Here is a 72,089-nt window from a genome sequence, read left to right on the forward strand (position 1 = left end):
TGTAGGAACCTGGAGGTAAGAACTGATTCAGAAGCCATGGGTGGGTGCTGTTTACTGGCTGGCTCCCCACGGCTCGCTCAGCCTGCTTTCTTTCTTTCTTTTCCTTTCTTTTTTTTGTTTTGTTTTGTTTTGTTTTGGGTTTTTTTTTTTTTTTTTTGTAGCTTTACTTATTATTCAATGTTACAGAGTCTTACACTGTTTAACCATGCCTGAGAACCCAAAGAAAGAAATGCTTCATTCACCCAGACACTGTATTAAAACTTGATTCATGTTCATTTTGATCATTTCACAACCTTAAAAAAAAAATTATAAGACTTGGAATTCACATCTGCTGCTGGTCTTCAGTGTTCCAGTACAGTATGCCGTGAAACAAACCTCTCCGCATCTGTCTCAGTTTACTTCCTAACTGTGGTTGTGGTGTTCACTTGAAGAGGCAGGGGAATCGCTGGTAATGTAGCACTTCAATTGTTAGTAGTTACAATTTAACTTCCCAGTAGCACTTGGCCCTTAAAGAGGTTACTATAACTAAGTTTATTTCCAGGTACCCAAATAGTCCGCCCGTTACCTACTTTAATGTCACTAAAAATGGTTGAGTACAGATACTCTACCCTGGCATATAACTACGTGATGGCAGTGCCAAGGTTTCTCTATGTAAATGAATCCCTTTGCCAAATACAGTTCAGACTTGCTCACTACTAATGGGGTGAAACAGGTAGTGGGGGAAGCTCTCCCAGCTTAAGAACATGTCTTTCAGGTTAGTGGATGAGTGCAGCAGTGTGGTAAACAGGAGGTGTAGGCTAGTGTCTCTTGACCAGGCTGCATGCGTCTTCCGGCCATTAATGTAGGCATGACCTGAGACAGCTTGGAGGAGGGCAGCTGATTACAAGTTTGAGATTCTTGGTTAAAATGAAGACCTATTTGGGCATCAGAAACCTTAATAAGCAACATCACACACTGAGCCACATACTTAAAAGTATACTTTACCGGGCTGGAGAGATGGCTCAGAGGGTAAGAGCACTGTCTGCTCTTCCAGAGGTCCTGAGTTCAAGTCCCAGCAACCACGTGGTGGCTCACAACCATCTATGAGATCTGGTGCCCTCTTCTGGCAGGCAGGCACACATGGGAGCAGAGTACTGTGTACATAATAAATAAAATTAAAAAAAAAAGTATACTTTACCACTCCTCCTCCTCCTCCTCTTCCTCCTCCTCCTCCTCCTCTTCCTCCTCCTCCTCCTCCTCCTCCTCCTCCTCCTCCTCCTCCTCCTCCTCCTCCTCTTCATAGTATTACTGCTACTGCTACTCACACACACACACATTTCTCTCTTCAGGATCTACTCCCCATAATAACTAGCACTTCTGATCCAGTGATTGGATTCTCGTGTTTCTCTTTTCTTCTGTTTCTTCCACATTAGGGAATTTGTACTATTTAGGAAAGCCTCACCGCCTTTGGTGAAACTGAAAGTGAGATGTCAGAGAAAGCAGAATTATGTGAAATAAAAAGAATATAAGAGAACCCCTTTGGTTCTCACTTCTCTCTGACATGGACCATCCTGTAGCCTCAGAGTCATTGGTAGATTGAAAGAGAAGAGAGGAACAGGGGCCTGTGCACCTCAGTACTCTTGCCTCATGTACACTTTCTCAGGCCGTTTTGTGGACTGACCTTTGCATGGGGCCATGCTGGCTTTCCCGCAGGTACCTGTTGGCCTGTTGAGCAGTCCTCACGTCTGTATGGGCTTCCCTTCATGGCTCACCCTCAGCTGTGCTTGCCTTGAAATGTGAGCTGAATCACCAAACATTCATGAGAGCCGTTCTTCCCAGGAATGTCCCAAGGTTTTCTGCTAGACTATGGTGGCTGCCAGAAGTTCGTGTTGTCCTTTGGCTCCACTCTACTCTACTCTGATTTCACATTCAAAGATCCAATTTTCAAATAAGGGCACATTCCTAGGTACCATAGACTTTGATCTCAGTGTGTCTTTCTTGGAAACATGATTGAATCTCACAACACATCACAACATAAAATGTCTTGGCAGCATCTTGCTTCTTTGGGGTAAAACAGACAGTTCCTTCCATCCAGGGCCTACTATTTCTTGTCATCTACGTTCTTGGATGTTGAGATATGAAACAGTCATCTCTAATGCTGGTTCTCAAACCCACTGTGAGATCAATAGAAACAAGCATAGCTTAGAGGGACTGTCATCAACAGTGAGCACTGCTCTGCTCTAAGCCAGAAACAGGTGAAAATGTGTGTGTGTGTGTGTGTGTGTGTGTGTGTTACTCATTGCTACAAGCAAATATGTCACATAAGCGACTTTGGCTCCTGGCTTAAATGAATAGTGCTCACCATAGTGAGGACACATGGTGGATCAGTCCATGACACCTGGACAAATTATGGCATCAGGCTAGAAGCAGATAACTATAGAGGGTGCAGGGCCTGCCTGTAATTCTCAAAGCCCATATGCCTACTCACATCTACCAGCTAGGCCCCATGTCCACAAGTGTGCACAATCTCCAAAACAGCACCACCAGCTCATGTTAAAGCACATGAGCCTTCCCATTCAAACCATAATGCACATAATTACAAAGTCTCTTAAAACTGAAAACTATAAAGAACAGGCTGAGGCTGATAAAACTTCAGAACACAGGGTTGGGAATTTAGCTCAGTGGTAGAGTGCTTGTAGTGAGTGCAAGGCCCTGGGTTCAGTCCTTAGCTCTGAAAATAAAACAGAGCAAAACTGCAGAGCACACAGCAATCCTAGGAAGCTCCAAATAAATGTATGAGACTCTCTTTCTCAAAAGGAAAGAAAGAGATAGACAGAGAGGAAGGGAGGAAGGGAGGGAGGGAGGGAGGAAGGAAGGGGAGGGAGGGAATGATCAAAGAGACAAAGAGAAAAGAAAGGACTGTGAGGTGGCTCAGCTGGTAAAGGTCCTTGTCACCAAGACTGATGTCCTTAGTTCAGATACCAGACCTCACAGTAGAAGAACTGACACCTGGAAGTTGTCCTGCTACCTCCATATGTACAGTATGCTGCATGTGTGTCCCCTCTCCCCTCTCTCTAGTAGTATAGTAGTAATAATAATAATGTTAGTTAAGTTTTATCTTTCTCTGACCATAATCTTCCTGTCTCCCTCTTTTAAAGACCCATGTGATGATACTGGCCTTACCTGAAAAATCCCAAATAATCTCCCAACTCCAGATCCTCCATTTAATCACATCTGCAAAAGCCCCATTACCACCCCCTGGCAACTCAGGCAGCTTAGGAAACGGGCATCTTGTGATTCTGTTATCCAGTCCAGTGTATGAAGCTCCTTTTTATGTAGTATTTCAGAGCCTGAAGTGAGATTGCAAAAGGGTCAGAAAAACCTTCCCAGCCTTGTTCTTTATGTGTTCTCCAGATGAGCCCTCCACGTGGATGTGCCATATGGTAAAAATCTCCTGCTTCCCTGTGTGCCTCTCCACCACAGGCAACTAGAGGGAGTGATTCAGCCCCAGAGACAAGGTTTTGCACAACCCACTGCATGTTTGTTTGTTTGTTTAATTTTATTAATTTATTCAGATTACAACTCAATTGTTATCCCATCACTTGTGTCCTCCCATTCCTACCTCCCTCCAGCTTTCACCCTACTTCCCTCCCCTTGGTCTGTGACTAAGGGGAACCTACAAACTGCATATTTGTAATCAGTAGGCTAAGGCTGGCTTGTGCCCAGCCTGGAGGAAGGATGAGGGTCAGTGTATAGGGATGCCTATGCTTGGACAGTTTCAAGGTCACCACTAAGGAATCATCTTAATTAACATCTCCATCTCCACCCCCAAACTCTTCTTTCGAGCTAATTTAAATCTCTCCTACCATGACTGAAGCCTAGTTCATTTGCTCTTGTTTGGTTCTCAGGGCAAATGTACAAATAGCTTCTGAGCAGCAAATCTGCAGCTTGAAAAAGCACCATTAATGTACTTTTGGGCCTTTTGGGCAGGTGAAATCATCTTAGTTCCTTTTCAATTTCCTCCTCTGCTCCCCCCCACCCCCCCTGCCCCATCTCAGGGAGTTACCCCACAGCTACAAGCCTAGTTCTGTGCTTCTGCAAGACATATAAATTCTCCTGTGCCAGCCAGCCTCTTACTGCAAACCCATACTCTGAGCGATCTGCTGTGAAACTACTTCAGGCCTGCTAACCAGCCCCTAGCTAATGTCCACTGCTTTGTTTGTTTTGAGACAGGATCTCAGGCTGGCAGTAAACTTAAGCTTCCGAAAAGCTGAGGTTACTGGCATGGAGAGACTTGCCTGCTTTTGAATTTGTATTTACTTGTTTGTTTGCTGTATATATGCATGCTGTATACCTGCATGTGTTTATGTGCACTGTGCATACAGGTGCCTGCAGAGGACAAAGGACATTTGACCACCTGGAAGTGGAGTTAAAGAGGTTGTGGGAGCTGAGACTGAAGCCCGGGTTCTTTGCAAGAGCAGTAAGCACCCTTAACCACTGAGATAGTTCTCATCTCTCAATTCAATTGATCTATAGGTCTATCATTATACCAGAATCATGCATTTTATTTATCTTTATTTTGGGGATGGGGTCTACTTGTGTAGCCGTAGCTAATAAGGATCTCAGTCCACAAACCACGCTATCCCTCAGCTTGAGATAACCCTCCTGTTTTGGGCTTAACAGTGCTGCGATCTGGCTGACTCTTCCTGTTTGTCTCATCACATGTGGCCTTGGTGAGAAAATAGAAGGGCCCTGAGATTAGAATGAGAAAGCACTGATGGTAGGTCAGCTGTGTATCTGTTGGTAATGTGGGCTTTGGCCAGACACCTCCGCTTCTGAAGCTGAATCTCTTTGTTGGAAAGGGATGGAGTGGGAGTGAATGATAATTAAAAAGCTGTGTGCACTCCCTCCCAGGCAAACATGTGGCTGTGGGAGGCCTGGGCGGCTCCGGCTCCGCTGCTGGAACCCTGCTTTTCTCAGAGCTCTTGATCAACTTGTTGAGGCAAAATGAACACGGATTGAACTTCACCTTCAGCAACTCAAACTGAAGCACTTGGGGAATGAGACTGTAAGCACAACAGAATGTAACTCAAAGCAGCTATCTGCCATTAACTAATAGTGGATCAAAGACAAATACAGACCGACAACTATAAAACTATTAAAAAAAATCTTACAAGGAAACAAAGGAGTAAAGCATCATGGCTGTAGCAACGGTTTTCTTTGTATGATTAAAAAAGAGAAATAATCTGGACCTGAAAACATTTATAGATATACTGGCACACAACTGTAGCCTCAGCTGCTCAAAAGGTTGAGGCAGGGGGATCATTTGAATCCAGGAGTCTGAGAATAGCATAGACTGACTACATAGTGAGAACCCCAATCTCAAAAGAAAACAGTCTGCTTCAAGAATGTGTCCTTGAAGGAATGTTGTCTTGCCATCCAACTTTTGCCCTTGGCCTGATGTAAATTGCAAAAAGAGCTGGCTGAAGGGACTTATATCTGTAATCCCAATATTCAAGAAGCAGAGACAGGAGGATTTCTGACAGGTTGAGACCAGCCTGATGTACATAATACGGTTCAGGTCATCTAGGGAAACATAATGAGACACTGTCTCAAGCAAATGAGATGACCAGAGTTCTCCAAAGAAGAACCCGCAAATGCTCTACATGACTTTGTGGTTTTGTTTTGTTTTAATGTTTAGTACCCTTATTCATCAGGGAAAATTAAACTACTCTGAGATTCCATCTCGCCTCAGTCACAATAGCTATAATCAAGAAAACAAATGACAACAAATGCTAGAGAGTATGTGGGGAAAGAGGAACTTTCATTCATTGCTTGTGGGAGCCTAAACCTGTACAGCTACTATGGAAATTCCTGTGGATGTTTCTAAAAAATCTTAAAATAGATGCCATAGGAGTCAGCAATACCATTCCTGGGCATATGCCCAAAGGACATATAATCACAGATACTTGCATATCCATGTTTGCTGCTGCTCTATTCAAAATAGCAAGGAAATATAATTAACCAAGTGATTCATCAACTGATAAGTGGATAATGAAAGTGTGGTATGTATACACAGTGGAAATTTCAGCTGTAAAAAAATCGAAAATTTCAGGAAACTGGATGATTCTAGAAAGAATCATATTAAGTCACTCAGACACAGAAAGACAAAAAAAATCTAATCTTATATATAGACAATAACTTATATTTGTAGACATACATACCATACTTATGAATTAGTTATTTTTCATAGCTGTGATAAAACACCATGACCGAAAGTAACTTAACGAAGAAAGAGTTTATTTGAGCTTACAGTTCCAGAGGTGGAGTCCACAATAGCAGGGGAAGCACGGCAGCAGATGGCAGGTAGAGTGGCCGAGCAGGAAGCTGAGAAATGATGCCTTCAACCACAAACAGGAGATCACATCTTTATCTGCAAATGTGAAGCAGAAAGAGTGAACTAGAAATGGGGCAAAGCTATAGACTCTGAAAGCCCATTGACATTTTACCTCTAGCAAAGTTCCACCTCCTCAAACAATGGTTCTCAACCTGTGGGTTGCGACCTCTTTGGGGTTATATGTAAGTTATCCTGAATATCAGATATTTGCATTGTGATTCATAAGTATAGGGAAATTACAGTTATGAAATAGAAATGAAATAAATTTATGGTTGGGGCTCAGCACAACATGAACTGTATTAAAGGGTTGTAGCATTAAGAAGGTTGAGAACCAGTGGCCCAAAGGTTCCACATCAATGACACTTTGCGCCCAGTACCACTCACACAGTACAGACTGTTCAGTGGATTATTTCTAGGAATAGAATGTGTGCCACTCTACGAGTTTATTGAGGTGAGCCAAAACTGTAGTGCAACATGCAGCTATTAAAATCCTACCAAGAAAACCTGGTTCAAGAATGCATCAGACATACCAGACAGAGGAAATGGTGTAACCCTCTGACCTGTTTCCAGTTTTTTAAAAAAGTGAGTTCCTAGTATTGACATCCCCTAATATAACTATCTGCCATTTGACCACTTAGTGCATTTATAAAAGAGCACGACAGAGAAGTCCTGGCTGCCCCCGGGCTATATAGCAGGGCTGGATCTGGTGTTATGCAGCCTGTTCAGTCGCTGTCTTCTGAGCCTCCTGTTCACCCTTCTGAACCTGCCATCCATCTATAACCTTTTGTCTGGACTCATCCCTGCCCTTTTGCATCTACAATTGGACTCCTCTCTGCAGCTCCACTTTCAGACCTGTGACAGCAGTGCCTTCCCCAGCTTCTATACAGCTTGGTTGCCTTGGTTCTTTATCTTATCAACATAGGCTGCCTTTGCATTTCTATCAGCCTATTTCTAGCACCTCTTGAACTGTGCTGCTGGCCTCTTAACCCTGTCAGCTATTTGTAACTTGCATATATAGATATGTGCAGATATATTTACTGTGTGCTGTGTGATCTGAGAGCTAATATTAGCAATTAAGATTGGAATAGAAGAACTCATGTTGACCTTGCTAGGGTTATCAAGGAAAGCAGGGATATCTGACAGATTGCTGCTGCCGAAACAACTACACCTTGTGAACTTATTGTTGGTCAGTAAACCCTGATATTGTCGAAGGACACAAACATGTTTGTCTATGCTTCTGATACAGCACGTTTATGACATCCTGCCTCGTAACAATAACAACAAAACCCAAAAGTAGGAAACCAGGTGTGGGTGTGGTGGCTTATGCTGTAATCCTAGCATGTGAAAGGCTGGGCAGAAGCATTGTCTCAATGCTGGTATGCCTTACATAGTAAATTTCAGGCTAGCCTGGGCTGCAAGAGTGAGACCCTGTCTCGTCCTTCCATATCCTAGCTAGCTTTAACTACCTATCATCTTGACACAACCAAAAGTCATTTTAGAGAAAAGTCTCTGTTGAGGAACCACCTAGGTTATATTGGCCTATAGACATGTCTTGATTGTTAGCTGACAAAAGGGGGCCCACACCACTGGGGATAATACTAGCCTAAGTCAGGGGGCCTTGAGCTATATTAGAAAAGTTGCTAAGGCTGAGCCTGTGAGTGAGCCAGAAAGCAAAGCAGCCAGCAGCATTCCTCTGTGGCTTCTGCTTCAAGCTCCTGCTGGAGGCCCTGCCCTGATTTTCCTTGATGATAGACTACGACCTGGAAGTGTAAACCAAACCAACTCTTCCCTTTCCTGTGTTGCTTTCGCCTAGAGTGTTTTTTATCACGGCAATAGAAAGAAACTAGAGCACCTGCCCCCCTCCCAAATCCAGAAGTAAACCTTCACGATTATGGTTAATTGTATACAAGTGAGCCACAATAATTCAAATGTCTTTTCAGCCAATGGCTGAATAGGCACATGTAGAAAGAATGTATTTGGAGCTCCTTCTTCATACAAATGTCTGTGCAAAGCAGATGAGAAGCATAAACAAGTTAAGAGTTGAAAGATAAAGTAATCATCCTTGTTTCTCTGCCTTAGCTAAGACATGTTTTCTACCACAGATATGAGACACAGATCCAGCCACTGGAGCCTTTGGGCTCCATCAGGCACACAGAGATCAAGAAAGTTCTGAGCCTCCAAAACGTGGGAACCAATTCCTGTTACAAAGGTGACAGATGATAGATAGATAGATAGATAGATAGAAAGAAAGAAAGAAAGAAAGAAAGAAAGAAAGAAAGAAAGAGATAGAAGATAGAGAGTGAGTGAGCATGTCCTAAAGTAGACAGTGATAATATCATTCTAGCCGGGATTTGGTTGTTATTCTTAGAGGAACAGGGCTCAGGATGGAGCCTTTGGTTGTCAAATGACTCCAGGACTGACTGTTAAGGAGAGTCAATTTCAGCCAGGTGGTGCACTCCTTTAATCCCAGCACTCGGTGGGGGAGGGGGGCAGAGGCAGGCGGATCCCTGTGAATTCGAGGCCAGCCTGATCTACAGAGTGAGTCCAGGACAGCCAGAGCTACACAGAGAAACCCTGTCTCAGAAAACAAAAACAAAAACAAAGGAGAGTCAATTTCCCTGAGGTCTAAGCAGTAAAACGAGGAGGAACAGCAGATTGTTGCAGGGTGGCAGTTTCTTCTCTAGGTAAGGACAACTCGCCTTTGCCCTCTCTCACTGCTGAGAATGGAAATCAGGTCTTGAGCATGCTATGTAAGTGCTTTACCTCTGAGCTCCAACCCCAGCAGCAGTATGGGCTTGGAGAGGGGCAGAGAGACAGGACATGTAGGACAATCAAAGCTGAAAGAGTCCTTGGTGCAGCTGCTGTGGGCTGGTCTGCTGCCCATTTCATATTCAGGCCAGATAACCTCTAAATCTGCAACCTTGAGAAGCTTTGTTTTCTGTATTACAGAGAGTCCAGTTATGCCTGTGTGGGGAGGCTGCTAATGTTGTGCGGGAGCTTCCCACAGATGGCAAGAAAGCCAGCTCACTTCAAGGAGACAAGGATGTAGGCTGACAGGAGGCAGCAGGCACTGTTTAGAAATGGACTCTGTGTGTTGGAAGAATGGCTCTTCAAAAAGCAGGTCACCTACTGTCCACGGCAGCTGTGGGTTTCGCTTCTTGCCACAAGAAGACAAAACTCCCTGTAGCTTCCTCATGACAAGGAAACAGGGAGCACTCCTTCTCTCATCTTTCGGGACAACAGTCTGGGGAGAAGCAGCAAAGGCAAAGCAGGGCAGGTCTCCCAGGGCACAAGGCTTCAGCCTTCAGATTAGGCAGAGGCCGGTGCTCATGGAACTGGTTTCTTTCAGAACCTCTTGATTGATCACCTCTTCCTTTTCTGGCTACCATCCTCTCAATATAGGGGGTCTGCCACCCCTCCTGAGAACAGGTTCCAGCCCTTCGGCGGTTTTCTTTTTGGAATGCTGACCAATAAAGTCTATCTATCATATGATCCTGTCCAAATAATGTCCACACTAGGGGACTCTGTAGACTAATAGATCAGCAGTAGCTGGAGGCTGGGGGGAGGGGCCAGCAAGAGAACAAAAGCTTAAAGTGTACCAGCTTTTTTTTTTAGGGGTGACAAAATTGTTCCAAAGCTGACTGGTGATAATTGTACCTACCTGTGAAATATATGTCAATAAGGCTGTTTTTCAAAACAAGAGAAGAAGTCACTGTGGGTCATTTTGTAGCTGACCTGCCTCTTTCAATTGCTAGATAAAACCTCGAAGTAGGTCTGCGGGCCACAAGGCAGCCTGGCCTGCCCCAGCACCATCTGAGAGACTGGTGCTGCTGGTGCCCGGTGCCCCTTCATTGAGCTAGGCGCCTCGTTGTGATTACAGATGGCTGGCCAAACACACCGTGTGTATGCAGCAATGAGAACTATCTGGAAGGCATTTAATATAGTGACTCACAGGGTCATGCTTGGAAAATTAATTCAAATTGGCTTGGCATCAAGCCAAGGAAAACTGTCTGAAGAGGCTGTAAACAGAAGGTAATGGATTGAGTTGAAGGAAGGCTAGAGGGAGGCGGCAGGGGGAGGCCCAGCCACAGGGCCAAGGCAGCTGGGGATCGGGGCTCGCATGGTAGCTGGCACTGAGTGCTCAGCTGGGCATACTTCCTCTCTGCACAAAGGAGTCCCTGGTACCTGTTCTGTTTCTCCTGATAGTCCCTGGTGTTCCTGCCTTTCCAGATGTTTATGTTGCTACCATATCTACCTACTGTGAGCACCTTTGGAGCAGAGGGACATAGCTCTAGGGAAATAAATAAACTTGGCTGTGTGCTCTAGGAGAGTCTCTGCTCCTAGGGAGTCCTTGGTGGCCTACCCACTGGCCCTGCCTTTGAAAACCTGTTTCTCATTGGAGAAATAATAGTTTGTAGCGCTATGTATAGAGCCCTGGCCCTTGTGCATGCTAAATACAAGCTCTAATGCTGAGCTACCCCACAACCCTAGACAAAAAACCCTAATGCAAGCTTTAGTTCTAGTGGTACTGCTGGATAACTACAAATTTCCAAAGCATTGTTATTAACGCCTTTTTGTGCAGATTTACTAAAGGATAATGTATAAATTATAGTCATACATAACACTGGGTAGTTGTGAGGAAATTTCTGGAGTTGAGCAAATACCACCATAATCATTGAGATTTTCATTTATGCAGGTAGTTATTATCCATAGGCATTCAGAACACTTCCATTGGCACACAGGCTGTTTGAACCATGCATTATTCTACGTTCTGATATTCTCAAGGATACAGGATGTCTTCTTTCTTCCTATTCCTTGTACTGGGGAGCAACTGGAAGCTCACCTGGATGCTCAGTCCAGCTCTATTGGGGAGAGCTCAGGCAACTCTACTTTTCTTACCACCTGAGAAAGAATGAGGTTGGGACTAAACCTGTGGCTGTCACCTTGAAGGCCTTTTGGTTCTGGCATTGTGTGAGTTTCCTTGCCTTCAAAGGAGGGCAAGGCAAAGATCACAGCAGAAGGTCTCTGGGATGCTGTAGGTCTAGAATCAACATCTGGGCCCTACTGATGCCTGAAACTGCCAGGAACCAGGAAAGGAGAGCAGACTGAAGATGCTTCTTCATCTGGAATTCCTTTCCTGTGTACAACTCTGACACACAGCAAGGTTACTTGGGAGGCTCACATCTGTTATACCCTTCTGTCCTCAATGCTCCCCTCTCTGAATGAACAAATTCTACAAATGCTTCCTGAACACTAGAAGTCAGGTGGCAAGTGTCTTCCAGGTATGGGGGGACAAGATGTGAAAAACACAAAATTAGGCCATACAGTCTCCAGATTAGGGGAAATAAGGTATATGGTGATTTCCTGTGTCTTGTAACAGATTGTCCATATTGTTTCTCTCACAGTTCTAGGGGTTATAATTCTGAAATGCGTCTCAAAAGAGAATTTGTTTCCCTGCCTCTCCCATTTCCCAGAGACTAGCTACAACCTCAGGCCTGTACCTATGACCCTTCACCTCTGCTTCTGTCATAATTTCTCTGGCTCTCACCTTCCTGTCACCCTCACAACTAAAGCAGGACAATATTACCATTTCAAGGTTCTTACATTAACATACCCACTGAGTCTCTTCTACAAGGAACATGTGCACTGGGGACAAGGAAGTAGATAACTTTAGGGGAGTAAGGAAGAATTTAGAAAGCCTGCAGAATGTCCACAATGATTTAATATTTTTTGTAGCAAAAAACAAAAAGCAAACAATAAAAAACCTTTGGCATCAAGTTTGTACATACTGTATGTGGTACACAAGCATGTTCACACAACAGTGTGAAGGCCAGAGATTAACCTCGCCTATCATTCCTGGTTGTTTTATTAATACAGAGTCTTGTACTGAGAGCTGGGGTCACCAATTAGGCTAGGCTGCCCAGCTAGTGAGCCCCTGTGCTGAGAATACAAGTGTATGCCGTTGTGGTTGAGTTTTTACATGTATTCCGGGGGTCAAATTCAGGTTGTCATGCTGTCAGGCAAGCATTTTACTAACTGAGCAATATACTCAGACCAAGTTTTTTCTATCTGTCTATCCATCTGTCTGTCTGTCTATCTATTATCTTTATCTATCTATCTATCTATCTATCTATCTATCTATCTATCTATCTATTATTTTCTCCAAAGCTTTTATTGTTTTTCAGTTCTGGTGACAAAATATCAGTGTTCTGTGAGGAAATTTATAGAAATACCTATTCAATCCAAACCCAGCTTTGTGGATGGAATTTATTAGGGTCACATACAGGATCATTGGTGACTCAAAGGCAGCTACACCATCAGGAATTTCCCCTAAGTGGCTAAAAGCCCCACAGCAGCAATGGTTTATACCTTTTATCCAACCTTGGGGTAGAAATAACCCTCTGGAAGATTTCCATGTGCCTAAGGAGCATCTTCCCTCCAATAGGTGAATGCTAATAGGCCTGCTCTCCTGAGATCACAGCCATTCTACCTATAGATGGCAATGGTCATGTTCAGTCTTGAGAATACAACTACAACACCAGGGCTTCATGCCTGCCAGGCAAGAGCTCTACCAATAGCCAGTACAATGGAGCCCACTGTGGTGGTTGACTGAAAAATGCCCTCCATAGACTCATATTCTTGAGCACTTGGTTCCCAGTGGATGTTCCTGTTTGGGGGAGATTAGGAACCTTCACAAAGTTGGGCTCAGTGGTGAAAACCTGTAATCCCAGCACTTGGAAAGACAGGTCGATCTCTGAGTTTGAGGCCTTTGTGCTCTACAGAGTCCAAGACAGTGCCAAGGCTACACAGAGATAGCTTGTCTCAAAAAACAAACAAACAGGAAAGGAACCTCTAGGAGACACAGCTTCACTGAACGAATGACATCACTGGATGTGGGCTCTGATGTCTCAGCCTTTGCTTGATGCTTATGCTTTCTCTTCTCTCTTCTCTTTCTCTGTGCAGATGCAATGTAATCAGCTTTCTGCTCCTACCACATGGTGCCATGTATTCCTTGACTTTATGGCCTTCTCCTCTGCAATTGTAAGCCAAAATAAACTCTGTCACTGTATTCATCACAGCAACAAAAAAGTTAACTAATACAGTGTGGTGGTTTGAATAAGAATGGCCCCATTCTTATTCATGTATTTGAATGCTTAGAAATCAAGGATATGAATGCTTAGACATCAGGGAGTGGCACTACTTGAAGGCATTAGAGGGTGTGGCCCTGTTGGAGTAGGTGTGACCTTATTGGAGGAAGTGTGTCACCAGGGGTGAGGGTGCTTTAAGCTTTCAAATGCTCAAGCCAGGCCCAGCATCTCACTCTCTTCCTGCTGCCTGAAGATCCAGATGTAGAACTCTCAACTACTTTTCCAGCACCATGGCTGCCTGTGTGCCACCATGCTCCCCACCATGATGATAATGGACTAGGTCCCTCAAACTGTAAGCAAGCCTCCAATTAAATGCTTTCTCTTATAAGCATTGCCTTGGTCAGGGTATCTCTTCACAGCAACAGAACAGTGACTAAAGCCCACATCCACCAACAACTTTCTTTTCCCATTACCTCTTCTGATTCCAGTCTTAGGCCAGTTGCTTCTTGCAGTTGTTACTCAACCTGTGGTAGTTTCTCAGTTGTTTTTTGTTTTGCATGACCTCTGTAGTTTTCTTGCCATTTGATTTTGAGACATAGTCTCATTATGCATCCAAGGCTGGAATTCTTAATCCTTCTTTTTCAGCTTCCTGAGCGTTTGACTCACAGATTGGACCTGAATAGCTTCAAAGAGTATAGTCTAGTTATTTGGTAAAACCACCTTCAACTTTCACATATTTGAAGTCTCCTCAAGAACGTCTTAGGAGTGACTTATAGAAAAAAGGATCACTGTCTGATGCACACTGAAGGCAATATGATAGCACTGGGTTTGTTTTTGTTTTTGTTTTCCAAAAGGAGAGTGCTTTATCATCTGTTATCTAAAAGAAGAGAGAAGGTATTCTCAACTATATTGCCCCCTCGGGGTTGGTTGGAAAGAACTGAAGTAGGCCAGGTGACTGAGAAACAGAAAGCTCACCACAGTGATGGGGTATCTGGGAGGTGTTTAGATCATGCATGTGGAACCCCTGCCCCCCAAAGAAGGGATGAGTGGCCTTAGCTCCGGAAAGTACCACTGCCCCTTCCACGTGGACACAGCGAAGAAACAGCCAAGTTTCTAAAGCCAGGGGCTCACAGCAGCTCCGGCTGGCTGGATCCCAAGGTTTTTGCATGTGTTTCCTCTGTCCCGCCATGAGAAACCTGGCCCATCTAATCTGCCTTGTGCTTACTTTTCACTCAATTCTTAAGTATGGGTCTAATCTCCTGACCACAAAGGCTGACTCAGCGACAGCCCTGCTGAGCCTGCCAACTCGACCTGCTGAAGCATCCTTCCCTGGCACAGCTGAATGCTGCCTGTGCCAGCCAGCTTGCCTGAACCTGACACCAACTCGACACCAACCTGGGAGATCTTGGCCAACTCTTTGTCTACCCTGAAAGGGAGTGGCTGGGGAAAGGTTTGCGTCTCTTCTGTATCCAGGTACAGAGCTTCATGTGTGTGGCTAGAGCTTAACATGAAGATGGTAGAGAGTGGCATGTCTCACAGACAGGAACTCTGTTGAGTCTGTTTCCTCTCCCAGCACAGGCTGAGGAGTCAGTGTCTCTTTGCTGTTTTGTGACAGAATAGCCCAGTTGGACCTAGAACTCTCTAAGTGTTATAGGCTATACCACAATACCCATGTGGGTTGATGATTTTTGAAGTGGGGTTCACAGAGACCTAGGGGAAGCTGCTGGCAGCAGGGAAATGGACAGATCTTAGACGAGTAGAATAAGCCTGAGGTAACAAGAGCATTGGAGGATGGAGCTCAAGGGAGCCAGTCACGGTTACATTTTCTTTTACATTGAGACAAGGTCCCATGTAGCCCAGGCTGCTGTCCAACTATGTAGTCAAGGACAGCTTTTAACTTCTTATCCTGCCAAGTGCTGGGATTCCTGATGTTCCCCACTATTCCTGGTTAATATGTTGTTGGGAATGGAAACCAGGGCTTCCTGGATGCCTGCTAGGTAAACACTCCGTCAACTCAAACCACAGGACCGTGGTGATTTGAATGAGATGGCCTCCTAACTCGAGCATTTAATTATTTGGTCCCCAGTTGGTGGGTGGATTTAGGAGGTATGGCCTTCCTCAGGGAAGTGTGTTACTGTTACTGCGGGTGGGCTTTGAGGTTTCAAAACCACCATGGCCCCATTCCCAGATTGCTTTCCCTGGTTTCTGATAAAGATTTGTTGTTGTTGTTTTGTTTTGTTTTGTTTTTTTGGGTTTTTTGTTTGTTTGTTTTGGGTTTTTTGAGACAGGATTTCTCTGTGTAGCCTTGGCTATCTTGGACTAGTTTTTTTTTGCTTTTGTTTTGGTTTTTTTTTTGGTTTTTTGAGACAGGGTTTCTCTGTGTAGCCTTGGCCATCCTGGACTCACTTTGTAGACCAGGCTGGCCTCGAACTCACAGTGATCCGCCTGCCTCTGCCTCCCGAGTGCTGGGATTACAGGTGTGCGCCACCACACCCGGCTCCTGATTAAGGTTTTCAATGTGACCTCTCACCTATGCCTGCTGCCATGAGTCTCTCATCCCTCTGGAACTGTAAGTTGCCTCAGTCTTGCTATTGTATCATGACAATGGACGAGTAACTAAGATGCTGATGGTTGCATGTTTTAATTTAATGTGTATGAGTGTCTTGACTGCCTGTGTGTCTTGTGTACCATTTATATGCTTAATACACACGGACACTAGAGGAGGAACTCAGATCCCTTAACCTCTGAGCCATCTCTCCAATCTCCATTTGCATTTTCATTAGAGGCTCTGGCAGCTGAGTGACAGTTCAAGTGGGATGCAGAAAGGACAATGATAGAGGCTGAATCTAATTAGAGAGCTGCTGCCAGAGGCCAGAGTGGGGACCTAGTATAGGTGGAAGAGTGGACAGGCCTCAGATATGGCCAGAGTCACAAAATACCTCCAATGGGAACGATAGATAGAAAGGCCTGGTGGTTTTCATAATATAAAACCTGAGCCTGGGGATCAACAGCAGGGAGAAGACAGAGATGGAAACCAGGGGTTCTTTTTTCTCTTTTGGTTTTTTTTCAAGACAGGGTTTCTCTGTGTAGCCTTGGCTGTCCTGCACTCAATTTCTAGACTAGACTAGTCTCAAAGTCACAAAGAGCCTCCTGTCTCTGCCTTCTCAAGTGCTGAGATTACAGGCATGTGCCACCACAGTTGGCTCCAGGGTTTTTTGTTTGTTTGTTTGTTTGTCTGTTTGCTTTTTAATCTAGGGTAACAATGAGACCTCAGGGAGGTGACTCTACTAGGCAGATGGAGATACAAAATACAGGAGAGACAGACAGTCTATAGGGGCAAGCCACTAAGGCCACAAGCGGGGACAGAGAATATAGTCCCTAGGCCAAGACCTGGGGCCTGGGCAATGGGATAGTGGACAGATAGGGAAAGGAACAGAGGAGGGAGGCAAAACCCCAGACTTCCTGGACAGTGCTTCCCCGCTCCAGCTCTGCAGAGGCCTAGGCCTGTGACCCTCCGAGCAGGAGCCCAGCCAGGTCCTTTTGAGTCTCTAGAGTAATCTTTGTACTTAAACTTCAAAAGATATTTGAGCTACTTGGAAGGTCAACCTGTCGCATGTGGATGTCCGCTCATCCACACGGGTTATACTGAAGCTTTGAGGGGTCCAGTGTTCTCAATTGGTCACATGTCAATCAAACCTCAAACCTTACTCTTACATCATCCAGGGTATGGAACGTGTCCCTCTTTTCCCAAAAGGGCCACCCTACAGTACTTTGGAATCAATAATTGCAGATGGGGCCTGTATTAGGCAGGATTTTCTAGACTACTAGATAACGTTCCAGTTCCAGTGCTGCTACCCTTTAATACAGTTCCTCTTCTTGTGCTGACTCCTAACTATAACATGATTTTCATTGCTACTTCTTAACTGTAATTGTGCAATTTTTATGAATCTTACATATCTGTGTTTTCCAATGGTCTTAGGTGACCCCTGTGAAAAAGTTGTTCAGCCCCCAAGCAGTTGTGAGCCACAGGTTGAGAACCGCTGCTCTAAAGGAAGAGAACTGACAGAGTGAGTTACATTGCTACATTGGCTTGCTTAACACAGACTGGGTAGTGCACCACCACCTGTCTGCACTCTGCAGAGAAGGAGAGCCTGGTAGCTGTTCAGTGCAGGAGGCTGAACATCTGTCTCAGTAGTTCCAGTCTGGTACCCGGAGGGTTCTTAGAGAGCACCTCTCTTCAATCCATGTTGGAAGGCTGACCAAACTGCGTTCCTCTGTCAGCACAAGATGGCTGTGGTAGAACGGATGCGTTCACCAGGAAGAAGTAAAAGACAGGTAAGCACAAGCAGTTGTGCCTTCCTTGCAGGCCCCTTTCTGTCTGGGCCACCTCTGGAGGGTGCTGCCAACTCTGAGGGAGTAGCTTCCTGCCTCAATGGATCCTTTTTGGAAAAATCCGCATAAATCCATTTTAGGACATATCTCTTTTTTTTTCTATTTATTTACTTTATTTAAATGATGTATTCAGATTACATCCCAATTGTTTTTGTTTGTTTGTTTGTTTGGTTGGTTGGTTGGTTTGGTTGGTTTTTCGAAACAGAGTTTCTCTGTGTAACAGCTCTAGTTGTCCTGGATCTTTCTCTGTAGGCCAGGCTGGCCTCAAACTCACAGAGATCCTCTTTCCTCTGCCTCCCGAGTGCTGGGATTAAAGGCATGCTCCACCACCTCCTGGTTTTACATCCCAATTGTTATCCCCTCATTTGTATCTTCCCATTCCCTGCCCCTCCCTCTTTAACCCTATTCCTCTCTCCTAGGCCTGTGACAGAAGGGGATATCCTCCTTCACCATATGGTCACAGCCTATTAGGTCTCATCCGGGTAGCCTGTTTCCCTTTCCTCTGGGTGCCACCATATCTCTTAGTTGATCTCAGTTTGGTCAAGTTGATAGCCATGGTTGATCATGAGAGAGTTCCTTTGAAGACTGCTGATCAGAAGCATCCAGGGCTGTCTCCCTCTCAACCTAGGCCATCTGGAGTAAAGGAGAGACCCTGCCAAGGCAGAGCCCACAGGACAGCATCTTCAGCAACAAGCCACCTTGGGTGAATCCAGCTTTTCAGTTGTTTGTTACTACCTCCAAAAGCCATCTCAGAGCACACTCGGCTAACTTGGGACAGTGAATTCACTAACTGTAGGCAGGCAGGCTCTCAAGCCAACACCGAGCCACGGAAACAGCCAGGACTGGCCTGGCTGGCAGGACAAATTCATACTGTGCCTTCTTGAGGCCAGAAGTCATAAGTGGCAATTCAATTCCACCTGCATTGCCTGGAAGGCCTCCAATGAGAGGCTCTGGGCAGGTAGCATTGGCATGCAAAGCAAAGTAGCAGCCCCAGCCCCAACATCAGCTGCTTTCATCTTCCAGGGATTTATGGGTGAGCAACATAGAGGCACTAAGCCCATGGGCCCATAGTTTTTCAGGGGCACATGTGGTCCACAGCTAGGAGCAGACTCCTCCCTGAATCAGACACCAGAGAGCCCCATCCCTGTGAATTCTTCTCTGCAGCACAGGCCCACCTTACCTGCAGCCTCAGACTCTATACTCTCATGCTCCCTAATACCTGCCTTGATCCCACAAGCTCATATGCTTCCATAGGGTCACATGTGTCCTCTCTCTCATAACCACTTTCATATGTGCACACTCACATACAAAAGCCCTCATATGCACAATGCTAATGCCTTCTGTCATTCACATAGTCATATCTGCTCACATGCAAATCCATGCATATGAGTACAGACTAACGCATGTATGCATGCACATCCACTCTGATGCATACCCCCAATGCCTTCTACTCGCTTATTCCAGCTGTCAGTCTCTCCTCAGTCCCCTGTGACCAACCATCCAGGCCATCTGCATGTGGTCATCATGATATTCTGACAGACCCCCAGGTCTGGGTAGAGACCTAAAGCCATGCAGAGAGAAAGAGAAGGACCCTAGGTTGAAAGAACAGGAGGAAATTATTTTCCTTAACACTCAGTGTTTTTTAATGTATGCATACCTTTGACCAAACCTCTGGTTCTCACTACCTGCTGGCAGGAAATGCGGGTTTCTCTCAAATAGAAGGAAACACATTCAGTCAGTTATCGCTTACACATCTGTTGTGGAATTGATCAATTTAATGTACTGGACACCCCTCAAAGGCAGAGCCTGGTCCTTGTTCTTGCAGCTGCTGACACAAATTACCACAAACTTAGTGTCTTAAATGACAAAAATGTATTCTTTCTCAGTTCTGAGACCAGAAGTTCCAAATCAAGGTATTAAAGGACATTTTCTTTGGAGGCTCAAGAGGACACACTCCTTCCTTCCCCCTCCCAGCTGCTGGTAGCTACACCATAGCAGTCTCTGCCTTTGTCTTCACACAGGGTACATGTGATTGCATCCACAGCCCACCTGGATACCAGGACAACTTCACAACTGTGAACTGCCAAATCCCTTTTCATATGTAAAGTAACATTCATAACAGGTTGCAGGGATTTAGACCTGTAGATCTTAGGGAGCTATATTATCAACCTCCCACATCCCTCAAGTACCCACCCTGGGGCCAGGCTCACAAGACTATTCAAAAATATATTTGTAGGCTGGCTGAAAGAACTGGAGTTTCAACTCTAAGCTCTAAACCCAGGAGCTTTCCTGTGGATTTTAGAATCCCAAGCAGAGATTTATTTTAGAGCTGTTTACTTGTCCAAAAATTAAAATAATACTAAAAATTGGTTATGGGCTTGTGATTTGGTGACAAAGCTATAATATAGCTTGTAAGGTTAGACAGATGAATCCAATGTCAGAGAGTACTGGGGTAGTTGGGCTTTTAGAGCCCCTTTTGGACCTCAGTTTCTGCAATGATTACATCAGATTTGTGATCCTTGCCCTGCTTGTCTCCAAGTATTGGGACAATTGCTATGTGAAGGAGAATGTCTAATGTTACACAGATGTCAAGCACTGTTAGAAATGCTGTTACTACCTTAAGGAGAGAGAAAAGAGAGTAACACCAAGTTCGAAGTACTGTCTCTAATGGTGGAATTTAGATGTGTGCCAGGCCTGCAGAAGCTGTACTATCCAGTGGGCTCCTCTGGCTGCCATTCAAGTGGCCTTGACATTTCAGCCACATCCCTTCAAAGCACTCTTGCTGCCTTGGGTATTGCATGTGGAGTCAGGGCCATGCTGAGCATACACAGTAGCTCTGATCTGCTACTCTCCTGCCTTCTGTGCCCACCTACCATGCACTGTAAACTCCTGAAAGCCATGCCACTCCCTCCTGGTGCAGAGATGAAGAAGGCCTTTCTGTAAAGCCTAGTCCCGCCCCCCCCCCCCATTTCATTTTTCCTTCTGCCTGTCCAATCCTATCAAAGACCAGAATGTTCTGGGAACTTCAGGGTGGCTCCTCTATTCCAAGATTAACTTTGGCCTGTGGTCCTGCCCAGACCTGCTTACCTTCAGGCCCCTACTGCCGCTGCCACTGCCGCCGCCACCCCCCCCCAAAAAAAAACTAGTGATAAAATTGCCCATGGGGGCAGGCAGTACACCTTGCTCCTATGTCAGCTTTTAGATGATTGAAAGCCCCAGGCACTAAGAAGCCACTCACATGATAAGAGCTTAGGATGCCCTCCATCTCTTTCCAGCAGTGTCCCCAGGCTGGCCTTAAATGTACTCTATAGCTGGCTGGCTGATACTCCCTTCTCTACCTCCCTGGTTCTGGGATTATGTGCATGTACTTCTTGCACCTGTCTGATGTACAAGCTTTTATGTCTCTACTCACTGGGGCATCTTAGCAGCCCCATTGTTTTACGGACAGGCTGTCATTCTAGTCTTGGCTAGCCTGAAACTCACTACATAGACCAGGCTGGCCTCGAACATGCAGCAATCCTCTTGTCTCAGCTCTGGGTTTTCAGGTTGTTTCTGCTTAGTTCTACAATGTTGTTTCTAAATAGGACTACAATGACATTAATGTGCAACCTTTGTTTGGATGTGTAATCCCAAAGTCTCAGAACATTGCCTTTGGGCCTTTACTTAGCTGAGTGGGTACTAGGGCAAATCTATGGTGAAATTTCAAAGGAACTGGAAGTTTTCCCACGGTCACGTAGGAGGTCCCAGTTTCCCCTCTGCCCCAGGCTCTCTAATGCTTGTAAGTAGCAAGCCACAGAGGATGTGATGGAGGAAAACCAGGAAGAGAATCCAGAAAAGGAGGAGGAACACCTGAATTCAGAGGTGCCCCGGGAGGAGGGACTGGCTAGCAGCATCACTGGTAGTATTCTCAGCTGAAGATGGTTGGTTTTGCAGTGGCCATCAAGGCAAGTGTGGCCCTGACACTTGAGGCATGTGAGGGGGCAGGGGGAATTGGAAAGGAAAAAGAACCAGGGTGGTACAGAAAATGGTGGCTGTGGGAGGGACCTTGGGAAATATAAAGAAGACTTGCATGCTGTAATTGGAGTGACTCTCTATGCTGGCAGGAGAGGTGAAGGGCTCTCCCTTACTGCTAGGGATTGGTTTGGCATCTATGCTGAAGGCCAAAGGCACTGCTGGCCTGAGAGTTGGGGAAGAAGTGAATTGGAGAAGAAAGAAAATAGGGATTAGGGAAAATTTGGAAAGTGGAAACACTAAAGTGAGTGAGATCCCATCTGCCTCTGTGGCAGACTGTCAGGGCTCTGTAGGAAATCACCCTGAAAGCCTTTGTCCAGCTCAATGCCAAGCCAGCTGCAAGTGGGTGAGAGGATGGACGGATGGATGCATGGATGGATGGATGGATGGAAGGATGGATGGAAGGATGGATAGAAACCTGTTTTAAGGCTTGGTTCCATTTGGATGAGGCCCTGTACACTTAGTGAAAAGTGATGGTGGCAGCTAGTAGGTGTTAGATAGTCAGGGCAGCCTAGGAAACCAGAAGGTGGCTGGACAAGTGATTTAAGGGTCACTCTAGGCTATGTTCTCCTACTGCTTCTTGGCCTACCTCCCATTATGTGATGCAAGGTCCTCAGAAGAATCCAGAGCAAGGGTAAAGTCCCAAAGCAGCCCCTGGGCAGTGGCCAAGTGCCAAGCCTTCAGCTCTGCTGCTGGGACCTATGCCTGACTCCATTCTGCAGCCCCAGTAGCAGCAGGCTTTGTGTAGACACATGTTCTGTGTTGCTAACAGTAGGAGAAGCTTGGCCTGGTGTGGGAGCAACCCAAGCATTAAATCTCTGGGAGGATGAGGCTTCCAGAGCCAAAAGTAACCGTTGAAGTATGGAGGGAAGGGCCCAAGAGAATTTCAGAGGAACAGGCAGGCAGGAGGGGAGCTTTGGGCTCAGAAAGCCAGACTACCACACTGTGCGGCTCCCTTCCTAGCAAGCTAGTCACCCTTTCCCACCTACTCCCTTCATCTGCTCTCATCCTCATTTGAACAGACTCTCAGAGCCTGTGAGGACTGGGGCTCCACAGGCGCCGGCCCTACCTTGTGAGCACTCTGGGAGAGAGAGCCACTTGTAGCTCAGAGGAGGCTGTTCTTGCTCTCCTCCCCTCTCTGCTCCTCTCCTTCTGCTGTACCCTATCCTTTCCCTTCTCTCGCTCATGTCCTCCCTGCATCTCTCCCACCACTGTTCCTCCTCCCCTCTACTGTGCTTCATTTCATTTGGAGATGATGAGGATGGAAACCAGTGCGCTAAAACATCTTGGAACTTCTTCCCTCTCTCAGTGTCCATCCCTTGCCCCCTCCTTATGCCCGATAGCAGCACCCTTTTCTTTCTTTCCTTCTTTCTTTCTTTCTTTCTTTCTTTCTTTCTTTCTTTCTTTCGGAAGCTTTCAAGATAGAGTTTTTCTGCATCTCCTATGCTGTCCTGGACTCACTCTGTAGACCAGGCTGACCTCGAACTCACAGAGATCCACCTGCCTCTGCCTCCCGAGTGCTGGGATTACAGGTGTGCACCACCACACCCAGCTATGCAGCATCCTTTTTTTTCAGCACCTTTTCTGCCTTCCCTCTCTCACCTCGCTCTGCATGTCCTCTAGTTGAGGCAGAAAGTCACCTCCTTTTGTTCTGTGCCACAAGCCAAGAGATGTTATTTCAAATCCTTGTCAAATAAAGGAGTGCTAAGTAAATGTGAGGACTACTGTCCACAGCTTTCTCAATAGAAAACTAGAGGACAGAAACTGATAAAGGGAAATGGGTTGGCTAGTAATTTACAGCAGAAATGGAGAGAGAGGGAGAAAGTTCTTTTCTCCACCTTTCCTATAACCATGTTACAATTTGTTTGTTTGTTTGTTTTTGTTTTTTGAGACAGGGTTTCACTGTGTAACAGCTCTAGCTGTCCTGGAACTCACTCTGTAGTCCAGGATGGTCTCGAACTCGTGGAGACCCACCTGCCTCTGCCTCCCAAGTGCTGAGATTAAAGGCGTGTGCCACCACACCAGGTAACCATGTTATAATTGTATAGAAAGGATGAAGCACAAGTCAGAAAAAAATGTGTATATAGCTGAGATGGGGGTCTTAGAATGTCAAGATCTGCTAGGCATGGTGTTAAACACCTTTAATTCTGGCAAAGGCAGAGATAGGCAGGACCGTCAGTGTGAGTTCAAGGCCAAATGGGTCCACATATCAAGTTCCAGGACAGCCAGAGCTACACAGTGAAACCCTGTCCCTCCTCCTGCCAACACACATATTTTTTTCACACATAATTTTTTTTTATATTTTTTATTTGTTTTGTTTTGAGATCTGAGACCTCTTTCTGGAAAGGAAGCCCCTACTGGTTCCAAGGCTTGGATTATCCTCATTCTCCGGAGAGATTTCCTGGAATTTTCATTCTTTAGGGAATCTTTCAAGGTCTATATTTTTCTAATACTAGATGAGACAGAAGACCCTGAGCCCGGTCAGCTAGGAAGAAGGAGGGCCTCCTGTCTTGGTCACAGGACACCATGTATCAAGTGGGAGAGGCCTACCTTGCCCATTCCTTTCTGCACACATCCAGAACCCACCTGCTGCTCTGGAGGAAGCAATGCTGTGGCAGCCGCACTATCGCACATGCATGCCCTCTAGACAGTGCTTGGCTTTCAGCTGAAGAGCCACAATATGGTCACAGAGTCCAGAAACTAGACTATGAAGGAGGCCTTGTGGCCATTACAAAACACATATCCTACAGGACAATTGGAGTTACAGGGGGTAGGGGGGGGGGTATGAAGAGAACAGAATAGTCCCCAGGCAGTGAGCACTAGGCCACTATCTAATGGTATGACCCACCCCCAACTTGGGCCTCATTTTTCTGCTCTGTCAAATATCTTGTCTATCTTAGGACCTCTCCTTGGGGATTATACACCTCTCTATGCTTTCCACATTTTTCAGGGAATCAGTAAGGAGGAATGCCCTTTTAACCAATGTGTTTGTCCTCACTGTACACCTGAGCATGGCTCTCCAAGTGTCCTCGGACCAGGGACATAAGCAGAGCACCACCCCGACTGAGCCTATCAGGAAGAGGGCCAGGCTTGTTGGTGTCAAATTTCGAGGTGTGGCATTGTTGTGTAACGAGCCATCTTGTAGGAAAGTAAACAAGCCAAAAGAGCTTCAGGAAGTCTCTGAAACTGACCAGATTCACTAGCCCCTTTCCGGTCAGTACACTGAGAGTCTTCCTTAGATGAATGCAACTCAAGCTGCAAAGTAGACTCTCAGACCAGACCAGATGTGTGGAAGAAGCAAACACCAGCAGAGCTGCCTGGAAGAGGTTTAGACCTACTGAGTCACTGGGAAAGGACACTCTCCAACCTGTTGGGCTTCCTGCAGGCTGTGCAGTGCGCACTAGGTTCCCAGCTTTTGTGAGCTGGTGCTGGGGTGGGTCTTGGTGATACAGATGTCTTTGAGTTATTTCTGCTCCTATAATTAACCCCTCACCCTTATTCTTATAACTAACCCCAATAAAACTCATGATATACCAAGTTGGACTTTGATGTTATTCACATTTTGGTCTGTTGTAGGCTCCCTGTCTGGAGTGATTAGATGTGTATGTGTTTGTTGTGTCGCTCCAGGAAAAGTTTTGTCATACAGCAGGCACTCAGGAATCTGTTTTTCTGTTTTGTTTTGTTTTGTTTCTTTGTATGTCTCACTTATCTCAGGCTGGTCTCAGAATCACTATGTAGCCAAAGATGAGCTTAAGGTCCCAATTTTCCTGCCTTCACTCCAAAGAACTAAGATTGTAGGGGTGTTCGCTGCATGTGGCTTACGCAGTGCTGAGAGTTGAACCCAGGGCCTCATGTGTGCTAGGTACGCTCTATCAACCAAGTTACATTGCCAGCCCTAGGGATCTTTCTTTTTTTCACAAGCTTTCTCTCCAGGGTGATTTTAGTGCACACTGAAGTCTGAATGCCATGTTACTGACATGCTCGCATTAGCAGGGAGAACAGAGGAACAGTATAGACAAGGACCTAGGGCAAGGCTGACACTCACTCAGAGATGCATGCTCCTGCACAGCCTGATGGTATATATGTGCAGTTTGTACACACTGTCACCCACCCAAGCACAGCAGCACTTACTTTGCTTGCCCGGAGTCCCTGGCCAGCCTACCCCTCTACTGGCAGATTTGAATTAGATAGATTGGATAACTACAAAAGTAAGGATTTCCTTGCATTAAGGACAGCGCAGATAGAGTTAAGAGACAGATGACAGATGGAGAGAAGATATTTGCTGTTTAAAACCAACAAGGGATTAATGGAGAAAAAATATACAAGGAAATTCTGCAAACCAACAGGAAAAAGACCCAAGAGGAAAATGAGCAAAGCATGTGAATAGGCAATTACCAGAAGGAGACACCCAAAAGGCTATCGAGTGAATACGGAGGAAAGGCTCACGTTCCAGATTCTTGAGGAGTTGGAGGGATGCAAATGAAAACAAAGAGACAGGATTTGCACATGTCAGATTGGCAATAATCAGCTGCCTGATGCCAAGTCTAGGCTGGCATAAGAAGAAAGAGGAACAACTGTGTGTGACTGGAGGCAGCTGCTGCGAAAAGTCACCTGGAAGTGTTAACTAGCTCCGGGGCTCATGCCCACACTGCCCTGGCTGGTGCAGTCCTGGGTATACCCCCAATATATTTTCTCATTGGCTCACAAAAGGGCTATTGGAACAGTTGCCACCAGCTCTGGGCTTCAAAGAGCATACATTAGCTGGATGTGGTGATGGACACCTCCAGTCTTAGCACGCAGAAGGCTTAGGCAAGAGGGTCATGAGCTTGAGGCCAGCCTGGGACATAACATCATTAATAACAATGGCAGCAATAATACAGAAACATAAACAGAAATGTATTATCTCAAAGTTCTTCACTAGAAGTCCAAAGTGAGGATGCCTAAGCTGAAAGCAAGGTGGCAGCAGGACCTCGTTCCTCCAGAGTGCTCCAGGGGACAATGAACTCCTTGTCTCTGCCAGCTTCTGGTGGCTGCCAACCATCTGCGGCTGTGTCACCCTTATCTTCAAGGCCAAGACTTTCAACTACTTTTCTGCTCCCCTCCAAAATTTGCCTTCACACAGAACCCAACAAAAAGAACAGTCTTTGCCGATGTCAATAGTTACAGTAGCATTAAGATGGGCTCGTAACCCAAGAACTGGCGATCTTGGAAGTAGGAAAGGGATCATATAGACACAGAGAAAGCCATGTGAAAATGTAGTTATTTGGCAGATGGGGACAGAGCTCGGTGGTATAGTGCTGGCCTAGCGTGTGTGGGACACTGGGTTCAAAAAGACAGGTGTTGAAAGAGGAAGAGTTTGGAGTCATTCAGCTACAAATAAGCACACCTAGGCCCACCCCAATATGGCAGTACTCAGGAGGTATCTGCTCCCAGGCCCTCCAAAGGCGCATGGCCCTGCTTATACCTTCATTTCACACTTCTAACCTCTGCAGTTGTGAGGTTAGGCTGCTGGTGTTTATGTCCTCATATCTGAGGCACTTTGTTATATCAGTCACAGGCCACTAACTAAACATGAGGCTGCATTTGTTACCCATCCTGACAGTCAAGGATAATTTCCCCAAGCTCACAATCCTTGTCTTGATCATACTTGCGAATACCCTTTTCCACACAAGGTTAACACTTTCAGGTTCCAGAGATAGGATGGCTTTGAGCACCAGCATCCAGCCTATTACAGGCCTCTAGGTTGGGATGGCAATTACACAGTACTTGTATAACTGAGGCAACCCAAGTGCTGACCACTGGGGAAAAGGAGAAGTAATTGAGTGGTGACAGATGTCCAATGCAAGAACACACAATGGCACAGGGAGTTAACACACATGAGATAAGTAGGAACGTGTAAGTAAGAAACTCACACATGGGGTGAGTAGAAAAGTGTAAGCAAAAAACTGGCCACCTTCTCCAGCTGCTCCTTGCCTAGCATGGACAAGACCCCAGTCTCATCTCTACACACACACACACACACACACACACACACACACACACACACACACACAGAGATAGAGAGAGAGAGAGAGAGAGAGAGAGAGAGACAGACTGACAGAGACAGACAGACAGAGGGACAGAGAGACAGAGAGAGAGAGAGAGAGAGAGAGAGAGAGAGAGAGAGACTTAATGTGCCAGTGAGGGTTGGTACCCATGGGGACTTCCTCATTCTCTGAGGAGAAGGATGTGGGGCGAATGGAGGGAGGGGTGAGGGAGATGAGAAGGAGAGGAGAGGGGCTGTGAACAGGATGTAAAGTGAATAAATAAATAAATTGATGGAGAAGAAAAAAAAAGGAGGCGTGCTCTCCTCTCTCTAGAGCCCACAGGGTTCTTCTTCTCAAGCTGAAGAGGAGAGGGAAGCTTACTAGCTGTCACCAAGGGCTGCAGCTGGTAGAACAGTGTTCTGGAATGCTTGGAAAGGACCCTTGAACATTTCACTCCTCTGTTTGTCATAGACAAAATAAAGTAATGCACACTCTTCTGTTGGCAGCATCAATCTCTAAGGTGACTATCTAGTTGGATCTACCCAGTTCCAATAGCCATTCGCCTCTATTCTAATTTTTCTCCCCTCAGTGGTAGGCACTTGAGTATGTGCTAAAGAAAAATGTTTTAAAATGTATGTGGGATGTATGTGTGTGTTCACATCGTATTCGTTTCTTGGTTTCGTTGTTATTTGTTTGTTTTGTTTAGTTTCATGTAGCCCCACTCCCTTCTCCAGACACAAGCTTGCTGGGCTGTGCTCTCTCTCCTCTGTCTTTCCTTTTCTCTCTTGCTCTCCCCTCCTACCCGACTCTCTGGTTTTAAGGTGCTGTCTCTCTGTAGCCCATGTTTGTCATGATCTCATTGTATAGGCCAGGATGCTTTCAACCTTTTAGAAGCCCCCTTGACTCAACCTCTTGAGTGCTATGATTAGTGTGAGCCAGACATCTTTTAATGTTAGTTGGCAAAGTAGCAGGGACACAAAATATAAAGAAGCCAGTAGTCCTGAGAATAGTCATGCACACTGCCCTGAAGTCAGAATCAGTTTGGAAAATGGTCCACCACTCTGACCCTGGGGAGAGGGCTTTGATCTTATTTGTTTAATTTCCCATGGGTTCCTCAGGGTTCCTTGTAAAGTTCCCTTTGAAAATGCCATCCTCTGTTGACTATGCTTGGGGAGGAAAGAGAACCTGACTTTTAATGTTTTGTCTGTTAGTATCAAGGCCAGAGGGAAAAGAGGAATAATATTTCATTGTAACCTTTTCTTTATCCACCACAAAGGCCTCTTGGTAGAACTGACCTTCAAAACTTTTAAATCTAACAACAACAAGGAAAAATCTGATTGTGGCATTCTCCTATGTTCTTGTCTGGGCTGTCCTGTGTCCTCTTGAGGAATCATATCTTCGGGTACAGCGATAGCTGCTGGATTTTGCTATTCATTCATGCCCGCACCCTTACCCCCCCCCCCCCCGCCCCTCTCTAATGGTTGTATCCAGGACACTAAGTGTCCAAATGTAGGAGAGGAGTGAAGTGGGTGAAGCCCCATCTCTAAAGATGCTTTCACGGCCTGCTCAAGGTCTGCACTCTCATGAACAAATATTTCATCCGAGCTTTGCCACATCCGACCTACCTGGCAGTCTTTGTTCAAACCAGGAATGTATGCTAAAAACAAAATTCACGTAGAGCCACCAATGTCTTCTTAGTGGTTTGTTTGGGATCTGGGATTGGGGTGAGTCAAGCCTGTGCTGAGGCTGGAGGACTTGGGCTACTTGCCCTGCCCCCACCCCAGCTCCAACTCTCATCTATACAGGGAGGTGGTTGCAGCTGGAGCTGTGATTTTACATTGTTTTGGCAGAAGGTTCTGAGAGGTGCTTCAGGAGCCACCATCGAGAGGCCAGAAGTCCAAAATAAATATTGTTGGGGTGAAACCAAGGTGTTCACAAGGCCTCACTTGTTCCTGAAGCTCTAAGAACCCATTACTTGTTTCTCCAGCCTCTGGTGGCTGCCTACATCCCTTGGCACCCAAACATTTAAGACCAGCATCTTCAAATCTCTCTGCTCCATCTTTGCATTATTCTCCTCTGTGTATGACAAATCTGCCTTTGTGTCACTCATTCATATATACGTGTGTGTGTGTGTATACCTTCACTGTCTTCAACAGTTTCATGTTGTTATAACTAAATACCAGTGTCTAAACATTTTATAGAGAAATTTTTTATTTAGCTCATGATTTGGTAACTAGGTTTCAGTAGCTGGCTTTGTCTTAACATGACAGAGAAGTACAAATAGAAACTTGATAAGCAGTGAAGGCTGAGTATGCGTACGCTTTTGATCTGTAGCAGCACCCCCACCAACACACCCCAGAACTAACTTAGTCCTTCAAGAATTACATTAATCCCCTCCAAGGGTGACTGCGAGTTCATCACCTCTCATGATACCTTGCCTTTTAAAATCCTACCACCTTTCAATACTGTCATACTGGAGATAAGGTCTCTACATACTAAACCTTTTGAGGACAGTCACCATGTCAAGATCTTTTTTGTTTGGTTTTCTTGGTTCCGTTTTGTTGTTGTTTTTTGGTTTTGGCTTTGTTTTGTTTTGTTTGTTTGTTTGTTTTTGAGACAAGGTTTCTCTTTGTTGTCCTGGAACTCACTTTGTAGACCAGGCTGACCTGAAACTCACAAAGATCCTCTTGCCTTTACCTCTTGAGAACTGGGATTAAAGGTCTGTATCACCATGCCTGGCTCCCATGTCAAGATTTTAAACTGCTGTTTTTGTTTCTGCAGAGGTTGCATGAGAGTTGGGAGTTTATTTTACTTTGCTCAGTCTAATCACCAGATGATAACGTGTGCCGTGCATGTCCACAAAGAATGCCAAGATAAAGAACCACAGTTTGAGGCCTTTCTTGTTCTATGGACTGTTACTAACACTGCTCCCTCTTCTGAGGATGGGAGAGTACCTAGGAAGTTTTCCAGCAATGCCCTCCCTGTGAGACCAATTTGGGCTTGTGTTGTACATACCGTAGTTTGTCCTTTGCATTTCTCATGATCACACCTTGAGGTGAGCAATGAGACCATTTTACTGATGAGGAAACAGGCATAGTTTAGAGATTCAGCGACCAGCCCAAGATTGCTTGGTTAGAAAGAGAGGGTTGGGACTTGAACCCTCATCCCACTGACTTCAAAGCCCATGCTTTTGACTTCTTCATTCGCCACATGTGCTCTGAACATTTTGTGTTCATGACTTTCAAGGCAGAGTGACAGCTAGGCTGTTATGCCCGGCATGACACAGTACCAGCAGGATGCATCCTCAGCAGGATGCATCCTCAGCAGGATGCATCCTCAGCAGGATGCATCCTCAGCAGGATGCATGTAGACTGCATGGGTCTCTTGGCAAGGTTGTTGTATTATGAAAGTGGAGTGCAGCTTTGAGATGTGATGCCTGATGCCTTTGTAATGCCTGATCTCCACCTTCATACATTTGGGAAGGAGAGACAGAGTGCTGTATTCCAAGAATGTCAGGTGTCACACTTGGTACAATAAAGGTAGTAGCATCCCGGTGTTACTACTGTCCTGTGGGATGGAGAGAGAAAACAGGTACTCTGTTGAGCCTGTACCTCTCTCACCATCTCTATGTGTTTCCTTCATTGTCCCCGTTGGAGAATTATGTGCCCCCTGTTCCTTTGAAAAGAGCAGCATGACCCCCATCTGTTTTTAAGCATCAGCAGCTTGCTAGTCCCCACTCTCTAGGGAGAGGCTTTTGGTGTGGTGCAATGGCCAGAGCCCTGGGAAATGAGCCAGTATCTCTGCCACAAATGCCTATGTGACCTTGAGCTACCATTTGGCTCTCTCAGGGACTGAAATCTCCATCCAGACAGCCAGGCAGGAAGAATTCACACTAGATACTAATGGTCTTTCCACCTGGGAAGTTACACGATTTATAGGGTGTCAACACTCTGGCATGCTAAGAAGTAATCTGAAAATCCACCATAAATATTTAAATTAGCCAGCAACATATGCTGGCTCATCACATAATCAGGAGCCATGTTAGGGGAACAAGATCAGAAGACAGAGGGTAATGCCTGATTTGGTGCGCTCTCCCTTCTGTATCCCCACTCCCCCCAATCAAGTGTTCTAGAAGCTGGGCTTCAGTGTGTGCCCTCATAATCATTATCACCACCCAGCTCTTAAGATGAAAGGCAAGACGCTATTAGGAAACACTTCCAGGAGCCAGCTGTGGCAGGAGGCAGTGACAGTGGCTGCAATAGCACCAGCAACAGCAAGAAAACAGGAGCAGCAGCAGCAGCAGCAGCAAGAAGAAGAACAGGAGCAGCAGCAGGGCCATTGTCAAAATTCCCCTTCTCTTCTTACCCTCACCTACACTCCCAGCAAGGATTTAGGATGCTGCCCTTGCTATCAATCCTTGTGGCTGCGCATCCCTAAATAGTTGTAAGCTCATTCAGTTCCATTCCCGTTTGACTTATCTCTAGGTAGGACCAAATGGTTCTATTTGTATTGGGAATGGCCGAAGAAACAACCCCGCACAAGCCTAGTTTAGTAAGTTAGTAAGTTTTTGGAGTTACCTACAGGAGTATGGGCTACTCAATGGGAACTGCGTCATGGAATGTCACTGGGTGTGTCAACCACACTCACTCCTCCAGGGCAGGCCCCACGCCAAAGATTAACTGACCTGCAGAAAATGGACTCTATTATTTTTGTGTTGTTTTTATTTTGGTTTCTTTGGGGGTTTTTTGTTTGCTTTGTTTTTTGTCTTATTGGTTTTGATTTTCACCTTCTGTTGTTGTTGTTTTGAAAGAGAGAGAGGTATTCAGTTGGGTGGGTTGATTGATTGGAAAGTAGACTTGGAGGGAGGGATTTGAAGGAGCATATGGTCAAAACATGTGGAATATTTTTAATAATAAAAGAGAAAAAGGGAACTGCTGCGTTGAAAAGCCCACCCCAGCCTCCTGGGTGAAAGAGGCTCATGAAAGCTATACCCTCAGGGTTCCCTTCACAGCTTCTAGACAGCTCTATGGGTGTCTCCTAGAGCCTATCCGGGATCACTCTGCCTCTCCTCTACACCATCTGGACTGTCTCAAATGCAGCTTCAAATACAGCTTTGAATGGGTGACTTCTTGTTGCCTGCCATGAATAAGGTACCTGTGAGTGGCAACTGCTGCTAAGAGCAAGCTTGACCTACCACAACTGTGTCTCCAAGTGGTTCTTCTGGTAAGCCTGGCCCTATAACCTGAGACTTTAGGTTCTCCACTGTATTTCAGGGTAGTTTCACATGTGTTTGTTTTTCTTTGTTATTCATATACATTTATTTTATGCATAAAATAAACTACATACAGCAGGGAGAACCATGTGACAATCATGAGTTCTATAAATGTTACATTTGTAGTGCTTTGGCTATTTGTATTTGTCAGACTTGAAGTAAACATCTTTCCTGTCTTGTTGGGTCTAAATGTCTGAATGAATTCAATATCTATCCTATCTCATGTCTATTAACTTAATTCCTTTATCTTGATCTAAATAGATCTTATCCCCTAACCACCTAAACTTGATTGTAGAACTAAACTGTCTGTTCTTCAACACCCCTCAGATACTTAAGAAGGAATAAGACTTAAATTCCTGAGTGAACCAGCAGTGCAGGTTAGCAACTTCCAAAGTGAACAAAATGACTGAGACAGTTCACTGCCTGAACAGTCACCCAACACTCTCTATAATGTTGGAGCCTCATCTTCGACCTTCCGTCCCATTATCTCTGCCAGACTTATTCACAAGTTAGAACTGAAGAAATTAAATGCCACCAAACCAAATAATCCAATTTTTAAAAATGGGGTACAAATTTAAACAGAGAATTCTCAGTAGAGGAACATCAAATGGCTGAGAAACACTTGAAGAAATGCTCAACATCCCTAGACATCAGGGAAATGCAAATTAAATGACCTTGAGATTCCATCTTACACCTATCCAAATGGTGAAGATCAGTAAGTCGAATGACAACACATGCTGGTGAGGATGTGGAGAAAGGGGAACACTTCTCCACTGCTGGTGGGAGTGCAAACTTGTTCAACCACTCTGGAAAGCAATATGACACCTTCTCAGAAAAACGGGAATAGCTCAACCCCAAGACCCAGCGATACCACTCCTGGGCATATACCCAAAAGATGCCCCACCATGCAACAAAGACATTTGTGCAACTATGTTCATAGCAGCCTTATTCATAATAGCCAGAACCTGGAAACAACTGAGATGTCCCTCAACTGAAGAATGGATAAAGAAACTGTGGTACATCTACACAATGGAATACTACTCAGCTATTAAAAACAGGGAAATCTTGAATTTTGCAGGCAAGTGGATGGAATTAGAAATGATCATACTAGGTGAAATAACCCAGACTGCAAAAGACATGCATGGTATATACTCCCTTTTACATGGATTTTAGCCCAACATAGATGTCCTCTGAGAGACTTCACCCAGCAGGGGATAGGGCCTGATAAGGAGACTCAAAGCTTGACACTGGACAGAGTGTTTGTTTTTCAAGACATGATTTCTCTGCATTGCTGTGACTGTCCTAGCACTGGCTCTGTGGACCAGCCTGGCCTTGAACTCACAGAGATCCTCCTGCCTCTGCCTCCCTGAGTGCTGGGATTAAAGGTGTATGCTACCACTCCATTCTTACTTTCACATTTATATTTAAGGAGTTGTCTTTTCCCCTGAAGTCTGTTACCTTCGTTGCCTATAGAAGCCTCACAAATATTCCTTACCTGTTCTTAATTAGGAACTGTACAGCCTTCCCAGACCATCCTCTATCCACCTTCAGAAAGAAAGCTATCTTCCTCTATAATACCAGTGTCTGGGAGGCAGAGGCAGAGGCAGAAGGATAGGGAGCTTTAGTCCAGCCTGGGCTACATAGCCAGTTTGAGGCCAGCCTAGCTTGTATGAAACAGATCCTGTAAAAAAGAAAAACAAACAAATATAGAACAGAAAGAAAGAAAAAAGGAGGAGTACTATTTAATATGTGGTGCTGGTTCTGAGGGAACTAGGGACTTGAATATGCTAGGTAAACTCTCAAGAGCTCTACCAAGGACAGGATCTTTAGTTTCTGTGCATTCGAAGTGGGGTACATTTGTGAGTGCTAGAGTTCACAAGTCAGAAGACACCTCTGGCGTTGATCCTGGTATACCTTCTGCCTTTTGTGAGAGACAAGATCTCTTGCTAGCCTGGAACTCGTGAACTTCCAGGGACCTGCTTGTCTTTGCCTTCCATCTCACTGTTCCTGGGATTATAGGTACATGAAAGAGTACCCAGTTACTTATGTGGGTTCTTGGATTCTAAATCAAGTCCTGGATCTTGCCAAGTACTGATTGAGCGGGACCCAAGAGCAGTTTTTTAAAGGTAAGTCTTGAGCGGGACGTGGTGGTGGTACACATCTTTTGTCCTGGCCCTTGGGCCATAGAAGCAGATGGCTCTCTGAGCTTGAGGCCAGCCAGAGAGAGCTACATTACACAATGAAATCCTGACTCAAAAAAAAAAAAAAAGTATCTTTTCCCCAGGCAAAAGCTGCTTCCTCCTTAGTATCCTGCTCCAAGATTCGCCTCAGGTGATGAAGAAAAGCTCTTTCCCTTTCTCAAGGAGGTAGGTGCTGGCCAATTCACTCCTTCCCCTGAGGTCAGAACTAAATTTTTTACATACCTTCAGGAACTGAAAGGCTACCACTTGAGCCTGACCAAACTCTAAAGGATGAGCCTGGAATTTCAGTGCTTGGGAAACTGACGCATGAGGATGGCAACTTTGCGGACAGCCGGGACCCAGTCTTGAAATAAAGATCAGAGATACCGCTTATCTAGCGTGTGCAAGGTCTTGAACTTAATTCCCAGTACCACAAAACAGGTCAGGCTTGGAGGCAAAGGCCTTTGATCCTAGCACTTAAACCCAGCCCTCGGGAAAAGCAGGTGGATCTCTGTGAGTTGGAGGTCAGCCTGGTCTACAGAGTGAATTCCAAGACAGCCTGAGCTGCATTGTAAGATCCTGTCTCAACAAACCAAAACCAAACAAGCCAATAAATAAATAATAACAAATAAAATTAAATTAAATAAAAACCACTCTTAGGGGGAGCTAGCGCACCTACTTCCAATGTGAGTCTTCTAACAGGGCATTCAGGGCTGGGTGAGACTGTCTTAACTAGGTCACCTAGCAATAGAGCGAAGCAGTCCAGGCTTTGCAGGATAGGGCTGTTCTGGGAGTGAACCTGCTGGTAGAGGCCCCCTGTGGCAATGTCCTTTCTCTGTTCTCCCCCAGTCCTTATGTGTGAGAGAGCAAAGCCTTGCAAATGCCATCTTCCCCAAATGCCTGGCCTTCCCCTCCCTGGCCTGCTGTTAGCCCTCTCTGCCCCCATCCAAAAGCATCCGGCTTTTGGTACTTTGATGACTACTAGTTTCCTGTGGACCCATTTCTAGTTGGCCTTTCAGTCAACTTGAAAGGGGCCCTTGTAACCCCTGTGCTGCTCAAGAGGACTGTGTCATGATGCTAAATGACCATGTCTTCCACTGCTCCTTTCCAGTGGGCCCAGGAGAAGCAGCTGAGTCCATCTGGAGTGAGGGCAGTACTACAGCAAGGCAGTGCTTCAGCCGCCTTGGCTGAAGCCATGGGGTGAACTGCCCAGAGCTCCAGGGCTCAAGCCTTGCTTCAGTCATAGGCCGGTGGGTGATTTCCCCAGAGGCTTACAAGGCTTCAACTGTGCAGCAGGCCAGGAGAGGAGGCACAGTTCCATCTCACTTGGCTCCTGTGGACTTCTCTCAGGGTGCTGCTCAGAACTGTGAGCCCCTCTTTGAGGAGGGTGCTGGCTGCAGCTCGCCAAAGTCTGTTGCGCCCATGACCAAGCAGGGACTTGAGTGCATCTCTGGTTGTTTCGTGTTCCAGAAAGCGGTACCAGCTATCTTCCCAAGTGTCCACTCGGTTTATGATGGCACTTGCGCTGCCAACCACCGAGGAAGAAAGGAGAGGGCTAGGTATAGGGTGGATATGGTCTGGAGATGCAGAGGGGACAACTGGGCTATTCTTGGTCATAGGAGGATGAGCAGGGTGGGTCAACGGCTGGAAGGGCTGAAAGCCAGCTAGCAGTCAAAGACACCCTACCCATCAAGATCTGGATCGATTTACAATGGCTTCATTGGAGGTCCTCACAGCCTTGGCATCTTTTAAAGGATTGAACAATCCCAGCTTAGCTCACCCCTTTTTGAAATAGGCACTCTGGCTGTGCTTCCTTTGCCGTTCTCTGTTTTCTTTATGTGAGCCCTGGGATGGAACCAATCTTCCATTGATTCCACAGGTTCTCACTATGTAGACCAGGCTGGCCTAGAAGTAACAGAGATCTGCCTGCCTTGTCTCCAGAATACGGAGAATAAAGGCATGTACTACCACGCGTAGCACTTGTGTTTGGTTTTCTCTGACAGGGTCTTGTGAAGCCAGCTGGCCAGTAGGTCCTAGCCGCCCTAGCACTTGCATTCCCAGAATGTGAGACTACACCCGGCTTCTATTGATTCTTAAAAGGAACCTGGCCTGGCTGGGCCTCTGGGGAGCCCCTTTAAGCCATAGGTACCCAAGTGAAGACTTTGGTGTTTGCCTGCCCAGATGGGGTGGAGAAAGTGCCACAGGCCCAGGGGTTCATGTCTGTTGAATGATGACGATTCTGTTTAATCTTTTGGGGACCTTCAGCTGACAGGGACTGGAAACCTCTTTAAATAGCATTTGCTACACTTTATCCCATTTCGTATTTACTTTTGATGTTTTCATAACTTCTCTAGGCAGCGAAGCAGCTTAAGGGATTCTTGCTAGTGGTTGTCTTTTGTGGATAGGCCTTGCCTGCTTCTGAGCCTCAGAGCTGACTGAAGGCTGGAAATGCTTTCCCTGGAGTGCTTTCTGCTCCTCGGCCAGTTGCTCACAAGCTTACTTGTGCTGGGTACTCTCTCCACTTTTCTTGCCAAGCCAGCAGGTACCAGCTGCCATCAGCTGCACACTGGAAGCGCACTACTTTGTAGTCCCTGACATCAGCCTGGGCTGCACCTCTGGGAAAGTGATGTGACATGGCAAAGCGCAGGAAATTGATGACAGAACCACTGATTGTCTGTCCCTTCCGTCCAGCCCTACTCCTTCATGCAACCTCCTTTCTGTTACTTTCTAGTAGGGATGTTTTTTGAGACTGAGGTCAGTGTGTAGTCAGGCCAGCTCTGGCCTCAATCTTGAGAGCTTCAATTCTCAATCTTATAAATCCTGATTATGAGTGTGCCATACTATGCCCAGATAGTACTAGATATTTACCATATGGACATGGCTTTAAATTACGAGAGATTTTTGACAAATAGGAACTCACTAGGACACAGTCTGTTCTCTGGCATGCTGTTACAGAAGGAATTGAGGCTTCAAGGAGTTTGTGCCTAGGAGCGGAGGGACAGAAAGAATCAGGAAAAGTTGAATCAGAAAAAGGCACTTGGCATGGTGTCTGGGGGTGGTATATAGAACCATGGCAACCACCTTCATATCTGACAGTCGGCTTTTTTGGTTTGAGACAGGGTTTTCTGTGTACCCTGGTTGGCCTAGGACTCTCCATGTAGGCCAGGCTGACCTCAAACTTACAGAGATATGCTTGCCTGTGCTTCCTGAGTGCTGGGATGACAGGCATGTGCCACCACTGCCCAGCAGTATGACTCTCTTAGGTAGAGACGATGAAAGGTCCTTCAAATGGCAATAATAGGCCCTTCGTCTTTTGAAGTATGTCTACAGAAAGGGGGTCACTTGTGGAGTGGGGAAGGGGCATGTCTAGAGGGAATGGGATGGGGTTGGGGGTGCAATGCAGAAGCAAGGGTCTAGCTATGTGGTTGGAGACACTCTCGTGTCTTTGGTCTGACATTCTGGAAGTGTTAAGTTCAGCTTTCCTGTGTGGGCAGAATGCTGGACAAGAGGTGTCTCGTCTATTTTAAGAGTCCATTCTGACTGCCTGGCCTACAAATGCCTGGAACATGAGAGGCTTCGATGCTTTGGTTCAGAGGTCAGATCTCATAAAACACTCTGGTGAATTGCTCAGAGATACTATGGTTTGGAGGGAAGGCAGGTGAGCTCCGGTTGGAGCTGAGAAAAAAAAAGCCCTGTCTGGTCATCCCATCTATGAAAAAACAAGGGCTTGAATTGTCACCCTAAGACTTTATTGTGTCCAATTGTGTTGACGTTTAAAATAATCTTCTTTGCACCCTTCCTTTTTCTTCAAGTCTTTCAGAAAGTTGTGGCATCTCATAGATGTAAGGGCCAGAAGATATTTTTCAATACATTTTAGTGGGGGCATTAAAACCACCAACTTCCCCCACCCCACATGTGAGTGCTGTACTGCTGTGTCAGTCTTCTCAGATGTTTTTTAAGCAAGGCTGATTCTTAGTCTGATTCTCCAAGGCAATACGTACCACCAGCCCGTGGCAAAATCTACAAGCCAATCATTCCAGGTGCTTTTTTTTTTTAATTCAGGAGATTATCAGAAAAGAGAAATGCATTCCTGCATGGGGTGGTGATGACAGGAGGTTCAACCTATGTTATTCTGACACTCCTTGCTCAGAAAACTACCACTTCTCACAATTTTTCTGCTCTTATCAGATCCCGTTTTCCTCTCTTAGCTATCCTAGCCTGCTGTTTCCTCAACTGCAGGTGCTTGCTTACACAAAGTCTCTGGAAATTACTGCAAAGAGCTGCACTGAATGCTATCCACGAAGGCACAGCCAGGCCTCTTTCAGGTAGGCGAAAGCTGCTGGTTTCTGAGAGGATGCAGCAGCTGTGGGTACTTGACTGGGCACTGAGTGCGGGCCTGAAGTTAGGTCCTTGCTGTGTCACAGCGGGGCAGAGTTGGACCTTCGGCCCTCGCCAAACAGCCCAGGGGGTTTCCCTAGGCCGAGATGAGAGCTAGGGGTGGCCAAAGTGTCGAGAGGGCAAAGCAGCTGAGCTCGACCTCGCTTTCTCACGCCAGAGGCCGAGGCCTGCGGGAACCTGAGGGCCAGCTCTCCAAAGTCCTTGGAGATGCACTTTGGCTCCGCGAGGCCGGTGCTGGAGGTGGGTTTCAGAGAATATCATTATTCTGTGTTTTGCCTTCGCAGCAGGCGACCGCGGGTTGTTATGTTTGAATGAATGAGCCCAGAGGCCGCGCCCAATGGGCGAGGGCGGCTGCTTAATATGCATGAGGCCTGCAACCAATGGCCGGGCGAGGAGGTTGTTTTAAACGGCGGAGCCCGTTGGCCAATCAGGCGGCTCTCGTGGAGGCAGCTAGCGCGAGGCTGGGGAGCGCTGAGCCGCGCGTCGTGCCCTGCGCTGCCCAGACTAGCGAACAATACAGGTACGTCTCGCACCGCCCGCGCCCGCCGCCGCTTCTGCAGCTGCAGCGGCGCCCGCACAACTTTCCGGCCCGCGCCTCCGCGAGCGCGCCGCGGCCGCTCTCGCTGTGCCTGCTCCCGCGCCCCTGCAGCCCCTTCTCCTTCTCTGCTGCTAGGTGGCCAGGAAGGAAGAAGCAATTCAGGTGTCTCAACTTTTCCAGTGCCTGCGCTCCAGCCTGCTGCCTCTCAGGTCTTGGCCCTCTAACACAGAGCCTCCCTTGGCGTTCGCCCCAGGGGCAGCAGCCTGGCGGCTGAGCAGCCCCTGGCCAGATGTTCCGCAGCTGCGGCAGCGCGGCGAGCAAGAGGCGGCTGCGGGCTCTGGCGGCGCGCGTCCCGGCGGCGGCGGGAAGGGTGCTGGGCGCGCCCCAGCCCGGGAGCGACTCCACAGGGAGCGGCCGTGCGGCTGGGGGCTGAGGCGCGGGCAAAGTTCGCGGGAAGGCCGGGCCGGACACGGTGCGGGTCCGCGGGCTGAGCCGATAGCTCTGCTTGAACATGGCCGTCGCGGAGCGGTGGCCGGGGGCGGGGGGAGGGGGGCAGGTGCCGACTGCGCGGCGGCGGGAGGAGTACAGCTGGTGCGGGGCTCAGGCGAGGCTGGCGGGGAACCCGGGGGCAGGCTCTGACCGCGGAGCCCGACAGCGTGCGGAGCCCGGGGCGCTGCCGCGGGCCCCGCTGTGTGGAGCGTCATGGCTGCACGGGCGCCTTTGTTATCCCGAGGAGTGCGGCCCGCGTCGGGGGCGGGGAGGCCGGGCTGGCGGCTCGGCGCCCTCGGGCGGCCCGCGTGGGGCGGGGCGGGGCGGGGTGGGGGCCGGCGAGCGGGCGACGGTGGCGGGGCCCGGGCCGCTTTGTTCACTGCTGTCGCCGCCTGCGCCGGCCGCGCGCGGATCAGCCATTTTAGCGAGTGGGGCTCGGAGGCGCGGCATCCGCGACTGTGGCCCGCCGGGCCCCACGTTCCCCCCCAACCCCCAGCCGCCGCCGCCCCCCCGGCACTGCGCTTGGTCCAGGGGTGGCAGCCCCGGATTTCACGGGCACTTTCTTTCATCTCGAGGCTTTGGACAAAATGGAAGGTGAAATACGGGTGTCCGGACCAACGAGGACATGGCCCGACAGGGGCTGTCCGCTGCCGGCTTGGACGCCAGGGTGCGGGGACCCGCCCCACTCGGGATGCCGCGGCGGGGCTTTAATGTAGCCCTGCGGGCCTTTGGTGCCAAGGGGAGTGCTTTAGTTTTACATGATGACCTTGGGTGTGGGAAAAGGAAAAGATGGCGGGAAGCGGGCGGGCGGTCGGGGAAGGGGGGGCACAGGGAGGATGACACGCCACAGCTGCATTTTTATTTGGAAACTTTGGAGAAAGTATTCTGGCTAGACCTGCATTTCTGCATTACACAGAAGACTAGTTCTTTTGATGTACCCTCCCCCCCTTTTCTGGTGACGAAGTGACAGGTTTCAACTAATAGTATGAAAGATACCTGCTTGCTTTCTAGATACCACTGTTGTAAAAAGCCATTTTATAAGACAAATATATCAGCAACCTTGGCATTTCATACTGTTCCTATTTGTTTCCTTTGATTTCTCATTTAAAAGTAAGAATTAATGGGACAACCGCCTAGTGGAAATGAAGTCTTATCTTTGTCACCTACCTTCTCTACAAACCTGTCTTCCCATTAGTTCTTAAGAGTTTTGGTGGTGGGAACTACAGAATAGAGGCAGTCCAGTACCGTGGAGTGCTCAGTACCCCATTTGAAGAACTTGGTGATCACTCTGGAGAAGTAACTTGTACACCAGCGCGCTTCATGCTGGTCAAAAGTTAAATGACAAGCGACAGTGAAGCTGATTTCTTTCCCATTCCGCCTTCTGCTGCCATCAGGAGCTGAGGGGGAAGAGAGTTCATACCAAGAAACGTAATTTGGCTTTGCCCTTGGTTTCTCTTTGTATTTCCTTTCCGTTCTTCATTGCGTTTTCTTCTCTTTCTCATCTCTCCAAACATCAGTCAGGATGGCGAAAGGTGACCCCAAGAAACCAAAGGGCAAGATGTCTGCTTATGCCTTCTTCGTGCAGACATGCAGAGAAGAACATAAGAAGAAAAACCCAGAGGTCCCAGTCAACTTTGCTGAGTTTTCCAAGAAATGCTCTGAGAGGTGGAAGGTATTTGAATGTTTGTTTGATTCAAAGGCTAGCATTTGCATTTTGACGTTTGGGATTTGCTCATTTGAAGAGTTACTCCAATTGGCTGGCTTTTTTTCCCTATCTACTTTAAAAATTAAATGCAACGGTTTTTGTTTGGTTGGTTGGTTTTGTTTTTTTCTTTTTCTTTCTTTCTTTCTTTCTTTTTTTTTTTTTTTGTCTTTTTGCAAGGGGTCTATAACTGCCACTTGAATTGTAAAAACCACTGGGCAAATATGTGTTTCAGTGCATCCAGAAATTGAATAAATTCTGTTCTTTATAGACAATGTCTGGCAAAGAGAAATCCAAGTTTGATGAAATGGCAAAGGCGGATAAAGTTCGCTATGATCGGGAAATGAAAGACTATGGACCAGCTAAAGGAGGCAAGAAGAAGAAGGACCCTAATGCTCCCAAAAGACCTCCGTAAGTGGCTATGAGATACATAATAATAGTTGAAAGCTTTCCTTTTTCTTGAAAGAGCTTTTAAAAAGATGCTGAGACAGAGGCTTCTAAATATTTTCTCTAGGTAACACTGGGTCTTTGGGGCTGCAGAAGTTTCCTGTTGGTCCTTCTACTAAGTACACCAGAGATGCATAACTTTTCCTTTACCTAGTAATTGGAAGACAAAGGCATTGCACATTGTACTTTTATGACTGGCACTGAATGTGGAGATTCTATGTGTGCGAAGAGAAAACACGCAAAGAAGTAATTGTATTTCCTAGTGGTATGCACACTTTATAAGTCCAGCACTTGGGGGCGGAGAATACAAGATTGGAAGTTTGAATCTTGCTTGTGCTACAAATAGCAAGACCATGTTTCAAAAAAGAAGGAATGTATAGACAAAAGGAATTTTTTTTGTGTGTGGTGCATGCTTATCTGATTTATATAAATCTCTCCACAAAGGTCTGGATTTTTCTTATTCTGCTCTGAATTCCGCCCCAAGATCAAATCCACAAACCCTGGCATCTCCATTGGAGATGTGGCCAAAAAGCTGGGGGAGATGTGGAATAACCTGAGTGACAGTGAAAAGCAGCCGTACATTACCAAGGCAGCGAAGCTGAAGGAGAAGTATGAAAAGGTAAGAGCATGCTTCCTGTTTGCTCTGCTAAACCAGGCTGCTTGCTCACCTTAGCATGAAGGGGATCGGTCCCTGTAAGATAGTGATGGAGGCTGATGTTATTGCTTCTGACAGTCCTCTTACCCTTCCCTCCCTAAACTCCACCCCCTCATTTAAAACTAGTCCTGGAAACTGCACCTACCCCCACCCCCACCCCTACCCCCAGAGGAAAAGTGATTTGATAGTTATTAACATGACTTAAAAGGACACTTGGAGGCCTATTGACCTGCAATTTTGAATATGCAAGAAACATTTGCATATGAAAACTGTTATCTGTTTGCTTTTTTAATCGAGGCCAGCACCCCACTTCTACTCTTTCTGTACCTAGAGCCATTCATTCCCAATGTTTCCTTGTTCCTTGCAGGATGTTGCTGATTATAAGTCTAAAGGAAAGTTTGATGGTGCCAAGGGTCCTGCTAAAGTTGCCCGGAAAAAGGTGGAAGAAGAGGAAGAGGAGGAGGAAGAGGAAGAAGAGGAGGAAGAGGAAGATGAAGATGAATAAAATTTGTCTCCTTGTGAATACCTTAGAGTAGGAGAGCGCCGTGATTGACACATCTCTTATTTGAGCTGTGTCTATTGCCCTTGTTAGGTTTAATTACAAAATTTGATCACGATCACATTGTAGTTTCTCAAAGTGTCAGTGGTTTACATGAAGTGGCCGTGGGTGTCTGGAGCGCCCTGAAACTGTATCAAAGTTGTACATAGCTCCAAACATTTTTAAAATGAAAAGGCACTCTCATGTTCTCCTCACTCTGTGCACTTTGCTGTTGGTGTGACAAGGCATTTGAAGATGTTCTGGCATTTTGTTTTCAACACGTAAGGTAATGTTAACTATATGGTTATTGGCTAGAAATCTTGAGTTGTAAGCTGTACATATCAATAGTTTGTAAAGAGAACAAAGCAACGCAGACAGATGCTCAATGCTCCTTGTTTGGCGCGGAGGCTGTGAGAGGAAGATGCCTTTTGGAGGGGGCTGTAGCTCAGGGCGTGCACTGTGAGGCTGGACCTGTTGATACTGCGGTGGGCATCCATTTACCTTCAGGTTGTCTTGTTTTTGTATATAGTGGCATAGCATTCTGATATTCTTAGCTGTGGAAAAGGGGGGAGGGGTCAGCTGGCATGAGAAGTGTTTGGATTTTTTTCCTTAGTTAAGTGCGGTAGATTTTAAACTGTTTCTAAACAAACTGTAGAACTCATTGTTGTCAGCAAAAGAAAAAAAAAAAAAAGAAAAAAACCTACTGCATCCATGAGAGTTCAAGAACCCTCTGTACTTAAACGCAATTTGCAACATTCTGTTATTTTTTGTATGTTTAGAATGCTGAGATGTTTTTGAAGTTAAATAAACAGTATTACATTTTTAAAACTGTTCTGTATTACAGGCTTAAATTTCTGACTCAACCGGCCTTAGTGAGGCCACTTTCTTCCACTGGTAAAACTGCTAAGGTCTCTTCTAGCAAAGGACAGGTGAACAGGGTGGATACTACTTGAAGCCCCTTCGTGATGTGTGCCTGGTGTTAGGGTGAAACACCAGTCCTGCCATAGATAAGGGTTAGCAGGCTACAGAGACATGGCAAAGCAAGCTCTTAGGAGAAACATTGCCCTAGCCAGGTTTTACAACTCTGTCTGCCATCATGACTTGTTTGTGGGGCATAAGGTATCCCAGCCCACTTTTGACCGTTTACTCCAGCACCTGTAGTAGGGGACAGCTACTGGGCTCATAATCACAAGTTTTGAGCTGCTGCTTTTGTTTCCTGAACCTCATGAGGTGGTGTGAGTTGGAGTGGCAGAGTATATGTGTATTTTATACACGCCTCTGATATATGTATTTTACTCCTTTAAAAAAAATCAGAACCTCGGGAAGGTTGAAGGTTCCACCTTAGGTCTGCATTTGAAAGCTGATCTGTCCATGTTTACTGTAGTATCCTGGAGGACTAGGTTAGTCATTAAGTGTTCGTATTCCCCAGCATTAATACTTGGATATGTATGTTAAAAGGTAGGAAGAGTTTGATAAGATTTAATGTCATGGTTAAACAACTTTTAGCCTGGGATATTTAGCACATTGCAGGGCTAGAGATGTCCTTTCCATGCTATCTAATCCAAGATTGGTTGGTACGTCAGGCCAGGTCACAGCCCAATCTCTGTGCTCAAACACTCCCTCTTAGAACAACTTGTCCTTTCTCCCTAAAACGAGCTTTGTCCAGAGGCACTTGCTTCAACCATGTCCATGTCACTCCGCATTGTAGCCTCCAGCTGTTGCTGCTGCCCAATACACAGTGTACAAGCCAAGAATTGTGAACCAAGGCCAACTTCAAATACGGAGGAGAAGGCCAACCCACTCACAGATGGTTTCTCATAAGTGGTGCTCGCTCCTCAGGCAGCTTGGACTGGGTAGCTCCTGCCCACGGAAACACAACTGGGGCTGTGTCTCTTAAGCTCTTCCAGTAGCCAAGTAAACATGGCCAGGTGTTTAGTTAAAAAGACTTCTGAGATTCAGACCGTTGTATAGAAACTCCATGGGAAGCTTGCTTGCTCTGTCAGCTGCTGGTAACAAGATGGTTTTAGGTGCGGAAGCGTGGCCCTCTGAACTGTCTCAGATGCTGTGTTACAGTTTTAAGTTTAGCCTGTTTTCTGGACAACTGCATTCTTGCAATTCCAAATTGTTACATATTTTCGTCAAAAGGGATTACCTGCTTCCTTGAAGGATCTGTCTTGCAGCACCTTACCCTGGGAAGCAAATTACACTGTGTCCTTTAGAAGGAACCTGGCTATAATACAGTAACCATTGTCTGTTTTGTGTGTGTGTGATCTAGTCACAAATGTATCGAGGGATGGTGACTGCATTCGTTTTTTGTAATGAAGTTTCTTAATCTTTTTTCAAAAAGAGGCGTATTTCAGGTTTTGAGGTTTTGTTTGTACAAATAGCAACTTCAGTAACCATTGATCTGAGCTCACAGTTGAGCTCACACTATCACAAAGGCTCCAAAATCCCTCTGCCAACTTTTTAGCCAGAGGAATAGAGGGGTTTGATAATGAAATCTTGTGCAAGGTTACACAAATAATTTGCAGGCTGTAGATGGACTGCTGCTTGATAAAGTGTGCTTAGACTGATGTCAATCAGAACTTTTTTTTTTTTGAGGCAAAATCTTACTCTGTAGGCCGGGCCAGACTCTTCAACTCGGTGATTTTTCTACCTTGGCCTTCTTGTGCAGGGGTTTTTATGTATGAGGAAATGCAGAGAGAAATAAATTTGCATAGCATGAACTACCATGTCCAGCTAAAGCTTCATCAATGTTTGGAAAAGCCAAACAATTTTTGTATTCTAATGAATACTACATAGAGAATGATCCTCTTTAGCTTTTGATTTTTAAATACGTTTTTTTGGGCATACAATGAGCAAGTGTAAAAGAACAAATAGCATGTAACAAATATTAAAACCTCATCAAATCAGACACTCAGCATCTAGCAGACTCACAGGGGAAGCTTTGCTGAGAGCTACCTTGAATGCCTGATTGAGAGTTCCACAGCATTCTCTACTTGCTCCCAAAGCAGGGGGGTTTTGTTGTTTGGTTGGTTTTTTGTTTTTTACCATGTGATAACACCTCTATTGGCCATGGTTTTACCTTCTAGCTGTTCTGTAGGGTGCAATGTTGTTAATACTCTTTCTTGTCACAAAAGCAGGGGATCAGTGTGCCCCAAGATAGGAAAAATTGAAAGACACTTAAACAGGCTTGAGTCTGAGGTAAGAAGGCCTATCTCTTATTCTCAATAAGCTTTCAATACGCATAAACAAGACATCAATTTATCATTATAACTTATATTCTAAATATATCAGGGAAATGAAAAAAAATCAACCTATGGAATGAGAGAAAATATTTGCAAAATATGTATATAATATGGTGTCCACAGTATGAAAAGAACTATTACAAGTAAACAATAAAGCTAGGTATAGTAATACATGGCTCTAATTCTAGCCCTTGGCATGCTGACACAGCAGTCTCAAGTTCAAGGCTAGCCAGAGATATGTACTATGACCCTGTCAAAACTGATAAATGTGAAATTACTGGACACATTGGCACACACCTCTAATCCCATGAGTTCGAGGCCAGCCTGGTCTACAGGTGAGTCCAGGAGAGCCAAGACTACACAGAGAAACCTGTCTCAAACAACAAAAAACGTGAAATTCAGAGAATTATTAAGTTAAAAATTGTTTTGAAATTTTTTTTTAACAGGGACTGAGGAAACAGCTCAGTATGCAAAGTGTTTGCTGTGAAAATGTGAGGACCCGAGTTCAACACCCACCACCCACATAAAAAGCCAGAGGGTCTGGGGAGATAGCTCAGCAGGTAAGAGGACACAGGTTTGATTCCTAGCACCCACATGGTGGCTCACAATCATCTGTAACTCCAGCTTTAGCGTCTTCTTTTGGTCTCCACAGATACTGCACATACATGGCACACAGACATTCACACAGGCAGAACATTCATGCACAAATAAATAAATAGCCAGGCATGGTGGTATATACTTACGATTCTTGTACTACAGAAGTAGAGATATGCGTTTTCTTGGGGGCTCGCTGAGCAGCCTATCCTACTTGGTGTGTCCCCTGCCCTCGTGAGAGAAAATAGGGTGGAGCTGGATGTAGTGGTGCATGTCTGTAATCTAATACTCCAGGATGCAGAGGTAGCATCATCTACGGGGTGAGTCCAGGATGGGCAAGGCTAAACAGAAAAACCCTGTTTCTAAAAAACAAACAAACAAACAAACAAACAAACAAAAGGAAAATAAAATGGACAAGGCCCAAGGAGGAATGACATTTGCTCCTTTGTCCTACCTTGCTTTCTGTTGCTGTGACAGTGACCAAAATAACTCAATGAAGAAAGGTTTATTTCAGTTTACACGTTGGAATTCCCTGTCGAGGGAAGTCAAGGCAAGAACTCAAACAGGGCAGAAATTGGAGGAAAAGCCATGGTGTCACTAACTCAAAGATACCTCTAGTCCATATTCAGTGCAGCATTATTCACAATAGCCAGGTTATAAAAATTATGTAAATAATTGTTCATCAGTGATGACCTAGTGATACCAGTCCCTTAGGCCAGCTATCCAAAAAGAGATTGCTAAGTAATATGGTGGTTCTATTTGTAACAGAGGTGATATATTGTATTGATTAATGGCATCTTGATGAGAGTAGACTAGGTACTCTTCACACACACACACACACACACATACACACGCGTGCACGCATGATGGGATGATGTGTATACTAATTGTCTTTACTATGGTAACCCATGCACTATTCATATGGGTATCAAAACAGCATAAGCTGAGAGTCTAGCTGAGTTGTAGAGCATTTCCCCAACTTGAGTGAGGCCCTGGATTGTATCCCCAATACTACAAAAGCAATAACACAACTATGATATTGTCCAGAAATATATGCACTAAAAATGAAGTTAAAAGCTAGATACGGTAACACACATTCTAGTAAGCAGAACACTCCAGAAGTTAGCGACTGACTCAGAGTTCAAGGGGAGGTGGGTGGGTGTGAGTGAGCATCTGGGGATGCCCAGCTCGTGCGTGAAGGGAAGGGGATATATCCAGGAGCCACAGTGTACTACCCATGTAAGCTCCATCTTTCTTGAGGTGAAACCAATTTTTCATTTTTTTTTTTTGAGGCAGGGTTTCTCTGTGTAGCCTTGACTGTCCTGGACTCGCTTTGTAGACCAGGCTGGCCTAAGACTTACAGCGAACCACCTGCCTCTGCCTTCCAAGTCCTGGGATTAAAGGCGTGCACCAACACCGCCTGACAATATTTCATTGTTTAAAGCTTTTGTTCCCCACCAATTTCCCTCTAGAGAAATTTCCAGCCCCAACACCTGAGTAGACTCTCTGAGTGTCAGCCCTAGACATTTCCCTGGGGCTAGGAAGGGGTTCCCTTTTTTTCACTCCCTCTTTGAAATATGTTGCTACCCTCAAAGCATTTAGAAAAACTCAAAGAACCTCCCTGGTACTGGCCCTCAAGCTCCAGTTGGATGTTACAAGCTACATGGCAAAAGGAGAGACATTTTCCCACGCTGGATATTTTGTTCCAGGCCCATGGTGGCTTTTTGTTTTTAGATGAAGTCTTTTGGAAGTGTGTCAGTAGCAACACTGCAGCAGTGTTGATTGCAAAGTTTGACAGTTCCCATTGCAAGATCTGCAGAACATATGATGTGCTTGTCCTCTGTCCAAACCCTCACTAGTTTACATGGAAAGGGGCTGATATTTCTGCTATGAAACATTAGCAGAAGGCAGAAATATGTCACCTAAAATATTGGACTAGTCATGGTGTTTTAACTACTCTTGTGCTGGAGCTGTTTTTTCCCTTTCATATGAAGAACTAGCTTCTACATATATTTTGTGTGTGTGTGTGTGTGTGTGTGTGTGTGTGTGTGTGTGTGTGAAAGGAGAACTCTAGAAGAACATAAGAATATAAATTACTAAGCTAGACATGGTGGTAGAACCCTCTAATCCTCACTCCTGGGTGGTTTGTGTAGGGTGATTGTGAGTTCACAGGGCTATACAATGCGACCCTGTCTCAGAAGAGGCTAGGGATTATAGTTCAGTGATGGAGTACTTGAAAAGTCCTGGGTTAAAAAAAAAAAGAAAGAAAAGTCCTGGGTTCCATTTCCAGGACACCAAAAATAATAAAATAAGACATTTGACAAAAAAAAAAAAAAAAAAAAAGGTTCAGAAAACTTGAGGATGTAAATAATTGTTAATACATTACAGAGGACATTCAAAGTCTGCTATAAACACAACCTGAGTGGGGCAATACACACAGGAGCATGCATAAGGGGTAATTTCCAGGACTATGGCTGGCTGACAGAGCGGTACAGCACAGACAAAAATGTCTGTCCTTCGCCTAGCATCCACTAACTCTTGAGTGTCTTAAATTTTCAAAAGATAGTGCACTTCTGGTGAAAGCACAGATTGGGAATCAGTTGTGTAAATCTGCTTGGTAGAATTTTTTGAAACTAAACATGTGCACACCCTTAGTGCAGTACTTCCATTTGTAGGTGTGAATACCCAAGAGTAATATGTGTGTACCTGAATGATATGAGCAAACAGGATGTTCATAATGGCACTACTTGCAACAGCTACAAACTACAAACAAATTCTAGTCCTGTGTGCACATAGCAAAACTTTTTTTACAAGAGTGAAGGCCTGTGAATAAACCTATACAATATACATTTATCATAAAAATTTGTATTAACTAAAAATATTATAGGCTTGATTAGAACAAAAGCATGTGGATGTCCTGGATTTGTAGTGATAGCTAAGGTGGTTTGGGTCAGGTTTCCCAATGAAAAATCCGATATTAAAATCCCCTTTAAAATAACAAGCGCCAAGCCTGGTTGCACACACCTGTAATCTCAGCACTCAGGAGGAAGAGCAGACAGATGTCTGTGAGCTTGAGGACAGATTGGATTACACAATGAGTTCCAGGTCAGCCAAAACTAGAACAGTAATGAACTTGTTAGATACTGACCAAAATGAAACCAAAGTCCAAGAGACCTTAGCCACCCCATGAGTTCCAGGTGAGCCTGAGCTACTTGTAGTGACCCTGTGTCAAAATAATATATAAAAAAGAAAGATAACAATTAAAAAAGTATTTATAAAAACCTTTTTTAAAAGACTGTAATCCCTCTCATTTCTAGAGACTGATCAGAATTGGCATCCTATGGGACTGTCCCATAGCATAGAAATGGTAACAGACTGGCTCATCCTAAAAATAAAGATATCCAGTCTATGAATTCATTGACATGGTGACAAAGAAGCAGAAGGACAAGTGAGTTGTATTCTAGACTGAAAGGATGCATTAAACATTGGTTGATCTATCTGAGACAAAATATATATTTTTTCAACTATGTCTTTCACTCTGATCCTGTGAATCCTACAAAACGTCTTCCTGGTTCATACTCCCAGATACCAGGTATCAATCTAGGCCTATGCTCACCCAACAAGGTTAGTACGTGTAGCTCAGGCTGGAATTACGCATGGCTATCTTGGTGTAATATCCCTCTAGTACTGGGATGACAGGACAAAGCTTGGAAGTGATTCTGCCCGTGGCTATTTGAGGTCTGTTTCCTTGAAGGAAATTGCTAAAGGGCTGAGTTTCAACTTTGGCTGCCTCCAGGGATTAGGACAAAACCTCACAGTCTAGAGTTCACTGAAACTTGACAGGTGAACCTCACGTCACTGTACAAGGACAACTGTCTAACAGAGCTGGGAAAATCAGCCTATGGAAAGATAAGTCTCAAAGCCTGTCTGGAAACACACAGAGACACTGACTGTGGAGGGATTCCAGGCTAGAAGGGAAAGCAGGATGGCTTGCTCATGTTGGGCAAGGAAAGATTTTGTAATCAAGATGAACACAAGCAGCAGCCAATGGGGAAGACCGACTCACTGTGGCACGTTCAGTTTGGAGCTTCTGTTCATTCCAAGGCATCATTAGAGAACACGTCTAGCTGCAAAGGCCTTGCATCTAGAGTACCCAGCAAAGGGACAGGCAACCCAGAGGGCAAATGAGGCCAAGATTTGAGCAACTGCTTCACAAAAGGGGCATCAAGTGGCCAGTGCGTATAGAGAAAGGTGCTGTGGCTCATCAGCGGTCCTGATGCAGTAGAGCGCATCAAACAGACAGTCCTGGGCCTTGACCGAGCCTTAGAGCAAGGCGAAACTCAAGCTGCTCCTGGAACTCTGTATTGGTTTGGCTGCTTTGAAACACAGCCTAAACTAGTTGGCAAGCTAAGTTGGAAGACGAAGGCCAAGAGACATCTTCACAAAGTGATGGGCTGAAGGAGGTAGCGAGCCTAATGTCCCTCATCCCTGTGAGAATGAACATGTAATTTACAGTGCTCTAGTACTGTGGAAATGAATATCAGGTGACCACAGCAAAATGGATGGATCTACCCCGGTGAGTGTAGAAGCGGGGTGACTTGGCTTATGTAAAGTTCATAAACAGATAAAATGAAACTTTATGCAAACACAGAGATGGTTCAACTCTAAAGAAAAACAAGTAGCAGTTACTTACTTTAAAAGTGAAAGTAGCACTTAACCCTGGTGAGGGGTGAAGGCGATTGGTACTGTAAGAATCTTAGGAGTCATGTTCGCTCTAAATTCGTGCCAAAATCCTACTCTCCCAGCACGTTAGAGAACCTGACCACATTTCAACCAAATTAAGGCCACTATAGTAGTCTCTAATCCAATCTAACTTGCCTTCACTATGAAAAGATAAGAGTAGGATATAGGAACATACCAGCAAAACCGTAGAGACCACAGGCAGAGCGTGGACATTTGTAAAATTAAGAAAGAAGTCTCAGAAGACACCAACTCTGCCTATGCATTAAGCTTGGACTTTGACTCTCCAAAAGAACACGTTTCTGTTGTTCAAATCTCCCAGTCTATTATGGCACTTTATTGTAGCCAAAGAAGACTAATAAAGGGGGCTTCAGGGAGGTGCTTCCAATTTTATATTTCTCGATGGGATTTTGAAATTACACGTGCAGACAAACACACACACACACACACACACACACACACACACACACACACACAGTGTTTTCAGACAAGGTCTCACTTTGTATCCCAGGGCTAACCTCCTACTCAGGCTCTTGCATGCCAAGATTACAAGGTGTGTAGACAGAGTGTATGAGTTGGTGAAGGGAAAACAGAGAGTGTGGCTACAGCCATCAAGTCTCACCATCATGATTATGTAAACACTACCTGAACAAGGACAGCAACAATAGACATGCAAAAGTGAATGGAGAAGAACCCAGGAGGCCTCAATCCTATACAAAGAGCTACAGGCAACTAAGAATGCTGGGAGTGGGAGACATAGTCTTCCCCCAGGAAGAGCACACCAGTTGCTCATCCTACACCAAATGGCCAGCCCTGAAAACATATACATGTAAGTAACATGATACAGACTGAGCGTGTGGTACCTACGTATTTAGGGACACACCCACACACAAACACAAACAATGTTGATTTTCTAATACCAAAAAGTCAGCTCAGAAAACACATTCAAGAAACACTATACAGACTGAGCAGGTTATGTTTGGGGGCATATGTGTGTGTGTGTGTGTGTGTGTGTGTGTGTGTGTGTATTAAAATTGCTTGATTCCTGAAATGTTACCTCAATAAACCTGCTTCCAAAAGAATAAAAATCAGCTGAGCATGATGTCCTAACCCTATAATCCCAGAAGTCAAAGGAAAAGTTTTTGTCTAGCCTCAGTACAAAATTGCTTTTGCCTCCTCAGACCAAACCACACTCTTTTCTTTATTTTATAATATAATTACAAATATGGGGATTATTTGGGAGGGGGCAGGAACTAGCCAGGGGAAGGACACAAAGGATAGCAGAGGAGGACAAATATGAGCAAAGTACAGATACAGAGACCCAGAGCCAAACAATAGGAAGAGCTCAGGGAATCTTGTGGAAGAGTGGGGGCACGATTGAGGGAGCTGGAAGGGTCAAGGATACCACAAGAAGCCATGCAGAGTAAACTAACCTGGGCCTATGGGGGCTCATAGAGACTGAACCACCAACCAGAAAGCATGTATGGCCTGGACCTAGACATTCTACACATATGTAGCAGACGTGCAGCTTGGTCATCTTGTGGGTCCCCAAACAGCAGGAGCAGGGGCTGTCTCTGACTCTGTTGCCTGCCTTTGGGTCCCTTTCTTCTAGCTTGGCTGCCTTATCTGGCCTCAGTGGGAGGGGATGTGCTTAGTCCTGCTGTGACTTGATATACCAGGGTGGGCTAGTACCCATGTGAGGCCTCTCCTTCTCTGAGGATAAAGGGATGGGGAAATGGGGAGGGGGCATGAGGGTGGGACTGGGAGGAGAAGTGGGAAGGGGGCTGTGATTGGGCTGTAAAGTAAATAAAAAAATAAAAATAATTAAAACTTTCAAAAAGTAATAAAAGATTTAAAATTATACAATTCATAGTGAATTTATAGTGAATATAGAGTTATACAGGCAAATGTTAATAGTCAGTTTTAGGACATTTTTTCCAGACATCTCAGAAAGAGACTTTTAGCTATAAACTATTGGCTCCCTAATCTCTTGATCCTATGACAATCATTAATTGACTTTCTGTCTCTTTGGGCATGTTACACACATTTCATATAAAAGTAAGTATATAGTGTGTGGCTTTTAAGGGCTTGCTTCCACTTGGTGTAATATTTTCAAGGTTCATTCATACTGTGGGATGTCTCAGAATTGTTTTCCCTGCCTTATAACCCTGAGTCTAACTCCATAACCCCGACTGGCCTTAAACTTGCAGCAATCCTCTTGCCTCAGCTTCCAAAGAGCTAAGATCCGAGACACAATCCGCTCTGCCTGGCTTCCCCATTCATTTGGACGACAGAGTGTATTGTGTTTACCTATTGGGCATTCAAATGCTGTTCTGAGTACTCAAGTCCAGTGTGCACTTGGGATCGCCATTGTCCTAGACACACACTTAGGAGCAGAGCCACTGGTGATATGGTAATCCTGGAGACTCACCAAACTGTTTCCCCAGAAGCTACACTGTTTCATAGGCCCATGAGCAATGTGGAATAGATCCGGCTGCTTCAAATTCTTGTTATTCAACTCTTGTCATTCTCTGCTTTAAAAGAATTCTAACACTTAGTGAATTTAAGATGCTATGCGGTTGTTTTGATTTGTCACACCTAATGGCATACAGAATCTTATTGAAATGACTATTTCCTCTATTTGTCTAGGTGAGGAGACTGGGGCTCACTTAGGTTGAGTAGTTTTTCTCACACCACCCAGCCCAAAATTCTCTTTCCCTCTAACAGACCTGCTCCCTATGTTAAAGACAGGCTTTTCCGGAGCAAAACAAAAACCAGAATGTCAACACTAGCGGCATCCTATGAGAGCAGCAGGTCTGGCTCTTCTGGTTCCTGGGAAAAGCTGACTTGGGGCAGATTGAAAGTGTTCTGAGGTTTCACGGCTGCTTGAGACGAAGCTGGGGACCAGGCTGCTCACCTCCAGTTTATACATATGTCTTCACCTGGCCCTTCCTGTGCAAGGAAGCATGTGCCAAAGACTGTGCTGACAGAGAAGGGCAGAGGCCCACCATCGGTGCTTCAGAAAGCAGGTGGTCAAAGCATTATATTCCACAGAGAGGTGGAGTGATGGTGGCTTGAATCTGCTGAAAGCTGGATTTGACCCTCCCAGTGTAGGTGTCCCTGACCTAGCAGAACAAAATTTGTTCTAGTTGACAGGTTAGCCAAAGCACTTGAGAAAGGTAAAGACAAAACGGACGTCTCTTCCCAAAACTTTGATCTCTAAGAGGCAGCCGCAAAACCCCATTTCACCCTGGAGAAGCTCCGTGGGAGGAACAGCATGGCAGATCTTTTTTTATGCAGGCTTAAAAGCTTGCCCTTCAGCCAGCCCATTTGTTCCCACACACTTAAGTCCTTCACTGGGCCAGTGGAGTGCAAAACATGGGTCTGGAGGTCCTGGTGCTGTTGTGCATGTCCTACTCAGATGACTGGAGATAAGGAGGAAGCCTCAGGTCATAGTCCCATGGACATCAATCATCCCACCTGGTAGATATCAGAGTTACAAAAAGTCTACAAAGCTGTGCCCTTCAGAAGTGCCTGTGGGGCTGAGGCAGCTCCACAGAGTCTTGGTTGTGTCCTCAGTGAAATGTGAACTCACTGCCCATGTCTCCTAAGTGGAAGCTCCCTTATTTATTAAACAGAAATAAGAATAAGGCTGGAACTCCCAACACAGCCCAGGCTGGCTTCAGACTTGTCGCAGTCCTGTCTCAGCCTCCCAAGAAGTGGATATGACAGGCATGAGGCACCACACCTGCCTTCCACAGTGATTTTTTATTTAAAACAGACTTCCTTATTACTTTTAAAAATATAGCCAATTTCAAAACATCTTTATAGTAAGGTTACTATTTTTCTTGCTTTTTTTTTTCTGGCTACTCACACAAGTGGAAATTTTCAGGAAATTGACATGTTTTCCATTTTGTATCATTTTTTTCTAGATAATTTAGGAATATACATGTACAAATTAAATATATTTATGTGGCAGAAATAAATACCTCCATTACAGAATTAAAATATTTCCACTGTGTCTTACAGATGATGGATCATTGCAAAGTAAAACTTGTCACAGTTTTATTATGTATCTATTATGATACATCTATTATGTATCTATTCTATACAGTCCTGGCTGTCCTGGAGCTCTGTTAACCAGGCTGGCTTCAAACTCAAAGAGATCTGCTTGCCTCTGCCTCCTGAGTGCTTGAGTTAAATGAATATGCCCTATGCTCTGCTTTTTTATGGTTTGTTTGTTTGTTTGTTTGTTTGTTTGAGATAGGGCCTTTCTATGTAGCCCTGGCTGTCCTGGAACTCGCCATATAGACCAACCTGGACTTGAACTTGCCAAGATCTGCCTGCCTCTGTCTTCCAACTGCTGGGATTAAAGTGTGCCATCATACCCTGCTTTTATCTGTTCTTGAAGCTGAGTCTTATTCTGTACCTGGCTGGCCTGGAACTCAAACTAGAAGGGTCCCTTTGTGTCCCCTTCCATCTGCAGTGGTCTGGCAGGGGGCTGAGATCAGTTGTCCTGGGGGTGTTGATGGCCTACAAGATTCACACACACACACACACACACACACACACACACACAAACACACACACGACTTATGTGCACATGAACACAACAATAAAACTCCTGGATTTCATGGCCCAGGTGAGCTTCCCTGGTTAGCCAAGCATGTAGTGTGTTGCCACAAATTATTGCTGGGAGAAGAAATGCATCCCCATGAGACTCTGTTGTGAGGTGTACCTGAAAGCTTGTGACCAGCTTCTCTTGAACTTTTTCCTATGGGCTTTTTCCCTTTCCTGATTTGGATTAGTATCCTTTTACCATTATAATACCAGACCACAAAGATAACTTTTCTACATTCTGTGCATCTTTCCAGTGAATCATCATGACCCAGGCTGGGTTGGAGACACCTGACACTAAAGCACACAGAGAGGAGCTGAAGAGCACTGGCCAGCAGCCAATGTTAACTTGCACACACTCCAATGAGAACATCTGGGGCCTTGAGACATATTTGATATTTTTAAAGTTTTTTTTTTAATCTTGAGACCAGTTATTACTATGTAGACTAGGCTGGCCTCAAACCTCTGATCCTTCTGCCTCAATTTCCTCATTGTTTAGAGTATAGATGTGCACTGCCATCCACAATGACTTATATCAGTGTTATTTTAAGATAAGGCATGTAGTATCTCATTCACTTTTATAGGAAGTTTTAAGTCAGTGATCAATAGAGAAATGTTTAAAGAAATTATTACATATCAGTATACTAGAGTGGTATATTTAAAATTCTAATATAGATTCTATACATGTTAACTCTGTTTATTACATATTTCAAGTAATGAAATGCTATCAATAAATATGTAGAAATGATCTTAGTTTTTCAAGTATTTAAACTGTATGTATTTATATTTATTCACATTTAATTGTATAACCAGGAGGAATGGTAGTCACCCATTTCTGTTACTGTGTGATTCAGCAGTAAGTACATATTGATATGGTCCCAGCTGGAAGGCTCCATAGCCTTTCTGTTTTAATGGTTATAGCTTTTTTTTTCACACCTATTTTTTTTTTTGTTTGTTTGCATTGATGAAGAGGCAACTTGGGGTTTTGTGCATGCTGGACAAGTGCTGTACCACCACACTCTCAGCAGGTATCTGTTAATGCCCAGCTATGGCTCTGAAGAGGTCCAGGGTAGAGTCTCTGGTGCTGGATGCAGATGCCCTTCCAGTTTGCTTCATCTCTTGGGTGGCCAGAGCTAATGGCTCAGGCAACTGATCAGGATTGAAAGAAGAAAGAGGAAAGGGAGCCCAGAGTTTCTCTTCTAGTGACTGGCTGTACTGTGGCTGAAGAGCAAAACATTAACTGACCACAATTTTCCTACAGCCTAGGTTGTAAAAGCAGCTTCTAGCCAGAAACTGCAGGGGGTCATAAAAGGAGGCTCTTTGATCTGTAGACAGGACTCTTTGTGGAGATCTCCAGTAAGCTAATGGAAACTTAGACCTGCTAGCCCTAGAAGGCTGATGGTAAAGCCCTGAGTCTGCTAACTTATTTGTGAATCTATGGGGAAATAAGAAAGGAGAGAGAAAGAGAGAGAGAGAGAGAGAGAGAGAGAGAGAGAGAGAGAGAGAGAGAGAGAGAGAGAGAGAGAGAGAATAAGCCACTTACACACACACAAATTCAAGAGAAAAAATGAACTTAGGCATCGTAACTTCAACTGGAGGAAGTGGAGGAAGTCAAGTGTCCCAGTTTCAACTCTGTTTATTGTTGGTCACCGTACTTGTACTTCTGAGAAAGGGGAATTACCTCATAGACAAAAAGGCCAATTAATCACAAAAACAGATGAACTCTAAAATACAACAGGTTACATGTTTTAAAACTAAACATTTCTTATCTATGTATCTGTTATATAAGTTCACAATGAGTTCAGAGTGACAAAGGTTGACAGGGCCTAAAGGTTACAAGGTCTTAAACTTACAAGAATATATGACTTTTTAGTTAGGACTGACAGAGCTACATATTTTCCAGCTATCTCTTAGTTCATAATGAGTTCAGGACAATAATTTTATCTGTCTTTCATTCTAAGAAACAGAGTAAATTTAAAATGACAGCATATAATGCCACAAAGTGACAAGGTATAAGGAATTATAATAGAAGAGTATGTATGCTTAGACATTAAGGCTCATGCTTAATTTAGACATTTCTAGGTAGCCCCAATGTATTTTGGGTTCATGGAAAGTTTAAGCCAACTTTCCTATATTTATGGTCAATACCAGGATTCCTGGTGCCATCTGGAGTGAAGGCTTATCTGAGGCCACAAATCTTCTTCAAAGGTATTTATTATAGTCATAAACTCTCTAAAATTATTTTAGAAGATCTAAAACAATTTAACTTTTAAATCTATTTGAAACAAATCAGGAATTCCATAGTCAAGTAGTAATTCACCTGAGCAACAGTACATCTTCAACAAGATCCTGTAGGAAGTTTGCTCAATCAATACCCAGAAAGTGACAATTCACACCAATGCCAGATATTTTTTTCTTTTTGTTTTTTGAGACAAGGTTTCTTTGTGTAGGGTTTCTCTGGACTCACTTTGTAGACCAGGCTGGCCTTAGACTTACAGTGCTCCACCTGCCTCTGCCTCCCTGAGTGCTCGGATTAAAGGCATGAGCCACCATACCCAGCTCTAATGCCAGATTTTAGAGAGATGCAGCAGTGCACAATTGACAGGGTTGCCAGAAGTTGGAAGTAATTCTGGGGTACATCATGGTACAGATGTTGCAAAATACTGGATCCCTTGCAGAGATCTCTCATGCCTACTGAACTTCCCCAAATGAGTGGCTCTTGTCAGAGGATGGAAGCAATTCTGGGAGTGCATCATGGTACAGACCATGCAAAATACTGGATCACCTCCTAGAGAGCCCACATGCCTAGTGAGCTCCTTTAACAGGATGGCTCTTGGCAGTTGTCTATATTTTCTAAGTCCTATGTATTGAATATCTATTCTTTATTATATTATTAGAGGAAAAGACAAGGAATTGTTACTTGTATTAAGTACTAAATAAGCTTGGGAAACAATGGTGACTGATGGTAAGATATGTAGAGCATGGAGAAAGGCATGTCTTAAAACAGCTTGCTGCACTTTCAGAAGACCAAAGATTAGTTCCCAGTACTCACATAGGTCAGCCTGCAACTGTCTGTAACTCTAGATCCAGGGGATTTGATATCCTATTCTGTGCGCATATATACACAGGCACACAGACACACACACAAACACACACACATACATAATAAACAAATAATAAAAATACACATTTAAAAATGACCAAGGATAATGCACACAGTAAACCTAGACCCCCTATTCAGATCTAGCCAATGGATAGGACACTCTCCACAATTATGTGGAGAGCGGGGACTGACTCTGACATGAACTCTGTTGGCCCCTATTTGACCACCTCCCCTTGGTGAGGTGACCTGGTTACACTCAGAGGAAGGGGATGCAGGCTATCTGAATGAGACTTGATAGGCTGTGATCATATAGTGGGGGAGGAGGTTGCCTTCTGTCACAGGTCTAGCGGACAGGAGTAGGGTGAAAGAGGGAGGAGGGAATAGGAAGTTGCAAGTGAGGGGATAACAGTTTTGATGTAATCTGAATAAATTATTTAAATAAAAATTTAAAAAGGAGCTAATGGATGCTTATTTCTAGCATTCCTGTTTATGAATAATATGTGTACTTGAATAATAAGCAGTCTGGCTTGGAGGGAGAGGTAGGAAAAAGTAATGAGAACAACTATGAGCCCACTAAAATGATATGCATAATGGCATAAATGAGATACAAATGACATACAGAAACCCACCACTTCGTAAAAAATGTAAACAAAACACAAGCTATTTATTCTAAGAGAAAGATGTATCATGTAGAAACATCTCTCATGGAAGGGTCGGCCCCATTTTTACCCATCCACATGACTGTACTTCAGAAATACTCTCACATGGTAGATATCACAATTAGGCTTATACTGAGCAATAAAGAAGCTGTGTTTAATAAAACTGCTTTCATGATGCCTGCTAGATGCACAAACTTCTCTTGTGGGATGGAAGAACGAGCTGCAGCTGCAGCCATCTCTCAGTGCATTTCAGTAAATACTAACAAACTTCTTGACTTGTGTATACAAAGGCGTATAACGAGCAACAGGATGCTTATAAACAGACTTTCTTCGATTCGTATGAAAGATGCACAAAATAGATTGACTAATCCACTCAATAAGTAAATATTTATTGCAAGCCTACGAGGTGCCAGGCACTCAGACACAACCTCTTCCATCCAGGAACTGAGAGGAGGAAATTTGAGAAGAAAAGCAGCCTAAGCAGTGGTGGCGCTCGGTGTGTGATGAGCGGGCTGTGGAGTTGAGGGCATAGCATGTTGCAAACTAACCAATGTTGTCAGAGAAGAGCACACTGAAAGTGAACAGTTGAAAATACCCATATCTAACTGAATATGTATATATGTTTTATCTCCAGTTGAATACCTAAAATAAATCTCAAACTTAATCTGGACAAAGTGAAACTTGGAAACTTTCCTAAGTGTGCTCCTTTGCCATTTCCCCATTTCCATCCATGGCCCCCAACCTCCTAATTATTCAAAGAAACAAACAAAAAAACCCCAAACAAGAAAGACAAAATTTCATGATGTATGGAACATGTCAACCTTGGACTCACAGAGATCCACCTGCTTCTGCCTCAGAGTGTTCAGATGTGCTCTACCACACTGAGATGTGACTCCATTTTTGGCCTCGCATTCTTTCTTTTGATGTATTGAATTGAATTTCAACACTTTACCTTTTATCTACTTCTTTAGCTATGACTGAAGTAACTGTCTTTCTCAGCTGGATTCCTGCCATCACTTAACTGGTATCATTGTTTTTCTCAAGCTTTTTTCATGAACTTCCTGGGGATTTAGAGGTTATAAACCCAAACAAGCCTGACAGTAAAACAATGCTTCATTTATAGAATTCTGGTAAACTAATCTGGAAAGTGTAAATTCAAAGTCCTGTCTTCTTTTATGACCATGTACACATTGCTTTTTAAAATATATTTTTAAAGTGTATGACATATGTGTGTACCTAGGTACCCATAGAGGCCATAAAAAGGTGTCTGATTCCTAGGAGCTGGGATTACGGGTGCTTGTGAGTCAACCAACATACGTACAGGGAACCAAACTCAAGTCCTCTATGAAAGCAGTGCCCACTTGTAACAGCTTGATCTAGATTCACCTAGGAGACAAATCTCTGAGCAGGTCTGCCGGCATTTCTAGAGGAGTTTGAGGAGGGAAGACCCCCTCTGAATGCCGCTGACACCACCTAAATAGGCTGGGTCTCAGACTAAATACAATGGAGAGAATGGATGCTCTACATTGAGGAATGTGTCCGCTCTCCCGACTTTCCCTCAATTTCCCTTAATAAGCGTTGCTGTGCGAGAAAATGAGCTGAGCAGCAGCTAGGCATCTCCCTTTGTTTCTTGACTGTAGATGGGTTGTGCCCAGCTGCCTCATACTCCTGTTTTTCCCATACAGTGGACTGTATTGTTTCAAACAGTGAGGCAAAAATAAGTCCTTCTTTCTTCAGCTTGCTTTGTTCAGATATTTTGTCACAGCAATGTGAAGGGGACTAACACAGATACTCAATATTCATTTATATACCTTAGACTCACCTTTCTGGTATCAAGGTCAGTCACCACAAAGCTGGAGACAAAATGAAGAGAAAGAGATCCTTGCACACTGTTGGTAAGGATGTGGATTAGTACATTACTACAGAAAACAGGTTGCTACTCTGGTTCTATTTCCCCTGGATGTGTAACCAAAAGTACTACTGCTGTTTATGATAGCACTATCCATTACATGACACAGAATTGGGAGCTTTTGGAAGAGTTTGTTTTGGTTTGTAATATAATTGGACATTCACCAATCCAAGACATGGAGTGGCTGAAGGATAAGGTCTAGAGCTTACTGTTGTGTTTTCACACAAGCACTCACCATACACCAACAAAATAAAATCTAACCTCACCTTGTCCACCGCACGCCCACACCCTTCCCAGTCTATACTCCACACTCAGTTTCCACATATGAGAAAGAACATGGGGACCTAGTTTCATTGTGTTTGGCTTTGTTTACTTTACATCAAGTCTTCCTAGTCCATCCATTTTGATGTAAATTCTAGGATTTCATCTTTTAAAAAATGACTTCTTTTATTTTTTGACCTGTAACATTATTGCATCATTCCCCCTCCATTTCTTCTCCCCAACCTCTCCCATATACCTACCCCTCATTGCTCTCTTTCAGAAGGCTTCATTCTCCTTCATGGCTGACAAAGGATTTGCTCTCTCTGTAATATTTAAAATTTAAAAATATATACGTATAATTTTATCATCTATTCACGCAGTGCATTGACACTGCTATTCTTGTGCAGTGTTAGGAATGGAATCTAGACTCTTGAACATTCTAGATAAGTACTCTCAAACTGAGAATCACCTCCACTCTCTGGATTCTTGAACTTTATTTTTAAAAATGTATCATGTTATGCATGTATTTATGTAGTCTTCATGAGCATAATTTTTTCTCTTGATGTCACTATTGTGATTTTTCTGTTATTGTCTGAGAGTATAGTCCATTCATTTTCACTGCTGACTAATGTACCGTAATTTATCCATCCATCCTTTAGATTTTCACTTCTTCTCTTTGTACCTAGAAATGAGTTGGTATATTATAGATTACAAAAACATAGACTTCCTAATATCACACCAAGCATCTCTGACGAAGAAGCAGTGCCAATCTTCACACCCATCATCTAAGCATAGAGATTCTGTTGTCTCAGCTTCCCCATCACTCATCAGACTTCTTCGTTTTTGCTAATTGAATGGGTGTAAAATGGCATCTCACTGCAATTTTGATTTTGATTTTGATTTCCCTGATTGCTAAAGAGGTTGAGCATCTGCTCATATGGGAATTAGCCATATGCGTTTCCTTTTCTACGAAATGCCTGTTCCTGTCTTCTGCCTATTTTCCTGTTGAGTTGTTTATTTTTCTGTCATTGATTTGTATATATTGTGTGTGTGTGTGAATGTAGAAACCAACCCTTTATCAATCAAGTGCATTGGCAAAGATCTTTCCCAATTTGTTGTTTGTCTTTTTATTTTCTCCTTTCCTTCCTTCTATTCCTATTTCCCTCTTTCCCTTTGTCTCTCTTTTTCTCCCTCTATGTTTTTATTTGGGTTAGGAAGTGGCTCATAGTACAGTGCAGGCTGGCCTGGAGTTTACTGCTTATCCAAGGCTAGCCTTAATCTTATGATGATCTCCCTGCAATCACCTTCTGAGTAGGATTACAGGTTTGTACCAGAACCCCTGGCTACTACTTCTTCTTTTCTTCTTCTTCTTCTTCCTCTTCTTCTTCTTCTTCTTCTTCTTCTTCTTCTTTTTCTTCTTCTTCTTCAAGATGGCTTTTGACAAACCAAAGTTCTTCATTTTAATGTACAATTTTCATTTATATTCAGTGTTTGTATAAATTAATTGTGAAATTTGTTTCTTCCTCACTACACTCTCAAACTCAGGCTGCCCATGATCTGCTTTGAGTCCCTCGAGACTCGTACCCCCACATGCATACTGGCTGTAAACTCAGTTTGGAGAGCAAGAGGAGGAAGAAGCCCTCTGTGTTTTAGGGAGTGTGTCTCTGAAGTTGGGTTTTGTCAGCATATTTGATCACAGCCACAGCAATGTAAGTAGGATAGAAATCGGTACCAAGGAAATGGCTGTCAGTGCTGTGATAAACATGACCATGTTTTTTTGTTTGTTTAGTTTTTGTTTTTTATGCCCTGTGCTGTTTTGTGGGAGGAATGTGGAAGCACTTGGTATGCCAGGTTGAAAAAATTGTTTAATGCTGCAAGCAGAGTTTAATGAAGCCGTTTTGGTGCAAGCTTAGAAGATAAAAATGCTGAGAAGAACATGGAAAGCTGAGGTCTAGCTCACACAGCTTTAGAGAACAAAGTCAGGAACAGGAAGTATCTGTGTAATAGTCTGCGTGTACTGATCAGCCTGAGGCTGAAAGAGCCATTGTGGTTGACAAAGAGATCAGCACTACTGAAGTAGAAACTTTTATGTTTTTTGGGGGCAATAGTAAAATGTTTCCTTGGGGTTGTTAGCACACAGAAGCTGATACAGCTGTGGTTCAAGTGGACCAGGCTACATTGCAAGACAGCAGGACAATTTGGCAATGTAAGTGCTGTCCACAGCGTGCTGGTTTTGAAGGCATGAAAGACACAATATTGACAATGGTCCTGGACAACCCCTGAGGGTTAGCACCCTCAGTGAGTGTCTAAACACACACACACACACACACACACACACACACACACACACACACACACACGGAGGACACTGACACGGACACATTCTCTGATGGTTAATCTTGATTGTCAACTTGACAGGATCTAGAACCTCCTAAGAGACAAACTTTGGACATGTTGATAAGGGCATTTCCAGATTTTGTTAAGACCCACACTAACACCAGGCATGGTGGCCTTTAATCCCAGCACTCGGAAGGCAGAGGCAGGTGGATCACTGTGATTTCGAGGCCAGCGTGGTGTACAAAGCGAGTCCAGTCTCGAAAAACCAAAAAAAAAAAAAAAAAAAAGACTCACACTGGTACATTCTGTAGGATGGGATCCTGGACTGTGTATAAGGAAGAAATGGAGCCGACCAGCAGCACTCATCTCTTCTTCCTGACTGTAGATGGAATGAGCAGCTTCCGGAAGTTCCTCCTGCCATGATATGCTGCTTCCTACAAGTATGAGGCAAACTAAACCCTTTTACCCCTTTCTTGCCATATTTATTTTAATCACAAGAAAAGTAACAAGTACCCAATACATATAGTGCATATAATAAATTCTATATGCATTATATAGGAATATATGTAATTAAATATAGATTGTGCATATGGAAGGAATTATCCAATATATGATACTTGTCTTTCTGAGTCTGGCTTGTATGCATCTCATTTTATTCTTAGAATTTCCATCTCTCTTCTTTTTGTTTGTTTGTTTGTTTTTGGAGACAGGGTTTCTCTGTGTAATAGCCCTGGCTGTCCTGGAACTCTCTTTGTAGACCAGGCTGGTCTTGAACTCACAATGATCTGCCTGGATCTGCCTCCAGGGTGCTGAGATTAAAGGTATGTGCCACCATGCCTGACTCCATCTCTCTTCTTGCCTATTGTCAATTTTTTCATCACTGTTGTCAAAATATTCACCATAGTTGTTTCAAACTCCTGTCTGATGATCCCAACATCTATGCTCTAAGCCTGGGTCTGATACTTGTTTTGTATTTTCAAAAAGTACTGTTCCCCCTATAGGTTGCTTTGATACATTAGGTTGTAAGCTGAACACAATGTACAGGATGGGGTGGGGAGGAAGTACTGCAAATAGCTTTTAGTGATGTGGGGTGATGTGATGGGGTGGGAAGCAGTCTGTGGCTATGCCATCAGGATCTCATTTTGGTCTCCCTTAGAGTTCTTTATCCTTGTGGTTTCTGTTAAAAGAATCCTTGTGAGCTCCACAGAGCATAGTGTAGAAGATGGATAGGTTTTATTGCAGAGTACTGTAAAGCATTCTCCGGGATGAGAATGAGTGCTGGTCAAAGGGACCATTGGCCTCATCGATCTACAGTTTGGGTAGGCTTTATATGATTTCTAAAGTCTGGAGAATAGACAGCTTCTCTAGAGGGAAGGGATGTCACTTCCCTTTATCGGTGATTGATAGGCTCATTTGAGTGACTCTTACAGGAGGGAACCATCATATGTAAAGCTTCTTGCTAATAATCTTACTAAGTTTAGCATTTGGTGAGCCAGCTTGTTGTTGTTTAGACACAGGGTTTCTCTGTCTAACAGCCCTGGCTGTCCTGGAACTTGCTCTGTAGACCAGGCTGGCCTCAAACTTAGAGCCTGCCTCTGCCTCCCAAGTGCTGGGATCAAAGGTTTGCACCACCATGCCTGGTGTGGAGTCAGGTTTTAATGATATCCGTTAGTGACTTTCTAGGCAGTTAATTAGTCGTACTTTCAGTTCTTCATTTTACAGGCTAGTTATGAGGGATATGTCCACACCAAAAGTCCTCTAATCCTACTCATTTCTGACTGGCCACATGACAATAGTCTTGTGTTAAGCCTTTGTTGTGGCCTGTCACCACTCCAGGTACTTTCAGATATTGACGCCTTAGGTGTGGCAAGTTGGCTAGCACAGGCTGAAGATGTGCATTTGCCTTCCTTTGCTTGGATAGCTGGAGCCAGATGAGCTTAAGAGTTTTCCTCCCCGAGGAAGGACAAGCTCTGTTAAGACCCTAGGAGGTGAAGCTCTTCTAAATTGGTTTTGCTGGAATGCCGCCCTTGACAAGAGCACACTGCTGTGGCATATTTTAAAATAATTCTTTGCTCTGTTAAGAATTCTCTGCTTAGCTCTGTATCCTATTTTTAAAAATTGGATTGTTTGGTTTGGTGGTGTTTAAATTCTTGAGTTCTTTATATATTTTGGATATTAGCCCTTCGTCAGATGTAGAGTTGGTGAAGATCTTCTCCCAGACTTTTGGCTGCTGTTTTGTTCTGTTGACAGTGTCCTTCGCCTTACAGAAACTTTTCAGTTCTACGAGGTCCCATTTATTAATTGTTGACCTTAGAGCCTGAGCTGTAGGTATTCTGTTCAGGAAGTTGACTCTTGTGCCAATGAGTTCAAGGCTCTTCTCCATTTTTTCTTCTAACAGACTTAGTGTCTCTGGTTTTATGTTGAGGTCTTTAATCCACTTGGACTTGAGTTTTGTGCAAGGTGATAAATATAGATCTATTTGCATTTTTTACACATAGACATCCAGTTAGACTAGCACCATTTGTTGAAGATGCTATCTTTTTTCCATTGTATAGATTGCCTTCTTTGTCAAAAATCAAGTTTCCATAGGTTTATGGAAGTTTCCATATGAGTTTATTACTGGGTCTTCAATTTGATTCCATTGATCAGCCAGCATATTTATATGCCAGCACCATGGCATTTTTATTACTGTCGTTATATAAGTACAGCTTGAGATCAGGGATAGAGATTCCTCTGGAAGATCTTTTATCATACAGAATTGTTTTAGATATTCTGGTGTGACTCGCGTTACCGTCTCGCCAGCAAGAACGACGCGGCACACGTACAGGATCCTTCTGCAGCAAAGCTTTAATGCATCTTGAGAGGGAGAGCATAAGCTTACAGCGAGTAAAATGGAGACCCCAAACAGCAGAAACCCATCCCTTATATAGGAAACTGTTCTCCGCTTAGGATGTGTCAGTCCCTGATTGGCTGTTACTCATCAGGCGATATGACGCCACGGGAGAGGCAGAGCACAACAAGTGGAAAGTTCCTTCACACATGCGCAGATTACTTGTTTACCAGTTTGGGACACAGGATGTCAGCGCCATCTTGTAATGGCGAATGTGAGTGCGGCCTCTCACATTCTGGGTTTTTTGTTTTTCCACATGAAGTTGAAAATTGGTCTTTCAAGGTCTGTAAAAAATTCTATAAGTATTTTGATAGAGGTTGCATTGAATCTGTAAATTGCTTTTGATAAGAAGGGCATTTTTACTATGTTGATTCTTCCAATTCATAAGCATGAGAGATCTTTCCATCTTCTGATATCTTCTTCACTTTCCTTCTTTAGAAACTTGAAGTTTTTTTCATATAAGTCTTTCACTTGCTTGGTTAGAGTTAAACCAAGATACTTTATATTATTTGTGGCTATTGTGAATGGCTAAGAAACAAAGAAATCTCAATGCTAAACATCCTTAGTCATCAGGTAAATGCAAATAAAAATGACTCTGAGATTCCATCTTACACCTATCAGAGTGGCTAAGGTCAAAAACTCAAGTGACAGCACATGCTGGCGAGGATGTGGAGAAAGAGGAACACTTCTCCATTGCTGGTGGGAGTGCAAACTGGTACAACCACTTTGGAAATCTATCTGGTGCTATCTCAGAAAAATGGGAATAGGGCTTCCTCAAGACCCAGCTATGCCACTCCTGGGCATATACCCAAAAGATGCTCCACCATACAGCAAGGACATTTGCTCAACTATGTTCATAGCAGCCTTATTTGTAATAGCCAGAAACTGAAAACAACCTAGATGTCCCTCAACTGAAGAATGGATAAAGAAGCTGTGGTACATTTACACAATGGAATACTACTCAGCTATTAAAAACAAGGAAATCTTGAAATTTGCAGGCAAATGGATGGATCTAGAAAAGATAATCCTGAGTGAGGTAACCCAGACCCAGAAAGATTCGAATGGTATATACTCCCTTATAAATGGATATTAGTCCAACATGGATGTTGTCTGAGAGACTCCACCAGTGGGATCAGGACAGATACTGGGACTCTCACCCCAACTGTGGGAAGATCTCTGAGAGTTGTATGGAAGTATTGAGAGATGGAAAGTCCCAGAAGGTTCAGGAACCCCACAGGGAGACCGTCAAGGCTGGTGGATCTGGACACAAACGGATGCACCAACCAAGGACAATGCATGCAGAGAACCTAACCCCCCTGTTCACACATAGCTGAAGAGCAGCTAATTCCCCATGTGGGGTGGGAGAGACTGCTGCTGCTGAACCTCTGACATGCACTCAGGTGCCCATGATTTGATCACTTTGATCACTGACCTTTGGCAGGAAGGCCTTGTGGATACTTAGAGGAAGGGATGCAGACTATCCTGATGAGACCTGATAGGCTGTGGCCAGATGATGGGGGACAAGGCCCCCTCTGTCAGAGGTCTAGGGGTGGGGAATAGGGCAGAAGAGGGAAGGAGGTTGTGAACAAGAAGATAAGAGTGAAGGAATTACAATCGTGATGTTAATAATAATAATAATAATAATAATAATAATAATAATAATAATAATAATAATAATAATAATAATAATAATAATAATTTCTTTCCCCTCCTGCTTCCAGAAGCACCACAGTATCTTTTTCCATCCTCACTTTGTAAAATGTACAGAGCTCCAGGAGGTATGTGACAAGCATGGGGGACTCTCTATGACTTGCTGGCTTACCCTAGGTTTCCAGCAATTTGTTGGCTGCAGGCCAAGTTTGCCTGCCCAGTACTGGTTCCAGATCCATTAGAGAAGGGGACCCCATATTGGAAATACAAACAGAAGCCCATCTTAAAGTCCCCACATTTCAGAGTTAATGACTCCTTATCATAAGTGACTTCAAGCAGTCACTCCTCATTTTTCCTTCCTGCTTGCTCCTGACAACCACAAATCTATTATGCCTCTCTGGAATGTGCTATTGCGGAAATTTCATTAAAAAACACAGGATGATAAGGTAGGTTGCGTTTTATGACTGGCTTCTCTCATTCAGCATGCCATTTTCAAGGTTCATCCATGCATTGGCATGTATCACTATTTCATTCTTTTTCTGGCTCAATAGTATTCCATAGCGGTTTGACCTCCATCTGCTTGCTATTTGTCCAGTGAGGTCCATTTTCACTATTTCCAGGTTCGGAGTATTACACACAGTGATGGAGAAGTTGTTCTGTTTACTGTGCTTTAATTTCTCTTGGGTTTTGGTTCAGTGTCTGCTGAAACTTGAACAGTATTTCACTTTCCACATTACTGATGTTCCCCTCTGGGTCCCTTTTCCTTCTCTATGCATTTTCTGAAGAAGGAGCACCTTCCCTTTATCTGAAGCATTTTAAGGCCCTTCCTGCACTCCGTGTTCTTTTGTACAGGACCCTGCTGTGCTGCCCTGGTAGCCTGGGACTCACGCTCTTCCTACTTCAGCATTCTGACTGCTGGGATTGTAGGCGTGCACTGCCACGCTCATTTCTCTGATGAATGGACTATAATCCTCCAGGCTGTCTTGGGGCCATGGAAGTTCTACTGTTAGTGGCTGGCCAGACAGATTTACTAGGAAAAAACCATGCGCCATACTAATCAACTAGAATCTGTACAGAATATCAGGAAGCTCCAGAATTTTCAACCTTGTTGAATACAGGAGTAATTAATCAGCCTTGAAAACCCTGCACATGATTTTCAGGGGTTTGGGGGCAACATATTGAACAGTGCAAACTCAATGGATGCATTGATATCAATGTGTTCCCTCTTCACTGGAGTCTTTCAACTCCTTTTCAAATAGGTGTCATCCCCTTCCTGAGCTTGGTCCATGTCTGTCCTGGACTGTATTTGTCTCAGAGTCTGTTACAGTCTTGGAGGCTGTGAGAGCTTGTGATTAGAAGACTCAACTTCAGAGTCTTCACCTGATGAGCAGGAACACAAAAGAGGGGTTGCTTCCCCAAGACTTCTCAAACTTGTCAGAAAGTTCAGTCTTTCTTTATCCATGCCCCTTTCTTCATTTGAAACACCTATGCTCCCCCCCCAACTGGTACAGCAATTTTGCAACTCTCACAGTCTGACCTTGGGCTGAACCTCCAGTCACACCTGCCCAGGACTTAAGAGACTCTCAAAACATCTATGGAGACTGTTCACTGCATGATTATAGTTGTTGCTGCTGCCTCCACTTCTTCCCGTCTCTCCTTTTGTCTAGTTTTATATTCTGCATTTAAACATATGGGACATGTACAATAGGTTAATGCATCTATATAATCCATAATGATCAAATCAGAGTATTTAACATGTTCATAGTTTTGAAGTTTCCTTTTTTCTGTAATTTCTATAATTTAATATGAATATAAATGCTGGGTTTATTTATTTACTGTTTTTTTGTTTTTGTTTTTTGAGGCAGAGTTTCTCTCTGTGTATCTCTGAGTCTGTCCTGGATTTTGTAGACTAGGCTGGCCTTGAACTCACAGAGATCCTCCTGCCTCTGCATCCCAAGTGCTGGGATTA

At 44.6% G+C, this 72,089-nt stretch overlaps 1 protein-coding gene across 1 annotated transcript; it reads left to right on the forward strand.

Moving 5' to 3' along the window:
* The first annotated feature begins 41,267 nt into the window (after nucleotides 1–41,267).
* Nucleotides 41,268–44,950, forward strand: Hmgb3 (high mobility group box 3). The gene is made up of 5 exons (XM_051141676.1): nucleotides 41,268–41,364; nucleotides 42,288–42,442; nucleotides 42,744–42,883; nucleotides 43,364–43,538; nucleotides 43,942–44,950. The coding sequence occupies exons 1-5, from the start codon at nucleotides 41,358–41,360 to the stop codon at nucleotides 44,077–44,079; spliced, it is 615 nt and encodes a 204-aa protein (XP_050997633.1). The 5' UTR covers nucleotides 41,268–41,357; the 3' UTR covers nucleotides 44,080–44,950.
* Nucleotides 44,951–72,089: the final 27,139 nt, after the last annotated feature.

This window comes from Acomys russatus, chromosome X (assembly GCF_903995435.1).
Source record: "Acomys russatus chromosome X, mAcoRus1.1, whole genome shotgun sequence".
In the NCBI taxonomy this organism is placed as follows: Eukaryota; Metazoa; Chordata; class Mammalia; order Rodentia; family Muridae; genus Acomys; species Acomys russatus.

What these genes read in the sequence shown, in the direction of transcription:
- Hmgb3 (XM_051141676.1), top strand. An exon ending in AATGCTCTGAGAGGTGGAAG is followed by an intron (nt 42,443 to 42,743) that starts GTATTTGAATGT and finishes TGTTCTTTATAG; the next exon opens with ACAATGTCTGGCAAAGAGAA. An exon ending in TGAAGGAGAAGTATGAAAAG is followed by an intron (nt 43,539 to 43,941) that starts GTAAGAGCATGC and finishes TGTTCCTTGCAG; the next exon opens with GATGTTGCTGATTATAAGTC.